This window comes from Artibeus jamaicensis, unplaced genomic scaffold (genome assembly GCF_021234435.1).
Source record: "Artibeus jamaicensis isolate MK-2021 breed Jamaican fruit bat unplaced genomic scaffold, CSHL_Jam_final contig_518, whole genome shotgun sequence".
Classification (NCBI taxonomy): domain Eukaryota; kingdom Metazoa; phylum Chordata; class Mammalia; order Chiroptera; family Phyllostomidae; genus Artibeus; species Artibeus jamaicensis.
The window spans coordinates 4,978,668-5,050,756 of record NW_026521870.1 but is presented as its reverse complement, the minus strand read 5'-3'; the positions used below and the strand labels follow the sequence as shown (position 1 = coordinate 5,050,756).

The window sequence follows — 72,089 nt, the reverse complement described above, 5'->3', positions numbered from 1 at the left end:
CTTGGTTTCAGTGTGTAAAAATGTGATTTATTTTTGGATACTTATTTTGTATACTGCTATTTTACTGAATTTATCTATCAGTTCTAGTAGGTTTTTTTGGTGGAACCTTTAGGATCCTCTATATATTGTATCATGCTATCTACAAATAGTGACAGTTTTACTTCTTCCTTTCCTATGGATGCCTTTTATTTCTTCTTCTTCTCTGATCGCTGTGGCCAGGACTTCCGGTACTGTGTTCATAATAGCAATGAAAGCAGACATCCCTGTCTTGTGCTAATCTTAAGGGAAACATTTGTAGGTTTTTCCCATTGAGTATGATGTTGGCTGTGGGTCTGTTATATATGCCCTTTATGTTGAGGTATGTTCCCTCTATTTCCTCCTTGCTGAGAGTTTTTATCATAAATGTGTACTGGATTATATCAAATGCTTTTTCTGCATCTATTCATAATATCATGTTATTTTATACTTTATTTTGTTTATGTGGTATATCACATTTATTGATTTGCAGAAATTGTACCAACCTTGCATCTCAGGAATAAATCCCACTTGATCATGATGTATAGTCTTTTTTTAAATTTAATTTATTTTTAGACAAAAGGGATTGGAGGGAAAGAGAGAGAGAATCATCAATGTGTGGTTTCATCTTGTGCACCCCCTACTGAGGACCTGGCCCACAAGCCAGGCACATGCTCTAACTGGGAATTGAACTGATGATCCTTTGGTTCACAGGTCAGTGCTCAATCCACTAAGTCATGCCAGCCCAGGCTGTATAATCTTGTTAATGTATTGCTGGATTGAGTTTGCTAACATTTTGTTGAGGATTTTGCATCTATACTCATCAGGAATATTGGCCTGTAATTTTCTTTCTTTGTAGTATCTTTATCTGGTTTTGGAATTAGATTAATGTCTCACAAAATGAACTTGGGTGTGTTTTGTTCCCTTGAAATTTTTAAGAATAGTTTGAGAAAGATAAGTATTAGTTCTTCTTTGAATGTTTAGTAAAATTAATCTGTGAAGCCATCTAGTCCAGCACTTTTGTTTTGGGGGTCATTTTTTTTGCTTACTGCTTCAGTCTCTGATTCTTCCTGATTTAGTTTCAGGAGATTGTATATTTCTAGGAATGTATTCATATTTTTCAGATTATCCAATTTGTTGGCACATTGTTGTTCAAAATACTTTCTTACAATTCTTCATATTTCTTTGGTGTCAGTTGTTAACTTTCCTCTTTGATTTCTGATCATATTTATTTGGGTTTTTTCTCTTTCTTGATGAGTCTGCTTAAAGTTTTGTCAATCTTGCTTATCTTTAAAGGACGATCTTCGTTTCATTGATCTTTTGGGTTGTTGTTGTTTAGATTCTATTTAGTTTATATCTGCTCTGAGCCTTATTATTTCCTTCTTTCATCTCACTTTGGGGTTTTATTGCTTGTTCATTTTCAAGTTCCATTAGATATAAAGTTAGATTGTTTATTTAAGATTTTTCTAGTTTCTTAAGATAGACTTATAATGTTATGAATTTCCCTCTCAAGACTGTTTTACTGTTTCCCATAAATTTGGAGTTGTTGCATTCTCGTTTTCATTTCTTTCAAGGTATCTTTTCATTTCTTCCTTGATCTCATTGTTAACCCATTTATTGTTTAGTAACATGCTATTTAACCTCCATATTTTTGTTTGTGTTTTAGGGGGGTTTTTTTGTGTGATTTGATTTCTAGTTTCATACTATTATGTTCAGAGAAGAGACTTGATAAGATTTTTATCTTTAATTTATTGAGATTTGTTTTGTGTCCTACATGTGATCTTTTCTAGAAAATGTCCCATGTGCACTTGAAAAGTATGTATATTCTGCTGCTTTAGGTTGAAATGCTCTGAAGATATCAATTAAATCCACCCTTGTTTTTCTGTCTGGAACATCTATCCATTGATGTCAATGGGGTGTTAAAATCCCTTACTATTGCTGTATTTCTATCAATCTCTCTCTTTACATCCATCAAGATTTGCTTTGTCTCCTATGTTGAGTACATAAATGTTTACAAAGTTATATTTTATTTTTTAATTGCTTCCTTTATTATATGTAGTGTCCTTATTACTGCCTTTGTTTTAAAGTTTATTTTTTCAGATATATGTATTGCTACCCCAGCTTTTGTTCCGTATCTATTTGCATAAACTATCTTCTTCTATCCCTTTACTTTTAGTCTGTGTATATTTTATATTCTGAAGTGGGTCTCTTGTAGAGAGCAAATATGTGAGTGTTCTTTTTTTTCTTCCTTCAGTACCCTATGTCCTTTGATTGGTGCATTAAAATCTTTTACATTTAAAGTGATTATTGATACACATGTATTTATTGCCATTTTAGTCTTTTAACTATGTTCCTCTGTTTTTTCACCTTCTTTTTCTTCTTAAAACAGGCCTTTTAACATTTCTTGTAAAGCTATTCTGGTGGTAATGAAATCATTTAGCTTTTTCTTGTCTGGCAAGCTCTTTATTTGTCTTCCAATTTTAAATGATAACTTTGCTGAGTATTGTAATGTTGGTTATTAGTCCCTGCTTTTCATCACTTTGAGTATTTTATGCCAATACTTCTGGCTTGAAATGTTTCTGTTAAGAGATCAGCTGATAGTCTTATGAGAGATTCCTTGTAGGTAACTAAATGTCCTTCTCTTATGGGTTTTAAGATTCTCTGTTTGTCTTTAACATTTGCCCTTTTGATTATGTGTTTTGGAGTGGGCCTCTTTGGGTCCATCTTGTATAGAATTCTCTGTACTTCTCAAAATTGTGTGTTTTTTTCCTTCACCAGGTTAGAAAAAATTTTGGTCATTGTTTCTTCAAATAGATTCTGGATCACTTGCTCTCTCTCTTCTCCTTCTGGTACCCTTGTTATGTGGATATTGTTATACTTCATGTTGTCCTGAAGTTCTCTTAAACTATTCTCATTTTGTTAAATTCTTTTCCTTTTTGCTGCTCTGGTTGCATGTTCGTTTGTTTTTTGTTTTTGTTTTTGTACCTTGTCTCCCAACTCACTGATTTGATCCTCTGCTCATCCAGCCTAATGATTATTCCTTTCAGCGTATTCTTCATCTCAAATATTGTACTTTTCATTTGTGATTAGTCCTTTTTTAAATCATTTCTTTGTTTTTTATATGCTGTTAAGCATCCTTATAACCATTACCTTTTAGTCTATATTTGATAAAGGGCTTGCCTGCATTTCATTTAGCTCTTTTTAAAAATTTTTATTTATTTATCTTTAGAAGGGAAGGGAAGGAGAGAAGGAGAGAAATATCAATGTATGGTTTCCTCTTGTGCGTCCCCTGCTGGGAACTGGCCTGCAACCCAGGAATGTGCCCTGACTGGGAATCAAACTGCGATCTTTTGGTTCGCAGGCCCGTGCTCAATCCACTGAGCTACACCAGCCAGGACCTCATTTAGCTTTTTGGGGGGAGATTTCTCCTGTTCTTTTATTCAAGGCTTGTCTCTTTGTCTCCCCATTTTGGCTCTTTATGGTTCTCATGTATTGGATAGATCTGCTGTGACTCCCCATGTTTGTTGAGTGACCTTGTGTAGTAGGTGTCATGTGGGTCCAGTGGTGTAGTCTCCTTGATCACCTGACCTGGGTCCTCCAGGAATGTCCCTTTTGTGGATTATGTGGGCCCTCCTTTTGTAACTGAGTCTTGATTGCTATCAGGTCATTCATTCATAGTCAATCCTCAGGCTGGCTATGAGGCTCAACCTCTACCACAGTGTGTGCACTATTGTGCAGGTTCTGACCACACAGAGAATTTGCCTCTGCAAGTAATTTTAATGCCTTCCAAGGTCTCCCTTTGGATATGCTGCTTGTGAAGCTTATTTGATCCTGCTTTGATGTTGTCTGTTGATGTGATGAATTACATTAATTCATCTTAGAATGTTAAATCAGCCTCGCATGCCTTGGGTAAATCTCACTTGATTATAATATATAATTCCTTTAAACTTTTGGGGATTTGATTTGTTAATATTTTGTTGAGGATATTTGCACTTATATTTATGAAAAATTTTAGCTTGTAGTTTTCTTTTCTTGTAATGTTCTTTATCTAATTTTTCTATTTGAGTAATGCTTGCCTCATAGAATGACTTCAAAAATATTCCTTCTGCCTTGATCCTCTAAGATTACAGAGAACCGATATAATTTCTTCCTTAAATTTGTTATAGAATTTACCAGTACACCCATCTGGACCTGATGCATTCTTTTTTGGACTCTTCTCTCTTTTTTGGAAGGTTATTGATTATTGATTAAATTTCTTTAATAGATATAGACCTATTCATATCATCTATTTCTTTCTGTGTGAGTTATAGCAGATTGTTTTCTTCAAGGAATTGGTTCTTTTTATCTATGTTTTTAAATTTGTGAGCATAGAGTTTTTATAATATTCCTTACTATTTCTTTAATTTCTATGGGATATATAGTGGTGTCCTCTTTTTCATTCCTGTTATTGGCAATTTGTGTTCTCTCTATTTTTATTAGCCTATTGAGAGTCTTATTGATTTTATTTATTATTTTAAATAACTAGATTTTAATTTTATTGATTTCTTTATTGACTTTCTATTTTTAATTTTATTAATTTCTGATCTAATGCTTATTATTTCTGTTCTTCTGCTACCTTGCATTTGTTGCTCTTTTTCTAGTTTTCTAAAGTGGAAACTTAGAGTATTTATTTTAGATTTATCTTCTTTTCTAATATCTTCATTCAATGCCACAAACTGACCTATAATCCCTGGTTTTGCTGCATTCCACAAATTTTGATATGCTATGTTTTTATTTTCTTTTAGTTCAAAATATCTCTAAACTTCCCTTGAGGATTATTTTTTGATTCAATGTTATTTACAAGTGTGTTGCTTATCTCCATGTATTTGGAGATTTTCTAGTTATCTTTTTGTTATTGACTTCTAGTTTAATTCCTTTGTGATGTGAGATCAGACATTGAATGATTTCTATTTTTTTAATTTGTTAAAGCATGTTTTGTGGACAAGACTGCAATCTATCTTGGTGAATATTTCATGTGAATTTGAAAAAAGTTGTGTATTTTTTTATTTTTGGATGAAGTAGTTTATAAATATCCATTATATCCAACTGACTAATAGTATTGTTCACTATGTCCTTATTAATTTGCCACCTGATGGCTCTGTCCATTTCTTTATTGCTTTTTTTTTAGATATTATTTATTTACTTTTAGGGAGAAGAGAAAGGAGAGAAAAAGAGAGGGAGAGAAACATTGATGTGAGAGAGAAATACTGTTGGGCTCACACGAATGCCCTGACCGTGGACCAAACCTGCAACTCGGGCATGTGCCCTGACCAGGAATCAAACAAGTGACCTTTCACTTTTCAGAACAATGCCCAAACAACTGAGCCATACCGCTCAAGGCTGGATATGTCCATTTCTAATACAGAAGTATTGAAGTCTTCAAGTGTGTAAAAGATTCATCTATGTTTCCTTGCAATTCTATCAGCTTTTGCCTCACAAAATGTTATGTTCTGTTATTAGATGCATACATGTTAAAAAGTCTTATATCTTCTTGGATAATTAAGTCCTTTTTCATTATGTAACACCCCTCTTTATCCCTGATAACTTACCTTACTTTCAAGTTTGTTGTGTGTGAAATGATTATAGCTAATCCTGCTTTGTTTTTTAGTGTAAGCATGGTATATTTTCCTCCACCATTTACTTTTAAAATATATGTATCTTTATATTTAAAGTGGCTTTCTTTTTTTAAGATTTTTAAAATTTATTTATCTTTAGAGGACAAGGGAAGGAGAGAGGGAGAGAAATATGATTGTATGGTTGCCTCTTGTGGGTCCCCTGCTGGGAACTGTCCTGAAACCCAGGCATGTGCCCTGACTGGGAATCAAACTGCCATCCTTTGGTTCGCAGGCCCACGCTCAACCCACTGACCAACACCAGCCAAGGATGTTTCTTATAGGTAACATAAGCTGGGTCTTGCTGTTTTGTTTTTCCCACTCTGATAATTTTTTTTAATTGGTGCATTAAATTCAAAGTGATTATTGATATCTTTGGATTACTATTTACCATATTTGTTACTATCTTCTATGTGTTGCCCTTGTTCTTTGTTGTATTTTCATCTTCAACCATTGTTTGGGGGGGGTTGCCTTCTTTTTTTGCATCCTATCTACCTTACCCCTAGAGCCCATAGCATATTAATCAGTTCTTCTAAATTCCCAATCTGATAATTCCGACACTCTGCTATGTCTGGTTCTGATGCTTGCTCTTTCTCCTCCAATTGAGTTTTTGCTTTTGGTTTGCCTTGTAATTTTTCTTGACAGCTAGGTATGGTATGCTGGACAAAGGCATTCAGTAGATAAGTAGGCCTTTAGTAAATTTGTGGTAAAATATGAGGGAAAAGGAAGCCTTCTATAGTCTTACAGTGAAGCCTCTGCCTCTGGAATGTAAACTTAAAGAGCTTCTGTTTTTCTTCTACCTCCAGGTGAGACAAGAAGGGTAGAGTAGGCTAGAGCTGGGTATTTTTCTTCCTCCCTTTCTGTCAGGCTCTACTAAGTTTCCAGGAGGTTAGGCTCTGGTTAACTAGTTTCTCCTAAGGGCAGGTCTCTTTAAGAAAAATAGAGTGTTCTGGTGTGTTTCAAAATGGTTTGTTTTTCCCTCCCCCTGCAGGTAACAGAGGGGATTTTTCTCAAATACTCACTATGGGAATCTTGTCAAGCTCCTAAAGGTAAGTCTCATAATATCTTGGCAGTTACCTATGACTCGGTTCCCCTGGGGTTTTTAACTCTCAGACATGTACAAACTGGGCCTCCAAGCAACTCATCAATTCCAGTTCAGGTGTCCCTGCCACAGCATGGGTTGATGCGCTGGTTTCTGCTCCTGACCTCTGCTCTGATAAGCTGTGACTTCCTGTGCTCATCTCTCTGTCCCTCTAATCTCGGGAGGCAGCAGTTTTTCTATGTATTACCCTTGTTTGTGGATCCTAGAGTTTATTTTTTAGTCTGTTTAGCTTTTCACTTGTTAGGATGGAATGGCAACTTCCAAGCTCATTTCATGTAGAACAAGACAAAAGCAATATTCTGAAAACATCATTTTCTTTATTTCATCCCCCCACCAAAAAAAAAAAAAGAATTAGATAGAATTTTAGTAGCTACAATAATAAAAAAAACCAACTCCTTAGCTTGGCATTCAAGGCCCTTTGAAATCTGAAGTAAACCTATCTTCAAATATTATTTCTCATTTATACCTAAATAAAGCAAGAACTTCTGAGGGCTTCCTAATGTCCATTTCCCCCTTCCACTTTGGCACATTTGTCTAACAACTTTGTCACCTAGTGTAATTACTACATCTCCCAGCTCCCTCTGTAGCTAGATGTGGCCATGAGACTAAATTCAGTCCAGTGAGATGTTAGCAGAAGTGTAGTGTGGGATGTCAATGATAGCTCTTTAAATAACAGTTACATAAAGGCATTAGATTCAACCGCAAAATGTATCCCTTTTGCTCTCCTGAATTTTCTTCTTCTATTCTTCTTTCTTTCATTCTGTTCTAGGCATTGTTTTATATACTAAAGGTGGAACAGAAAATAAAATAGTAAAAACAGTTACTCCCATTCAGCTTAACTCCCAGTGCTCTTTAGAGTTTAATGGAATGACTGGATCTCCAGAAGTCACTTCACACCATGAAGTAAATTTAAAGATGAAAATAATATGTGCAGAGCAAAAAAAACCCCCAGAAATTATGGTATTTGATAATTTCATGAAACAGAATTTGATCCATAATTCCAAACACATGTGTCATAACTTTGAAACTTCTTTCATCTAAGACCACAAACTCATAATGGGGAAATAAACACACTGTACTTATATAAAGCTACTCATATTAATCTTACTAAATATTAGGCCTAGCTTGTTACTGTAGTCTGATTTTTCTCTCAAAGCTTGAGTTTTCATGTTACAAGTTTATTTTCTAAGTACACTTTACTAGAATCAATAGGTTCAAGTCCTGTGTAAACCTAAGAAACAGCCTTACCTGAGAATCCCTCTAAGCTGACAGAGACCAAATGGCCGACTCAAGGACACTGACCATAAGGCCCATATTGGGACCAACAAGGACATTGTCTGCATAACCACAACCCCTCCTCCGATCTCTTTGTTCTGTGTTCCCTCTCCTTCCTCATAAAAACTTCTGCCTGCATGAACTTGTTAGTAATCAAAGTTATGTAATAATTTTGAACTTTAGTTCTTGTTGCAGTTGCAAGCCACGGGCATCCAGGAAAGGAGGAATGCTAATGCAAATTGAGAGATAGCACCAGAACAAAAGAAAGGAGTAGAACTGGGCAGGAGCTGGATGTCTTCCCTTCTGGCCACCTCTCCTTACCCCCACTTCTCTCTCACCAGCACGTGCATGCCCTCAGTCCCCCTGGGAAGTTTCTCCCTCCCAAAGTCCCACCAACTCCCTATAAGAATTGCTGGCTTAACTAGAGATGTCAAGATGGGTTTTTCAGGACTGTTGTCTTACCACCTTCTTGAGATGTCAGCACTCAAATAAAGCACTTTCTTTCCCAGCAGCACCTGTCTCAAAAGTTTGGTTTTCACTGCAATAGGCAGCCAAACCTGGGATCACTTTCAGTCCTATGTTTAAACCTCTGTATTTGAGTTTCTGAAACTAGTAACCAAAACTCAACTTTCTTGATAATAATTTTTCAGAGTATTTCACATTTCATTTTCTTATGTGGTCTTCTAGTGATTTCTGACCACTCTGAGCCTAAGCAATCTCTAGGTGCTCTGATGGGTGTATTTACTACATTCTTTATCACTTTTCCCCTGCTTTTATATGTAAACTTTAGCCCTTCATCTATACATATGTAACTTAAGAAATGGTAAAATGTTCCTTCTTGGTATTCCTCATGGCCAAATTTAAATAACTATTTCTTCATTCCCTGACTGAATTGCCTATTTAGATGAATATTGGACTAGAAATATTTTTCTGTGTGTTTCTGCTTATAATTTACTTTAGATGATGTCTAGGTTAGACCGTTCTGATCGAATAGGTTTCCTTTCAGCTCATTCAAATAAGGTGATTAGTAGTTATTTTACAACAAATAGGGAATAGAGAAAGAAACAGAGTTTCTGCTCTCAAGATCTTACCAATCAAAAAGGAAGACTGATATTTAAGAAATAATTACAATAAAGACTAGAGAGTATTATATATTTGACGTTCAGTAGAGGCAGAAAACAGGAGGTGAAAAAGCTCTCCCTGAAAATGTATGTGATGTTTAAGCTGAAGTCCAACAGTGATCAGTTTTAGTATTTTGATTTGGATCTGATGTGCCACAACACAGTTCGTATGGCCATGGAAATCCAAGAAACACAAGTATGTCCATAAGCGATGTTTATTATGCTGATTTTTTTAAAAAAGGAATGTCACTAAGGGCTATATGGGAGGTTAAATATACAACATTTTAGATTACGAAGGATGAGAAAGGGGAGGCAGGGGAGGAGAAAAGGAGAGGAGGAGCAGAAAGACAATGAGAAACAGGCGGAGGAGAAAGGCAGGTGGAAGAAAAAAAGAAGGGGGGGAGGAGGGGAGAGGTAGCAGGAGGAGGAGTTACCTTTAATGTAGTCTCCACGCAAGTCAACCTGAGGACAAAGTCTAAACCTGGGAGCCTCTGGTTTCTTCCACATCTTTGACTCATTGTCTAGATGTGTTTATTCATAAGAATTCATTTTTTGTAGGATTCAGAGGGGTACATTTTTTAAAAATTTATTAAGATATAATTAACATACAATAATTTGGACACTTGTAAGTATATAATTTGATGAGTTTTGACTTGTATATTCATTCACAAAACCACCAACACAGTCACATTAATTATTCCCAAAGGTCTTAGTGTCCCTTTGTTGTGCTCCTTCTTATGTACCTCACCCATGTCCCCAGGAAAGCAATGATCTGATTTATATAAACTAATTGGCACTTTCCAGATTTTATATAAACAGAATCATGTAGTACACAGTATTGTGTCATTTGCCCTTGGAATAATTACTGTGGAATTAATCCAATGTGTTGTAGGTATCAATATTTATTCCTTTCTGTTGATGAGTAGTATTCAGTTAAAGGGATTTACTATAATTTGTCTATAGATTCATTTGTTGAAGCATATTTAATGCTATTCTATTTAAAATAAAGCTAATATGTACAGTCTTGTACAAGTATTTATATAAACATAAACTTGCATTTCATGTAGGCTAACACCTAACAGTGACTCATATAGTAAGTGTAGGTTTAATATCTTTAAAAACTGAGAAACTGATTTGCAAAATGGTTGTACTATTTTACATTCCCAACATCAGTATATGTGAGTTCTACTTCCACTACATCTTTCTTAACACTTGATCAATCTTTTAAATTTTAAGCATGCTAATAAGTGTCTGATGATACCTCACTATGGTTTTGATCTGAGTTTTCCCAACAGAAAATGATATTGAACTTATTTTCATATGCTTATATTACCTCCTCTGGTAAATGTCTTTTCAAACCTTTTGACTTTTTTTATTGTTTATCTTCATAGTATTGAGTTTTGAGAGTTCTTTGTGTATTCTGTCAGGATACAAGTTGTTTGTCAGATTTGTGCTTCTTAGTAGAATAAATTTAAATGAATATTTATTTGCTTGCCTCGAATGATAAGAAGAATATTTAAGACATCTTATATTTATTTTAAAAAATAAGAGAGGGAAACAACAACAATAAATCCAGAAATGTTTCTTAGAAATAATACATAATTACATATTATAATTATTATATGCATTATACAATGCATATAACATACATTATATATATAATATATATATAAAACACATGCATGTACAAGTCTGTCCAGGAAAAGTCCAACAATTGTTAATATAATGAGAATGGTTTGCATGACGTCAATATAACCTGGCAGGGAGAATGGTCTGGAATGTATATGCATGAACAATGATGACTTCACTGTACTAGTCGGTGAGAGTGCTGGATGCCACTGAGTGCACGTGCACATGTGTGCTGTGTAGCTGTAACATTCAAAATGACTGAGCAAGTAGAGCAATGAATCTGCATCAAATTTTGCATTAAGCTTGAACATTCCTCTGCAAAAATTATTCAGATGATTCAGAAGGCCATAGCTATGGATAACTAGTGAGTGGCAGCTTCATCACAACAATGCATCTTCTCATGCATCACATCTCATGCAGAGTGTTTGGGCAAAACGTTAAATCACCCAGGTGACTTAGCACCCCTACAGCCCATATTTGGTGCCTGTGACTTCTGGCTTTTCCCAAAACTAAAATCACCTTTGAAAGGGAAGAGATTTCAGAATGGTGATGAGACTCAAGAAAATATGATGGGGAAGTTGATGGCAATTGGGAGAACTGTGTGAGATCCCAAGGTGCCTACTTTGAAGGGGACTGAGGCATCTTGTCTTAACATACAATGGTTCTTGTATCTTCTTCAATAAACATCTCTATTTTTCATATTACACGGCTGGATACTTTCTGGACAGACCTTATAATGTTTGTGTAAACAAACCAAAAGAAAAGTCATTGAGCCAGTAAGTTATGTTTATACCATTGGAATAACAAATATATGAAACAAGAAGAATTTGCTTCAGTAAAAGCTGCTCTATCCCCCTGCTTTGATCTGTCCTTTCTTTCCTCTTATTTCTATGACCTACTGTGGGTACTGTGGGTAGTTCACATCATTAGCTATTAATGACTTGGTTAAAATTTCCTGTTGCTCAATCTACACAGCCCTCTAAAGATTCATTTTAAGCTCCTATTAAAGACTGTGCAGGAAATAGATTTACTATTTATGGAACAACCTTGGACATATTTTCTTGCATGTATCTTCAGAGGCAAGAGTTGCATCAGCTCTTCAATTTCAATGCATAAACTCACTAGTCTAGGCAACTCTTCAACTTGAAACTGATAAGCGTACTTGAACGAAGGCTAATCTAATTATTCAATGGGAAAACAGGAAAAGAGAACTAAAATGGTATTTTATTTCCTCCATAAATGACAAAACAATATTTAAGAGACATCAATAACAGAGCTACCAAAGGGCAGTGTATTAATTCATATCATTTTACAATCATTTACTTCATAAGATAAAAATAAAAAGGTTAGAAGGGGATTTTATTAGAAGAAATTCAACTTGGCACCCTGTTGTGCACCACCCTATTAAGGTTGCATAATCACATGTCTGTATAAGGGAATTCACAATTCCACAAATTTGTCTGAGTAAAATGTGGACAAAGAGATCTAATATTGACTAATAAGTCCAGGGTTTCCATGATTAAAATTAAGAGGTTCCAGATCTGCATTCTTTGATTTTATGAATCTATTTTATATTTCATTTCCCAAACTTATATAATATAATGGGCATATATCAAAGAAACAAATGAAAGGGACATTCAAAATTTTACAGTGCTCATCACTTCTTCAATGTGACAGTGACTGCTGGCGTTTGGTGTATACAGTTCCGTCTGACATTTCACTAACCAAGAATCTGTTATGTAGTTCTCTCCTTTTAGTTTTGAATATGTAAACCAAAGAGAAAGAAATTATTCTAACTCCTGAAGAATTTGTATTTTTAATTAAAATCTTGGTATCAAAACCTTACAGTGTCACTCTAATATTATCATCTGACCAAGTAAATAAGTAAACAAGCCAAATGTACACTTTAAAAAATAATACCCATGAAAACCTAAAATTTTGTTCTTGGAGCACTCTTAAAAAGAGTAATACATCATATCTATAATAGCACATTCAGTCTTACTTCCCGATAAATTCATTCTTTAGAAAAGGGTAATTGCAAACAACACATTTAACCTATTTTTTTTGTTTTTGTTGTTTAAATTTAAAGCTGTGTCTTCATTTTGACTTCAGAAGTATTGAATATGAAAGATGGAAGCAAAGTTAGAGTTGGTGAATCTAGCTGTTGAGTCCTGAAAGCCAGAAAATGGAGCTCAAATAAGAATTAGGACTGATAGAAGTTAAAAAACACTTTCAACTGTACAAAATCATAGTTCTTTCTTTCTTACAAATTCAGTTTCTTTATTTGAAATAACCAAAGTTGAATGTGAATCAATTTTTAAAGGTAATTGTATTAAATTTTGACCTAAGCTATGGTCTTCACCTTTATAAATGAGAGTTATACATAATAAATATCTTTGATTATTAAGAATTTTTATAACATGGTCTGAATCTCATGCTAAAAGTTGTTAGTATAACTCATACTAAAAGTTATTTTATAAAAATTAGTATGTTAGTGTGTCTGTGTGTTCTAGAAGGAGGGCAGTGTATTGCACCTTTTCAATAAAAGTATTCTTGTTTTATCTAGCAAGTATCTTTGAAGGTAAAAATGTTATGCACATATACTTATAGTATATATATATATATATATATATATACACACACACATACATACACACATATTTATACTCTTATCCTAAAAGTTTTACAAGTATGTTTTATAAAGGGAAGAAGAGCAAGTTTGCTATTTATACTAACACTCTGAAAGTAGTTCATAAATATTTGTTGAAAGAATGACTCATTCAGAAATAAATTCAAGTGACAAGATGAAAATGTAAATTAACCTTTAAGTCATTTGTGCCAGGATCAAACAAACACATAAACTAAAGATGAGTTTAAATGTATTTTGAAGGCCTGGTTTTGAGTAATATAGAGTCTCTTGAAAGAGTAAATAAATATGGTCAAGCATTACTAAGGTCAGCTTAGAAACAGGAGGGCACAGGAGCAATTCCATGGCACCTGGGACACGATGAGGCTTCTGGCAAAGCAGCTGGGGGAGCTGGCTCCTTGATGATGAGTCCTTGGCCTGCAATGGCTCCCCTGCACATTCACATCTCTCTCGTACCACCCATGCCTTGCCCTGTCTGCTCTGGAAATGTACTCATATACCAATCTTGTTGTGCTCACAACTATTCACACATAAAAATAGATAATTTACTATATTAAAAATCGCCCAAAATGCACCCTTAATTTAAGCTTTAGCAATAAGTAAGAACTGTGTATTTTGCTACTTTGGGGGTAAGAAAAGATATTCATTTATGACAAGGCTATGGGCTTGAGCCCCAAATCATTTCTTTATTACTTGAGGAAACCATTTTCTCTAACAGTACATATCAGAGTCAGATTTCCAAAGTAAACTGTATTCAGACAGTTTTTGCATGCTAGTAAATGCTTCATCTCAAGTGTGCCCTCATAATTTCTATAAAAGCACACAATTATTTGTCCCCCAAATCTTCTTTCCAGTCCTACTCATCTTTTTAATTGACCTGACATGCATTTGTCACTGTTATTACTAGACCAAAGTAAATGTAAATGTTTATGTGCTCTAAAACATGATTGTATATTACTCTGAACCAAGCCAGAGAGAATGTGTTCCAAAAGTTCACAAGATTTGGGGCAGGGTCTTTTTTTTTAACCAAATTGCACCTCTCTGAAGTACAAATTCTGTACACTACATAGCAATTCTCCATTAGGTCTTTTGGGGTGTCTGTAAGATCAGAATCATATATAGGTAAAAAGATCCACTCAGCCCTTGATAGACCAATGGATCTTATGACACAAAGTGAGAAATGTTTATTGAAATGGTTTTAGATTCCATATTGTATCTAATGGTGAAGAAACTGCCTCTTGTGTTTTTTATGAAAACAAATTTATTCGCAGATACAACTCACTTACAACAATTAAAACATTCAAGATGTACATGTCAGTACATCCACAGATATGTGACACCACCTCCACAGCCAATTTTATAACATTTTAATCACCACAAATAGAAATCTTATACTCTTCAGCTGTTATTTTTCTCTTCTTCCATACAGTCTCCACCACAAATAACTACTTACTAGTGTCTATAGATTTCCCTACTGCGATATTTCACACAAATGCACCAGGCAATATGTGACCTTTTGTATCTGGCTTTGTAAACTTAGTACAGTGTTCCTAAAATTCATTTATGTCGTATCATGTGTCAGTACTTCATTTCCTTTTATGGTCAAATAATATCTCATTGTGTGGATATACCACATTTTGTTTATCCATTCACACAATGGATATTTGGGTTGTTTCTCACTTTAAGGTATTATGAATAATGCTGCTATAAACATTCATACATAAGTTTTGTGTGGACGTGTGTTTTCATTTCTCTTGGGTATATCACTAGAAGCAGAATTGCTAGGTCGTGTGTTAACTCTATGTATAATTATTTTATGAACCACCAGACTATTTTCCAAGTGGTTGCATCATTTCAGATTCCCACAAGCAGTTTTCGATGGTTCCAATTTCTTTACATGTCCATTGACACTTGTTAAGTGTCTTGTGATTAACTATCCAAGTGGGTGTGATGTAGCATCTTGTAATTTTGAGTTAGATTTCCCTGACAACTAATGATGTCAAAAATTTTTTCATGTGTTTGTTGGCCACTTGTATATCTTATTAGGAGACATGTCTATTTGGGTCCTTTGCTCATTTTTATTTTGTGTTCATTTTTATTATTTAGTTATAAGGGTTCTTTATATATTCAGGATACAAGTCCCTTATCAGATAGAATGATATGCAAAATTTTCCTCCCATTCTGGGAGTTGTCTTTTCATTTTATTGGTAGTGTCCTTTAAAGCAAAAATTTTTTTCAATTTTGGTGAAATTTGATTTTTTTTGTTTTTCTTGTGTTGCTTATGCCTTTGATGTCATGTATTAAAAAAACCTAAAACAAACCCAAGGACATACAGATTTGTCCCTATTATTTATCTAGTAATATTATGCTGTTCTTTTAAATTTAGGTCTTTGATCAGTTTTGAGTTAATTTTTTTTGGTATGAGGTAAGAATCCAATTTCATTCTTTTGCATGTGGCTAGCCACTTGTCTCAGCACTATTTGTTGAAAAATTCCTTCTTTCTCTCACTGAATGATCTTGGCACTCTTGTTGAATATCAGTGGACCACAAACACAGGGGTTTATTTCTCAGCTCTCAATTCTATTCCACTGATCTACCTTATTATACAAGGACCACACAGTCTTGACCTCTGTCGCTTTGCAGTAAGTTGTGAACTCTGAGAGTGAGACTCACCTGACTCTGTTTTGCTTTTTCCATTTCCAATTTTCCACAAGATTGTTTTGGCTACTTTGGACCCTTTGCAATTTCTGATGAATTTTACAATCAGTTTGTTCATTTTTAACAAAGATGCTAGCTGTGATTCTTACAGCATTGAGTTGAATTTGGAAAGCATTGTCATCTTAACAATGTTAAGTTTTCCAAATCTATTCTCTTTCCAAGTATTACTTTTATTGAATTTTAAAATAGAATTTTCTTTTTGCTGTAAATGTTACATGAAAAGAACTAAACTGGAAGTACTAGTAACATTGAATCAGATATTTGGACAATTCAAGATCACATGAAGGGAAAGGGCAATAAGGCAAATGAACAAAGGATTAGAAGGAAAACAGGCTTCTATGCTTCAGTTCTCACACCTAAGAAAGGCTTTCTCCCTGTGTACAGATATTTAATCTAAATGTTAATGAGGAACAGGGGTTACTCCAACATTTCATTTATCAAAACTAGAAATATAAGAATGGAGTTACCCAGAGTTTAGAACCTAACTCTTCACTGATTGAGATAAAACATAAATTACAGGGTCCCTTTTCAAAAGAAAATAATAGAGAAAATTATTTTTTAATAGAGGAAAAAGATTTCAGAGGACTAAAGGAGAGATGAGAAATCAGCTTAAGAAAGATGAAATAGAATGTTGACCAATGCTGAAAGTGAAAAAAAAAAGAAAGATGAAATAGAAAGAAAAATGTACTATGCTTTATCCTTTAATAATTTGTAGATATTAGATTACCAGCTAGATAGAGAAATAATTCTTAAAAGCTAGCTTGGCATTGCACTAGGGCAAATTAAAGGATAGAAACTAGCCTACATAAAATTATTTCAGGTATACTAGGAGCTCTCCTGAAAACAGTTCATAATGTCTGAAATATTTTTAGCAGGAAAAAAGCACTATCCATTTCATAATTACTTAGAGGCAAATATTATAATGCTCATGCCCCTTGGAAAGAGTAAATATGGAATACAATTTATACAAGTTATAATAAAGTAATATGATATCCTTTGGTAAGTATGGGAAGATGAAAAAGACATGTTCTGCAGTGAGCGGGGGTTCCTGGGGGGAAGGATGGGCAGCGGGCTCCCAGGAAGTGCAAAGGTCACAGGAGGGACCTGGTGAAACAGGAACCTCCAGGGCAGGCCCTTTATGAAGTTCTCAAGTTCTGCAACATGCTGAGTCCCACCAAGAAATAAGTCAACAGGTTCTTTCTGTTTCAATCTTTTATACTTGATTGCAGTGTGTGGAAATAATAGAAGAAATATAAAGGTTAGTAATGGGATTAATGTATGGAGGGTCTCTATATATACCTTAGTATCTTTTCTCTGACTCTGAACACACATCTTGGCCTTTTGACATGGAACACATACAACTGTCTTAACTGGGAACTAAAAAGTAAAGCAGGACCTAGGAAAGAGAAAAGGGTTTGGGTTCCTTATTGCTGATAATTTTGTATCCAGAGTCCAATAGCAGGTGATACATTCTATCACTGGTTTTCAGGAGGAGCACTGCTGAGAAGGGAGCACAGCATATGCTCTTCACCTAGTGACAGTAGCACATGAGGGACATGCTGGCTGAAATATAAGAGATGAGTCTTAAAGCAGAGTATCTCAATCTTTATTGTTATTACTACCTTTTTAGAAATTTGTCCATGACTACTTCCCATGCAATTTAAACACCACAGATGTACTATGTATTTGTTGATGTACTGTATGCATATCCGTGATTTACATACAAAAGAGTTAGTTACTTTTTTCTCCCCCAAGAATCCATTTTTACCCTATTGAGGGTGATATTTCTTCCACTGAGAATGCTTGTTTCAAAGATTTATCATTGGATGTGATTGCACAATGCAGCTTACACTCCCTTTATCCTAATTTGTGCAACTAGAAGAGACTGTTAAAACTTGTTTTTATCCTTAAGAAAAAAGCTCAGCACCATATTTTTGAAACTACTGTGGAGAAATTGTTCAGATTAAGCAATTAAGGAGAATGAGTCAATTGGAGTTTTTCTGGAATGAAGTCAACTGCCAGCATGCTTTCACATCCTTCCCACTACCAAAATTTGAAAGAAAATGTGTCATGCCTTCAGAAATAACTTACATACAATTACTAAGTCATTTGTATTGCAAATATTCCATACTTTTCATGTATCTTGTTTAGAATAAAGAGGTGAACTATCACAGAACCATAGTAAACCAAAGAGGCTACCTCAAGTACAGAATCACACAACATTTTTATTTTAACCACATTTACTTACCTGTTCCCCACAGTTACATTTGTTTTACTATATATTTTGAAAGTAGTTTTAATAAAATATTTTATATAACATCTTTTATTTTTATGTGCACACACACAACACAGACACAAGGATTGTTTCCTTCTCCCTTAGTAAATAACTTTATTCTTACAACCAATCAGAAAAGCAAGAAGAAAAGAATCCAAAAAAATGAAGATAGTGTAAGGAGCCTCTGGGACAACTTCAAGAATATCAACATTCACATCATGGTGGGTACCAAAAGAAGAAGAGAGAGGGCAAGAAATTGGAAACCTATTTGAAAATAAATGACAGAAAACTTCCCTAACATGGTGAAGAAAATAGATATACAAGTCCAGGAAGTGCAGAGTCCCAAACAAGATGAACCCAAAGAGGCCTACACCAAGACACAGCATAATTAAAATACCAAAAGTTACATACAAAGAGAGATTCCTAAATGCAACAAGAGCAAAGCAGTCACCTCACCTATAAGGGAGCTCCCATAAGACAGCTGATTTCCCAAAAGAAACTGCAGGCTAGAAGAGACTGACAAGAAATATTCAAAGTGATGAAAAGCAAGGACATACAACCAAGATTACTCCACCCAGAAAAGCTATAATTTAGAATCAAAGGACAGATCAAGCTCTGCAGACAAGAACTAGCTAAAGGAATTCATCACCATCAAAGCCATACTATATGAAATGTTAAAGGCTCTTCATTAAGAAGGAGGAAGGGGACGTGGAGGGGGAGGACAGAGAGGAAAATATGAACAATAAAATGGCAATAAATACATATCTATCAACAATCGAATCTTAAACAACAAAATAAGCAAGCAGAACAGAAACAGAATTATAGATACGGAATATATGCGTGACCCGTAGACATGGACAACAGTGTGGGGAGGCCTGAGGGAGCGAAGTGGGTGTTGAGTAGAGGGGAAGGAAGGGGGAAGCATTGAAACAACTGCAATAGCATATACGATAAAATATAATTTTAAAAATAAAAGAAATAATAACCCTTGCTTTCAGTACCATATATCGACTATGCCCTTTACAATGTAGAGTAACAAGTTGCTATCCACAATTTTATTTTGAAAGAAAAGAAGTAGGAAGCCGGCAATTTCTCTCCAACACTACTTACCCTAGTCATTTATAACGTGTCTCACATTGGCCTCAAGGTCAAAGTACACAGCCTTATGACTTCATGATGTATATACTCATGTTTTTTAAAAATACCAGAAATAAACTGGATGTGAATCATTGATACCAATAAAAACACACAAAATCCATATTTAAAACTTTAAAGAGAACAAATCTAAAATGCACACAAATGATATCAATTTTTCAAACTGCTATCTACTGATAGAATCAAAGCAGGTACTCAGTTATAACATAAAAGCTCAGGATTCAGTCAACCATGGCTGGGACTCTAGCCCCACTACTCACTAGCTATGTGACCTTGGAGAAGTTTGCTTAATTTTTCTAGCCTTGATGCAAATTATACACAACTGAGTTAATAATAACACCAGCTTCAAATGGTGGCTTTGAGGACTGCAGGGCAGAAGTAACCAGAAAAATGCCCAGCACACTTCAAGCTTACAGAAAGGACTTAATATTGATAACAGTACTATTATCCTATTTATCCTGGTAGTCTTTGTTTTTCTTCAATAGCACCTAGCACAAAGCTTGCACATCTATACAATAGTAAATAGTAAGTACATGTGTTAATGAATGAATTAATGTAATTATGATAAAACCACACATAATTCCTTAGAATATATAGAGCTAAATTAAATATTTTCTTCCTTCTCTCTCTAATGTTCTTTATTGACTAGTCTATATGGTGCTGAAAATCTCAAAGCTTAATGGTGATTATCGAAAATGAAAATGGTCTAGAGTTCAGGTGTCAATTCATGTTTTCGGCTATTTAAAATTAAACTAATAGAATGGGGTGGAGAAAAATTAACAAATAATGTAGATTTCTGTTATAATATTCTACAATTTTAATTTTTATCAGTCTCATAATTCAGGAAATGTAAAGTAATTGGGTAGTTTTATGTCTTCAGGATCTAAAATGATGCTTCCCAAACAATGATGGACAGAAGCATTAGTAGGACCTTTACATGGACCCTAAAAGGATCTAAAAGGCAGATGTGATTACACATGTCCGGCATGGGGCCTGGGATTCTGCAGACAGGGATGCAACACTGATGCTGCTGTCGCAAATCACAGTTTGAAAAATAAAAACCTAAGATCTTAGATATTTCATGTTACTTGAGAGGTAAATAAAATGGTTTTGAGCCACTAAAAAGAGATGAGTTAAAATAGAAAAATGCAATTTTGTCATCCATTTGCTCCTTAGGGAAAATTTGTAGCTCTTTCCATCTCTATCATTAACTGCAAAAATAAAAAAAATGATACTATACAAATGGAGATTATAACAGATAAGTAGAGACAAGTGACAACTAACTGTGACTGGCAGACTTTTTTTTAGCTTTCAATTGCAAGCCTGGCAAAAACCAAAAAGGTGCATTTGAAAAAGATTACTCAAATGTCAGTTTTCAACCAAGAAAAGCAGGGAAAAAAAGAGAGAAGGGTTGAATATTTAAAAACATAATAATATAAGGCAAATGAAAAAGTGGGGAATTATTTGCAATGTATATGATGAAGAATAGATTAGTTTTCTTAATATAGAGAGGTATTAGATATTACAAGTTCTTGGATATAAAGAAGTACAATTTAAAAATAGGCAAATGATCTGAACTGGCCACCAAGAGAATAAGTGTATTTATATTTTCAGAATACAACCATGCTAGTAATCAAGGGATTAACAAATTTATTTTTTCTTTTTTTAATTTTATTTAATTATTTTTCAAGTAGTTTTCTGTCTATTTCTCCCATCCCAGCCCATCCCGCCCCATGCTCCCCACCTCCCTCCCATCTCCACCCCCCCTAGTTCCTGTCCCTGTGTCCTTCATACTTGTTCCTCCATTTCCCTCCCCTTTTTTCCCCTTAAATTCCCTTCCCTCTCCCCTCTGGTCACTGTCCCCCTATTCTCTATTTCAGTGTCTTTTGTTTTTTAAGCATTATGCTGAGTGAAATAGGCCAGGTGTTGAAAGACAAATACCATATGATCTCACCTTTAACAGGAAGCTAAACAACAAAACAAACAAGCAAGCAGAATAAAATAACAAATTTAAAATATGGTAGCATTTCTCGACTGTTAAACTGTGAAACTAAAAATGTTTATTTCCAATGTTATCAAAGATTCAGTGAAATGGGTACTCTTACACAGTGTGCTTTGATAATCTTTTAAAACTATTCAGTAATCTGTATTAAGAACTTTAAAATACTTGCACATTAGTTGTCCACTCAGGAGCATAAAATATTTGCTATTCAAATATAAAACTTTCTTTTCTTATTTCTTCCTAGATGAAAAGAAACTAATTCCTAGCCTTAGTATTTGACATATTCTTCTACATCCATGCCCTCTTTGATTTTACTGAAAGCAAAATAGCATCCCCAAAGACTAGTTCCTTAAAAAGTCACGGGATCAGATGATTTGCATGCCCTGCTTCATATCCTCCTAGTCCGCCTTTTTTCTCTGGTCACTGCTCCAGCAGCCCGCAGCATGCAGATGTAACCTGAAAATGCTGCCTCTTAGCCCCTCTAAATGTCTTCTTTTCTGATCTGCAACTTTTTGGCCACCACCATGTGGGACGAATTCATTCAGTCTTTCTGATGCCTGTGCAAGTTTAGATGCATGAGGAAATTAACTTCCCATGGGATATCCCTAGGTGAAACAGCAACGAAAGTACAAATTTTCCTCCAAAGTTTCTGAACTACCCACTCCCAAGTGTGGAATTCCCAGTCTGCCAGCAGCAGAAACCAGTGCCAAGCTCTGCATAGAGCCATGTCCCTCGTGGGGCCCAGCTCTGCACCCTATGGCAGGGTGCTTACATTGGGCCGTCTTTATCCTGGATGAGGCAGCAATTTTCTCTTGCCAGAATGAAAATTATTTCTAAAATCATGGTGCATCTGGGGGGGGGGAGACTTAGAAGAAATTATTACTTTTTACTACAAATCCTTTCATATTTTCTGATTTTATGCTATACACATTTATAACTTATTTTTAAATGGTCACATAAAACTCAATTATTTTCATTATTACTATGACTTTAGCTATTTATTTACTTCATTTTAAAATACTTCTTAGAATTCCATCATAAATAAACAACAATTTATTCATTCGTTGCTCTATTGTTGCACATGTTTTTTTCCTAATTGCTGATATTATGGATTTCATGAGCTTGTGTATGAGTATTTCTCTTCCACTTGCATGTTGTAGCCAAGCTCATGTGCTCACTAATATGCTCTGCATATTCCTGTCTCTAATCATTTCTTTTCCATTAACCTGACTTGCCTTTCCCTACCTTTCTCAACAGATATAAGTCTAATCTATCTTATAACCAATTGCCCTTTTGAGCCCTGGCCCTAAATTTTCTCATTCATTTATTTCCTGTATATGTATTACTCCTCTGTACTTATTTTGCTTTGTCAATAAAACAGAAACATCATCATCAAATTCAGAGATTATTTCTGAACATTAAATAAAGTTAATATTAGGAAACATGTAAGTGATTGAACACTACAAAAATCTAACTCATACCATTCATATTTTGTTATATAATGTTATTATATGTTATTATGATTACTTCTTTGTTATTTGTTGCATTAGTCTCACTGTTATATTTATTATCATATTGTGTACCTTCTGTCTATACGTTGCCTTTTCACTATATTATCAATGTTTTCAAGAAGAATGTACTACGGTTCATCTATATCTCTTCCACTAGCACATACAGCTGGCACTTAGCACATGAGAGATCATCAAAAGATGTCAATAGGGAAATAAATGCTATTACATGATTAAGTCTAATATTTGGATTTGGAGTTATGAACTGCAATTTAAAGAATTTTAAAATAAGAGACCAGAGTATAAATGAGAGCCCATAACTTGTATATGAGCTGCATTTACCTTAGGTAAATCCCAAAGAACACATCCCTCTTGGCTGAGTATGTCCCACTCCACCCAACTCATGTAAGTACACATCTCAAAGGAGGCTGTTGAATCAACTATAAAATGCAGTTCAGAGCACAACTTTTCTAAAAAGACCTATAAAGCTCTCAGACACAGTTAATCACATTCTCTCTGACTTATTTCCGTACCATCTATTTCACCAATAAACTTTGCTTCACCTATTATCCTGCAAATAATTATTTATTTACATGGCCTTTTCCTCAATTATATGATGACTCTTTGAGGGCAGGGACCATGATTTTTCATCTTCATATTCCTAGTCTCTAACATGGTGCCTATGTATTTTGTGTAATTTATCATAGTAACAATTGTGGTAAACAAGAATATATAATGATGATACACTATTAAGTATAGAGCTGGAAAAAATAGAATTGCATAGTATATTAAATACACTTCAACCAATATTTGTTTGCGGTGCCCTTAGTTACTACCTGCTGGCTGGTGTTCAACCATGATGAGCAAATTGGTAGATTATATTCCTGATGATACTCTTATTTTCTGCCTAATGGTGTATTAACATAGCTAATGCTGGCTGTTCTGATTAGAATCAATTAACACATCAGAACATTGTTTATTAAGCATAGTAAATGTATGCCTTAACTTCTTTGATTTCTTGTCTTTAAAACAATAGAAGAAATGTGCTAAGAAGGCCTAATAAGAAAAATAAATAATTTTGTTCAGAGCAGTAACATCCTCTGCCCCAATCTCTTGATTTTCAGCTCACTGGTGGACTTTATATAAACCTCCTTAGATAAAATAGTGGTGTGTTTATGTGTAGAATTTATTAAAATTTACTTATTAATGAAATATATACTTATTTGTATAAATCATATCTTTATATATAAACATATATTATGAATTAAGATGTTTGTGTTAGTGGAAAATAGCAACTAAGAAAATGTGATAAGTGAGAGGTATAGATTATACTAATAAGCACATTAATTTTGGCTAACATAAGAAGTCGGCCCTTGGTTATAAGTTCATAATTAATTGAACACTGTATTGTGTACAGTAAATAAAATGTTGGCAAACTAGTTCTTAAAAGTAGTTTGATGTGCTGCTTTTTCTCCCCTTAACTTTTCTTGTAGGCTCTGATCTAAAAATTCATTGAATTGCATTCCTGGGCTCACCTACTCTCTGGTTTATGATTGTATCTGGTCCAAAAAAGGCACTGGCAAGAGATGAGAGGAAGGAAGGAGACAGAGTCCAGCACATTCATTCACTTGTCCTGGGTACTGTTTGATTATCCTGCACCTTTTTATGGTCTAGCATCTGTCAGAAACTTTGTCTCTACAGCTATTTCTCCAGTCAGGTTCTGACACCACCATGCCACTTCTAGTTTCTTGTAGTAGAATGAACTTTCACACCAAAATGTCTGGCTTCTATTCAAAACATACTGTAGGTTATCAGTTTAAAACAAATATTGTATCAAGTTTAAAAAATAAATAAATATTAATACATAGTTATATTGAAAGGGATGGGGTAAAATGTTCTTACATCAGAAAAGCAATGGGCAAAGCAATGGTGACAAAGCTGTCACCACTGTTAGACCTAAACTAATGACATCACCAAAAAGGTGACTATACTGAAGGCCATGGTGTCAACAGGTGGATAAAACTGAGGACACAGGATCAACACATGGCTGAGAAACAGCTGTCATCTAAGAAACACCAAAAGAGGAAGCGACAAACTCATGAGTCAAAGAATTTAGACCTAGTGATGTAGAGATAATAGAGAAATAAAAAGGAGTTGAAATAAGTATAGTTACTATTTACAAAGAGATCAATAAAAGTAACACTCATAACACAAAAAGTAGTTATTAAACACAATTTTATCATTGTAAAAAAAGAAATTAGTGATCGTAAAAAAACCGATTAGTTGAAATAAATAGATACAAGAAACTCATTACAGTCTGGTTAAATAACAAAATGAACGTAGCTAAAAAATAAAATTGTTCTCACATATAGAATGTAGGCATTTTTCTTGGGGACAATTGCTTAATATTTGTGAATTCAGTGCTTATAGACACTTTATAGAATGTGGCTCCCAAGAATAATGAGTTGACTCTAGAAATATCAAAGAGAAGTGAAGAAGCACAAAGAAGAAATCTAGAAGTTTAAATTTTTATTTAAATTGAATTTCATAAAAAATTAATGGAAGACTTTTTTAAAAGCCAATATTTGAAGTAATGATGGCATGATTTATATAATGTAAAATTTCAGTTAATGCAAAACAAAATTAAAACAAATGAACAATCAAAGATCAAAAAACATTCTCAATTAAACACACTGTGGAGTAGATTCCACATGCTAAGGATAAAGAGACACTTCTAAAGCCATCAGAGAGAACTGTGCATCTGAAAGTTTGGCTATTTCTTCATCGCTTAGATTTATAGGCTCTGGGGCTCTAAGTTCTTCTTGAGCCATGTTTTGATCTGTTCATGCCTGTTAGATATGAGGAGTGGAGTCTTAGTTGTTCACCAGGGCGGGGCCACCCAGGTCGCTGGTTTGTGATGCTGTATGTGGGGATGGGTCAGAGAGAGGCCACCCAGGTCGCTGGTAAAGCAACACAGTAAAGTGAAAAAAATTAATTTTCATCACTATTTTATCAGGTTCATTAGAGGCATGACATCCATTGAGCAATACTTTCAAAATGCTAAGAAAGAGTTCTGCTTTTTCAATTACATACTAACTTTTAAAATATATTTACAAGCCATTTGGTTTTTATTTGGTCCTAAAATCAGTTTAGGCCAACACATCAGCTACTCTGATATCTATACAGTTGTGAATGCCTACTACTTTTATATTTTTTCTCTAAGTGATAAAATCCAATTATTTATGTTGGCAAAGGAGCTCAAAGAAATATTAAATTTAGATTTATCAAAATAAATGTAACTAGATTGTTGGCAGGTATGGGAACATTATTTGTGCATCTTAAGTGTCCTTCTAACTCTCTTCCTCCATTTGGAATTTATTTTATATATAATTGACAGGTTGCTCTGCATAAATATTGCTATCTTTGGGCCACTGCCACTTTTCTGTATAAGGACTTTACAGCATTAAGTCTATGCTCCTATTCTTGGATTTATAATCTACTCTTTAGTATAACCATACCTTAACAGTAATCTAAATTTACTCCCAAATAATATTTCTCTCTACAGGTCCCTTAAACAATACCCACCTCATTCAGAGAGTTTTAACTTTGTCCTTCGCTCTGCTTATGTCTCCAGGCTCAGGATAATGCAGCTCTATCTTTTATCTGTTATTAATTAGTATGAGAACTTTTCCTTCTTAGTGACTATAGGCCTTTGGGGTGCAGGAATAAATAAAGAGGAGGCAGATAGGTTTGGCTTCCAGGATTTCAGTAATCTAACTGATCTCTTGATGACCATCACCATCAAGTTTTTTTTTGCAAAATATTTGGTGCTATGGCTTAACTGTAACTCAAATACACCCTCATAAGACAAATAAGACTGATTTTCTCCCACTGAAAATACAAGGGAGCCCTCTGTAATTGCCTCTATCATGTCTCATCTATTGCAGAGTCAGTGTTAGTTATTCAAAACATTTCATTATCGACATATTTGTATGCCAGGTGATCGTCAAGACACAAGGGAGTCATTAGTAATCAAGATAATCTTTATTCTTGCCCTTTTAGAGGTAGAGGAAAACAAAGAATTAATACATAAAAATGATCATTTCAAGGCTATAAGTACTATTGCATAAACAGGATGATATGGCGGTAAATTGTACAAAAAAAGAAACAACTATGGGTTGAGTCATCAGGGCAGGTTTTCTGATGTTGTGCAATGTGAGTTAAGCCATGATAATGATGCAGCATTGGGAGAGCCAGGGAAAGGGCATCCCAGGTAGGGGGTCAACAGAAAGAAGAATCTGAAATTGGAAGGACTTTGGTACCTAGATAGTCAAAGAGTTCAGGGAGTTTGCAGCATAGTGAGGAAGGGAAAAATGGTACAAATTGATGTGGCAAAGAAGACAGAGACAAATAAATCATTCAGGATCATGTGAATGAAGACATGGAATTTTCATTTTATTGAGAGTAAAATGGGAGGACACTGGAGGATTTTAGTAGGGGTGATATCTAATTTTCATGTCAAGACTGATATTTTTCCTCATTGTAGAAGGAAGAAGATGGCATACCAATTCAACTTTTGCTCCTACTTCAGAGAGAGGTTTTGGAAAAACATTATGCATTTTGGACAAAGTGGCTTTCAGTATCTGCTAATAATCATTAAAATCCTTCTAGGTAGATCCTTGTTCCTTTGACATATTAGCACTAAAGGTATTTCTGCAGAGTATCTCATATCCAACATCAATAGATTGAACGACTACCAGACATTCCAAAGATCTACCTAAACACAGATAAAGCTGAAGGAAAAATCCTCTAAGATAGAGGAACTTCCAGTTAGTACTGGGTGAACAGCCTATTGGACAAGAGAATAAAAAGGTTAAAAAATAAAAAGTAAAAAGGCTAAAAAGCCTAATTAAAAAGGTACTAACTAGGGCAACTCTGTTTTTAGAAGAGAAATAGCATCACTTCCCCAATTCTGATTTATCTTCCTCTAGCTCTATAGATTTCCTTTGTTCTTCAAGGGCAAAGTTAGTCCTATATCCCATATGAGTATTTATCTTGTTTACAAACACTATTTTAGAGTGTAATACTGTATTATTCTTAAAATATATTGCACTACTGATGATAACTACTGCTATTGCAGTAATCCAGGAAGTAAAATTGAGCATTTGACCATTTATTTTTGGAAAATATGTGCTCATATAACATGCTTCTACCAAAAGCTTATAGTATTCAATAAAGGAAATGAGCGAGGTTGCGTTCAGTCTGTTCAAACATTTTCAGAAAGTTACATAATCCTAAGTAGGTTATAAATTGAAAATACTGAATGGCTATGTTTGGCAAGCTCTGAGCACAAGAAAGGAGAAAGTTCTGATAAGAAGAATAGGTCAGAAATATGTACAAAATATAAATTCTAATACAAATGGGAGAAGGGGTAAATTGAAAAGAGCTGGAGAAAATATCCTCTACTACTGATTGTTATTAAACTCAGCTAAATGGAATGTAGGTCAACCCAACATCCCCCCTTGATGGAGCTCCTAGTAGATATCTGACATTGGTTCTTTTGTTGTCAGCATCCAAGTTCCTACTTCCTATTAGCATCTTATATCCCTGTTGTGAAAAGCCTCTCTTTGTGTATCCTTTATGGAAAGTAGTGCCCAGCTCCATAGATATCAAAGGGGATGGTGTTTCCAGCCCCATGCCAGCATAGACAGGAATAGACAGGAGACAGCACATAACATGGAAGTGGCCAGTTTGACTTCGTGGCTCCTGAGACTGAATTTTAATGATGTCATTCACTAGATAGAGTTTATGTTCTCTGAAGTAGCAGACTGGACCAACCTCTTATTGCTACATGAACATTTTCATACATTAACTAGCCTCATAGAGCTGACTTAGTCTTTGCCAATTTTTCAAATCAAATCCTCGAGGCTATCATGAACTTCATAAGCTTCCAATGTCCTTCCAATAAAATTGCTTTTTTGGCTTAGGACAACCAGAGCTTGGTTCGAATGCTTGAAAGCAGTAAGTGTGGTTAGTACTGACTCAGGCACTGTTTAATCTTTTTTTCTTCAGTGTCCAAACTCCCTCCAAGCCAATGCCACCCAATCCTATTTTCTCATTTAGTGGAAATATCTTCTATGTTCCCAGTGTGCACTGCTTCCCTAAGCCCCAAGCACCACGATGCCTTATATGCCTCTTTTTATCCAACTCAGAGCCTATCCCTAAAATACAAAAATTATTAGCTGCTAGAGCAGCTGTTCTTGAATTTAGTATCCTTAGAGTCTGACTGAAATGGTATAAAAGTGTGGTCTCAGAGACCACACTTAACTCAAAATTAAAGCATGAGAGAAGCTTAGGAATTTGCATTTTTTACAAACTAGACAGAGCTGCTATAGGATCAAGGAACCATTTGATTATGAATGAAAAGAGCCATATATGGATGGTTCTCTGTCTCATAATGTATTTCATATTTCATTCATATTTACCTCCCCAACTGATTTCTTTAGCAATATGTGATTTCTCTGGCACCCAATATATAGTTTGCTCTGATTTGCCTGTGCTCTCTGGTGAATTTCTTGTTACTATTTAAAGCTTGCTTATTTTCTTGACGTGTCTAGCTTCTTATAATCAACTCCAGAGCATTTTGTAAAGGTCAGTTTCTCTACTGAGATTACTTAAATTCTGCTCCTCAAAGGAATCCTTCTTCTAAGCATGGGAAATGGTAAACATTTGTCATTAACAACCACTGGCCAAAGAGTCCTGTTATAACCTAAAAATAAATGCTTACTGCTTCAGCATCTCAGAGAACATAAATTCATGTTCCATTTAATATATCAAAATATTGACTACTAAGAATGAAACATTTTCAAAGCAATTGAAATTAAATTAAAATATTTCTCTTTTAAAGATAATCATATATTTATTATTCTGAGAATAATTTCTTTATAGAAGTTGAAAAGTCAAAACATTTTTTCTAAAATTTATATAGTTTTCATTATAGCTATATAGTAAAAACAATCTTGGTTGGTGGTTGAAAATATAAGTTTTAATCTGAAATCTCACATTTTAAAATCTTATAAATTTTAACTTTTTATTTGTTAAATTGATATAACTCTACCTTGCTTGATTATATTATTACAAGATAGGATTAAGTTTGTAAGTTATAAAAGCACTTCAAAAACAGAAAATACTTGGAAATACTATATTAGCAATGTCACAGAAAAATCATTTAATTCAAATAGTATTAAGAAATAACAGCAATAGTTTATATGGTTTTATGTGTTTAGCACTATTCTAAGCTGTGTGTGTGTGTGTGTGTGTGTGTGTGTGTGTGTGTGTGTGTGTGTGTTGAAAGAGAGATTGAAAGAAGGGGGAAGAACTTCATTTAATACTCAAAAACCCCTATGATATTGTGATCCCACATCTCAAATGAGAAAGCTGAGTCACAGAGAAGTTAAATAATATGTCAAAGACCCCATACTTTTTCACAGGTATTTTGCACAAATGCATCAAGGACAAGAGATTTTTAAAAAAATAAATATACCAATAACCACAAATTTTTTGAAATTCACCCAGGCATATTGATAGTTCCATGACATATATACACATTTTTCTCCTTATGAAGTTCAACAAAATAAAGGCCTTTTATTCAATTAAGAGGAGTTTGTACTATGCTCACTTCTCTTCAAAATCCTGACTCTAAGACAACTGCCTGCTTTTAAACAAATAGCAAAAATAGCCAACTGGAATGCCATGTAATTGCTGGCATTTTAATTGCCTGGGAAAGAGGAGCATAAAATAGTATTACAGTCAGAGCCAGGCTAGATTTAAAGTTAGTGACTATTTAAGTTTGCCATTTATGAGGTTCCTCTGCAATGTATGCTTCTTCCTTAGAAGCTTCACTCCAGAACCACAGTCCTGCATCTTTTCTTACATAATCTAAAATTCCCACCACTAATATCACTTCTATGTATGTTACTTCATTTTTTATTAAATATATTCTGGTAAAAGACATAGAAGCCATTATGATCATTGTGTAACACCATGAATTATTGATAAATATTAACCATGAAATTACAATACCAAAAATTGTATGCCAAATTAGATACCATTGCTCACTAAATTATGATACATACTTAGCAAAGTTTTAAGAAAGAGAGTTAAAAGTATAAAATTTGATTTATCAGTTTAATTTGCTTCTTAAAATTAGAAAATGTCTACCACCATTGGATTAATTCCAAGACTTCTCAAGTTCAGCAGGAGAGCCTTTGAGTTCCAAGTATAGATGTAGACTGTCAGGAATGGAGAAAGAGGATCTTAGTTATTTCTTTGAAAAGAAATCTATTGAAAAGACATCTATAATGATTGCTTTACCTAGTTTATGTTTACACTCACAGAAGTATGGAGAATCTGGCCCCAAAATCATGAGATTCAACTAGCTGGTACCAAAAAGTAACAGAACAGGGATTTGGGCAGTAACCTGTCAGCTGGGCACCAAAATGAAGACCTCGGGCCTTGATTCAGTCCAGAGAATGTGGGGAAACGCACTATAATGGGATGTGTTAGGAAAGCCAAATAACTGTCACTTTTTGGTAAGTATATGAGGCTTTCATTTTGTGTGAGATTTTTGTTAAGGATCTCACATTTCTGGGCTATCTTTAAACATGGAAGCATTTTAGTTGGAGTAGCCCTCCTCATCTCCTTCTACCCTTTGCACAAGAATGACTTATATGATTAGTGAGTTTATGAGGAGGACATGTTCATCCCTAATACATGGGGTCTCTGTCTTCCAGGTGTAATACTTTTGGAGGGAGCTGCAATCTGATCTCTTCCTGAACATATAGTAAGTGGTCTGCCCCTAGAAAGAAGGACTGAGGTCATTAGACTCTGTCGATGACAAAAGTGTGAATTTACTTCCTGAGTAAAGTATTAGAAAGCCCATGGTAGTCACATATTAAGGCCCTGTCATTCATTTCAGTCTTTATAAGTAAAAACAGTAATATTTAATTTTCCCTTTGTGCTTTGTGTTTTATTTCTCAGTTGGTGCTATATTTGAGAGATGAAAGAGATGGGATTTATTGACTCCCTAGAATCACAATTTATATGTCAATACCTTTAACTTTTGCAATATTATTAATATTACTGGTTTTCATGGCAGCTGTAACAAATTACCACAAACACAACACCTTTAAACAACACAAATTTATTATTTCATAGTTTCTGTAGGTCAGAAACCCAACACAGTCTTTTCTTCCCACTGGTTTAGTGGGCTGATATCAAAGTACAGACTGAAAGTGTAGTTCTCAACTGGTACTCCCAGTCCTCTGCAAAGATAACTGATCATAGCCAGAATCCATTTCTTCCCTTGCTATCCATGTAGCCTCCTTCATGTTCAAGCCAGCAACAGCATATCAAACCCTCCTCATTTTCTAATCTCTCTGTGTGGGAAGCCCTGTCCCACAGAGCTCTACTGGCCACCACAGATGAGAATAAGTCATCCGGGACACCATCTGTTGTTCTGGCAAGAAAGGGGGGGGCAATTCGCTCTAGTGGAGAATGCCCGGGCCTTTCTCCAAAATGACATTTATTGGGATTGGTATGTGCAAGGGTGTACAGCATGCATGCATAGCTCATCAATCAATGCCCAAAGGCTGTAGAAAACAGAAATTATCTGTAGATAACAATTGAAGAAACACAGAGATCTGCCTCAGGTTAAAGTCTGTTCGACATGCTGAAGTCATATGGTCTTTAAGGCCTGTTTCATGAGATAAAGAGTTCACTCCTTAGGCTTATCTGGTTTATACCAACAGGGCTATACAAAGCAAAGCAGGCTTCAAAGGGTACATTGCATTCTTCAGACCTGATTTCCCACAGGAACCCTCAGTGCTAGTATCGGGTCATGCCTGCCTCCTGCATTCCCTGAATTATGGTCAAGACTTACAGGCCTCAGGGTCTTTCTTGCCTGGGGCTAGAGTCTCCAATGCCACACAAAGCGATCCCCAACCTCTCTGACTTGCTCTTTTGCCTTTCTCTTGTTTTTAAGGCTTTATGTATCCCAAACAAGAAAAAGCTAAAGGAGTTCATTACCACGAAACCAGTATTACAAGAAATGTTAAAGGAACTTCTTTAAAACAAAGGGGAAAATAAATATATGAATAATAAAATGACAATAACGATATACCTATCAATAATTACTTGAAATATAAATGGATTAAATACTCTCATAAAAAAACATAGGGTAGCTAAAGGGATAGAAGACCTACTTCAAGTCAAAAGACACACACTCACTAAAAATAAAGGGATGGAAAGATATTTCATTCAAACGAAAGCAAAAAAAAAAGCTGGGCTACCAGTAATTATGTTTGACAAAATAGACTTTAAAACAAAGTCTATAATAAGAGAAAGAAGAGGACCCAGCAATTCAACATCTGGATATTTATCAAAAAAAAACTCAAAACACTAATTTGAATAAATATATGCATCTCTATGTTCATTATAGCATTATTTACAATAGCTAAGATAAGAAAGTAACCTAAGTGTCCATCAATAACAAATAAATAAAGTAGAAGTGGTACATATATACCTTGGAATATTACTCAGCCAGAAAAAAAACATGAAATCTTATCACGTGTGACAACATAGATGGACCTGGAAAGAATTATACTAAATGAAATAAGTGAGATAGAAAAAGACAAATACCATGTGATTTCGCTTATGTGTGGAATGTAAAGAACAAAATAAAATAAACAAAAAACAAACAAACTCATAGATACAGAGAATATTTTGATGGTTGCCAAATGGGAAGGGGGCTGGGATAATGGTCAGAAAATGGAAAGGATTAAGATGTGCAATTTGACAGTTATAAAAACAGTTACAGAAAGGTAAAATACAGCATAGAAAATATTTCCGGTAATATCGTGATGACCATACAGGATGTCAGATGAGTACTAGACTTACCAGTGTCATCATTTTGTAAATTCACAAATGTACAATCACTGGGTTTTATACTTAAAAAATAATATTGTGTGTCAACTATAATTGAAAAAAATTAAATATTTTGTAAATAGTAAAAGAATAAAATAAAAAGTAGTGACTGCCTTTCAAAAATAAACTCTTCATGTGAGTACATTAAACCAACCTAGAAATTTAGAATTATCTCCCAAACTTACCCTCAACATATCAGTAACCTTAATTATACTGCAAAGTCCCTTTTACCATGTAAAGTAACATATTCATTGATCTAACATGGAAGAGCAGAAATCATGGGGGCCAAATTTCTGTTTACCACAATTAGATAATAACATTCCCATTTTTGAAATTAGAAAGTGGAAATTTGTAAAAGATGAATTTGTCATAGGTCACATATAGTCAGTGGCAAAGATAAAATGAAAGGTCAAGTGTGTTTGAGTTCAGGCTCATTATTTTCCTTGACCCTGAAATTCCTCAGTTCCTGCCTACTGTTCACCTTGGGTAAATGCTGTGATTTATCTCTTAGCAAACAGATTGTGGGAGATATGTTTCTATGTAACAAGAAAGAGAAAAATACACTCATTGTACTTCAACACTCCTCTCTTTCCATCATCTCAATTTTTCTGTTTTAACTCCCATCTCATAAACTTTTGCCCTTCCTCACAAATGAAAAAAAATGGTTAATGTAACAGGGTACAGCCAAGGGGGGACCCCCAACCTCTGGCACAGTCATTTAACATATTTACAGCCTTTAACTGGTTTCATAGATATGTTAAATAGCTGTGGCCATGCTTTGAGCCAGGGGGAGGGAAGTGACTTCAACCCAGGATGTAACTGGGAAGCAACTCTCACTGGTTACAGCACCTGCATGAGATCTTGAAGATGATTGGCTCCACAGCCAGGGGGCCATGACTGCCTGGATTTACTATGGCAGCCCAGTAAAGCTGGGCAAATATAGGAATGTTGGCAGGTGTAACTGAATGTGGGAGGAGTCAGAAATGGAGCTGCAGAGGAAGATCGGTGCAGGGATTTAAACCCAGGCCCGGCAGCCAATATGCAGGGCCATGCAGCTTTCAAGGAGTTGGGACCATGCAGCTGTGGCAGGAATTACCATGAAGCTTGGGCAGAGGCAGGGACCATGCAGCTTTGGCGTGCTCCCTTTTGCCACATAGCTTAGGAAGCAGGAGAGACTTTGCCTAGAAGAAAAGGGGTGAAAGGACTCTTGCTGGTGGGCCATGAGAAAGTGCCACATGGTGTTGGATTAACTGGAGAATGTGGCGGCAACACAGCTGATGGTGCCAGAGCCTGAATCATGTTCTTCTACTTCTTTTCCTGAAAAATGATACCCCAGACTATGGCAGAGGGAGAAGGAAGGACTGTGTGCAACTGTAGCTATCCTAAAAAACTTTAGTATTTTAATGAGGACATTTAGTCATTACTCTAAATATGTATACTTTTAAATAAATGATTTCTTTCCTTTTTACCAATCTCTGACATTGAGAGACATATTTCCTCTGGCATTGGGTAAAGCAAACCTAGTACACGGGGTGGGGGGAACATCCAGAGACGAAGGGGGGTCCTTTTTGTAATAGTATATCATAAACCCTCTCCAGGTCTGTTCTGTAACAGCTAAGGAGAGAGTTACAAAGAGTAGATTAAAAACAAACAAGGAAATATGAAAGACAGAGTTACAACAGAAAAAGAAAGAGGTGGTGTGTGGGTTTGGGTGTGAGGGAGAAAGGAAAAAGAAAAATTTCAGAAAAAGAAAGGGAGGGAACAAGCAGAAATGACATTGACATACTGCAAATTAAATATACTCACTGTAATCAAGAACAATTGCTTATACACTGAGATTAGTTTAAAATTTTACCCATTAATCAGTTTATATTCTGAAACAAAGCCTGCACAATGCTGACTAGGCTCCAAAATAAATACACAGCCTATCATTAAAGGGCTCAAAAGGGTCTTTAACTGCTTTAACATGAAAGAAAACTTAAAACCAGAATTGCAGCTTGAGGTCATTTCATCTCACTTTGCTTCTTGCCCTTGTGCTATTTACCAGTTGTCCTCAATGCAAATCCCTCTCTCCTCTCTTAGGCTACAATCTTATTGCAGCTCTGCTCTGTTCTTCTTCCTTCCTTCCCCAGCATGTACAACTTTCTTTTCTTATTACATTTTTTCCATTTTGTGAAATCCATATTTCACTGGAAACTCTTTTTTAAAATAGAATGTTCCCTTCTCAGGCAGATCTCCCAAATGTTGGTTCCTTTCAATGCTTCTTATGTGGAAGACATTGTCCTACAGCTGGGGATACAAAAATATAAAAGGCCATGTCATTGACCTTGCAGATTTTATACCCTGGCCATTAGGTAGCCAGTAAATAGATAGACAATATTAGTGCAATGTGTTTCAAGGGGACAATAAATGACTCCATGATTTTCTTGACCTCCATTATTTTTTCAGACTATCACACTTTAACTCTCCAACAAAATATTTTTCTTTAAGTGGCATGCTATGTCAATATATTATTTCTACCCCAAATTCTACCAAGTTATAATTACAAATGTCCTCAGTTGACTCATTTCTCATTTCTTATCAGAGGATTTTTCAAGTTTTTATCTTCTTCAAGAGTACTGTCCACCTCATTCTCCCAAGTACTTAAACTTCCTCTTCCCCATATAAAAATAACTTTAATTTGCATCTTTTCTTCGTTTCTCTCTTGTTATAGTGTAGGAAATATATCTTCTCTTCAGTTCAAAGCTAACTCTTCCTCCTGTTCTTCAGATTTTAGTGCTTTTTGCTCCTTAAAATCCTCAATTTATCACTGATGTTTTTGTACAACATTCAAACACGGGCTGGTCTGATCCATCTTACACACAAAGCATGCCCTTGATTGAGGTTACTCCTTAGTGAACCTCTTATTTCTTTCCTATCACACCTTCTTGAAGAAATAGGACTATCCTTATCCTATCTCAGCTCAAATTTCATCTAAAACCCAAGGCAATGCAGCCAATACTTCACCGAAAATCTACAGCAGGTGTGACTTCACACCTAGAGATACACACATGGGAAAAAAAATCATTACTTTTTTTTCGGTTAAATCAAATATAATTCTAAATCTCCAGCCAGCCAGAATCTTGGGAAATGCAATTTTTTCTTTCTAAAGTACCCTTTACTACCCAGGTTCACAGTAATTTAGGGAGATTTTGGGGTACCTGGAAAATAAGGGTTTACTTGTGAAACCATCTGTTCATTGCCACTTACTCGCCTATCTCTGACTACCCCGCCCCCATCACCTGTCTGCAGCAGTTTTATCAATATTTGTTAAAATACCTTTTACCATCTCTTTTCTAAACATTTTATTGTTGTTCATGTACACTTTTCTACCTTTTCTCCCACCTCTCCCTAGCACCCCAGCCCTCCCCACCTCCCTCCCTTATTTCTACCTGTCCCCCTTGTTATTGTCCCTGTGTCTTTTATAATTGTTCTTGCAAACCCTTTACCCCTTTCCCCTGCAATCCCCTCCCCTCTCCCTTCTGGTCACTGTAAGCCTGTTCTCTATTTCAGTGTCTTTGGTTATATTTTGCTTGCTTGTTCATTTTGTTGTTTAGGTTCCTATTAAAGACGAAATCATGTGGTATTTGTCTTTCACCACCTGGTTTATGTCACTTAGCATAATGCTTTCCAGTTCCATCCATGCTGTCTCAAAGGGTAGGAACTCCTTTCTTCCTGCTGCATAGAATTCCATTGCATATATGTACCATAGTTTTTGAATCCCTTCATTTACTGATGGGCACTCAGGTTGCATCCAGTACTTGGCTATTGTAAATTTTTCTGCTATGAACATTGGGGTGCATAGGTTCTTTTGGATTGGTGTTTCAGGGTACTTAGGATATAATACTAGCAGTGGAATTGCTGGGTCAAAAGGCAGATCCATTCTCAGTTTTCTGAGGAAATTCCATACTGTTTTCCATAGTGGTTGTACCACTCTGCAATCCCACCAACAGTGCACTAGGGTTCCCTTTTCTCCACAACCTCTCCAACACTTGTTTGTTGCTTTGTTTATGATGGCCATTCTCAACAATGTGAGGTGGTATCGCATTGTGCTTTTAATTTGCATCTCTCTGATACCTAGCAATACTGAGCACCTTTTCATGTGTCTCTGGATCCTCTGTATAGCCTTCTTGGAGAAGTATCTGTTCAAGTCCTTTGCCCATTTTTTTAAATTGGGTTGCTTGTCTTCTTAGAGTAGAGTCATATGAGTTCTTTGTATAGTTTGGAGATCAAACCCTTGTCTGAGGTATCATTGGCAAATATGTTTTCCCATATCATATAGTTGGTTCTCTTTCTATTTTAATACTGTTTTCTTTAGCCATGCAGAAGCTTTTTCTTTTGATGAGATCCCATTTGTTTATTCTTTCCTTTATGTCCCTTGCTCTATGGGACATATCAGTGAAAATATTGCTGTGTGAAATATCTGAGATTTTGCTGCCTGTGTTCTCCTCTAGGACTTCAATGGTATCACAATTTATATTTAAATATTTTATCCACCTTGAATTTATTTTTGTGTATGGCATAAGTTGGTGGTCGAGCTTCATTTTTTGCATGTAGCTGTCCAACTCTCCCAACAGCATTTGTTGAAGAGGCTATTTTTTACTCCATTTTATGCTTTTGCCCCTTTTGGCTAACTTTTATCCTTTACAGACTATTCCAAGAAATCCAAGAAGATGGAAGACTCCTTTTACCATGTCTAAGTCTTCACCAATCCTGTCTTCTGTATGGAGATTGCTCTTTTCTCCCTTCCTTGTTTGGATTTCTCCTGTTTATTCTTCAGAACTGAGCTCAAGTTTCTATTCCTTCCTTCCCTAACCCTTCAGAATGATTTAGACATCTTCATATCATCACTATTGCATTCTGTATAATCTTGGTATAATTATTACTAGATTCTGTGATTAGAATAGACACTATATTAAACTCCCAGGTAATTATAATCTAAGGAAGGATTCAGGGGAAAAGATAAGCAATTGCACAACTATGTGAAGTTCAGTAGGAGTAATTATAGAACTTAACATGCAATGTTTGCCCTCTTTAGTCTCTGCTTCTACTTCCCCTGCTGGCCACCACATGAAGTCAAATCCAAGCACAGCTCAATGTGAATGCATTGGCCTGCTAAAGGTGGGGAGGAACTCTACACAAACTGAGCTGCAAGATGGGAATAATATGAACTGGCAAGAGTCAGGAGCATGCATCTAAGGCCCAATGTAAGATGGAGGGTCAGAAGGCAAGCTGCTGTAAGTGGAGGAGTAATTGGAGGGAAGGAAGCAAAGACAGTAACAGCAGGCACCTCTTCCAATCAAGAAGAAAGTAATACGGTGGTAACTTGAAGAAGTAGTTGGGGTTGAGAAAGCTTTTCTTTTGTTGTTACTGGCTGTTTAAGATAGGAAAGACATAAGTATGCTCACTTTTTGATGGAAGGAGAGGGAGAGGCAGAACATACAGAAAAAATGAGGAAAGGTAATGTAAGTTTATAGAGATGCAAAAAAGGACAAGGATCAAAGTCTTAAGTGAAAGTCGAGCCTTAACTTTATTTTAGTGTATGATGTGATGTATAAATCCGACTTAATGTTTTGCAAATGATCAGTCACTCATTTCAACACTATTCTTAACTACTTCATTCTTTTCCCATTTATATAAATTGCTACTTTTATCACAAACTAAATCCTCATATATTTATAAACCTGTTTTTAGACTCTTCTATTTTATAATCTCTTTCTCATTGAATATTAAATTGATAAAAATTGCAGTTTTATATAACATTTTTAATGTTTTTAAATATATTTTATTGATTATGCTATTACAGTTGTCCCATTCCCCCCCTTTATTCCTCTCCACCCTGCACACTCCCTCCCACCCCCATCCTCCCCTTTAGTTCATGTCCATGTGTTGTACATATAAATTCTTTGGCTTCTACATTTCCCATACTATTCTTAACCTGCCCCTGTCTATTTTCTACCTACCATTTATGCTACTTATTCCCTGTACCTTTTTCTCCTCTGTACCCACCTCACTCCACTGATAACCGTCCATGTGATCTCCAGTTCTGTGATTCGGTTCCTGTTCTAGGTTTTTGCTTAGTTTTTTTTTTAGGTTTGGTTGTTAATAACTGTGAATTTTTTGTCATTTTAGTGTTTACATTTTCAGTCTTCTCTTTCTTAGATAAGTTGCTTTAACATTTCATATAATAAGGGCTGGATGATGATGAACTTCTTTAACTTGACCTTATCTGGGAAGCACTTTATCTGACCTTTTATTATAAATGATAGCTTTGCTAGATAAAGTCATCTTGGATGTAGGTCCCTGCCTTTCATGACTTTGAGTGCTTCTTTCCAGCTCCTTCTTGCCTGTAAGGTTTCTTTTGAGAAATCAGCTGATAGTCTAATGGGGACTCCTTTGTAGGTGACTGTCTCCTTTTCTCCTGCTGCTTTTAAGATTCTCTCCTCATCTTTAATCTTGGGTAATGCAATTATGATGTGCCTTCATGTGTTCCTCCTTGGGTCCAATTTCTTTGGGACTCTCTGAGCTTCCTGGACTTCCTGAAAGTCTGTTTTCTTTGCCAGATTGGGGAAGCTCTCTTTCATTATTTTTTTTTCAAATAAGTTTTTACTTTCTTGGTCTTCCTCTTCTTCTTCTGGCACCCCTATGATTTGGATGTTGGAATATTTAAAGAGGCCCTGGAGGTTCCTGAGGCTTTCCTACATTTTTTTTTTTTTGAATTCTCGTTTCTTCATTCTGTTCTGGTTGAATGCTCCAAACCATTGACTTCAATCCTGGTTTACTTTCTGTCATTGTTGGTTCCCTGTAGCTTTTTCTTTAATTCACATAATGTGACCTTCATTGCTGCCTGGGTCTTTTGCTGTTGAAGTACTCAGTGAGTTCCTGGAGCACGCTAATAACCAGTGTTTTGAACTGTGTGTCTGATAAGTTGGCTATCTCTTTGTCACTTAGTTGTGTTTTTCCTGGAGCTTTGACCTATTCATTCATTTGAGTCATTTTTTTTTTGTCTCAGTGCGCCTGTTACATAGTAAAGGACAGAGCCTTAGGTGTTCACCAGGGTGTGGTAACCCACATAGCTAAGCTGTGATGCTATATGTGGGGAAGGGGTCCAAGAGGGAATACTGCTGTTTGCTCTGCTCTCTGCCAGTTTTCAGTCACTTCCACCGCTACCCACAATCAAAGTGGGCCCTCCCGATGCTGATGTCTGGGTGGGTGGGTTTGTGTACATTCTAACACCCTGTGGGTCTGTCCAGTGAGCTCTCCTGCAAGGCTGGGAGTTTCTCCCACTGCTGAAGGAAATTTCAGTCAAAGGCTTTGAGGCTTTATTTCCCTGCACTGGAACCCTGGGTTGTGCAGTCTGTCTTGCTCCCTATTTGTTCCTCCTGGTTTATCTGCACATGCATGTGGACTGCCCAGTCCACAGTCCACTGCCTTGCCTGGTCAGCCAGCCACTGCCTATCTCCACCCCTCCTACTGGTCTGGATGAATGTTTTTTCTTTAACTCCTTGGTTGTTGGACTTCCATACACTTTGATTTTCTTTCAGTTCTGGTTGTTTTGTTTTTTCATTTGTTGTCCTTGTTTTGGTTGTGAGAGGAGGCACAGTGCATCTAGCTACACCTCCATCCTGTCCAGAAGTTCCAGTTTTATGACATTTTGATAACTAGTTGAACAAAACTTTCATCTTCATTTTCTAATTTTTCTTAATTTTTTTTAATTTTAAAATTTATTTCAAAGATGTCACATGCTTACCTTGTAGGCTTATTTCCAGGATGATTTATCTTTGTGTTGTTATTCAGAATTTTTCATTATATTTTCAAATTTTTATTTGTTGAGATGGGAGCACTACAGACTTTATTATATTGATCTTTTATTGACCCTTTTTGGGAATGGTTATGAAATTTTTGTATTTGTTCATTTTCTGTAGTGTTTTTTTCAGATAGCAATTTTTATCTTTTCAATAATTTATGTTTTATACCACAATGTTCATAGCAGCACAATTTACAATAGCCAAGAGTTGGAAGCAACCTAGGTGCCCATCAGTAAATGAATGGATCCAAAAATTGTGGTACATATACACAATGGAATTCTATGCTGCAGAGAGAAAGAAGGAGCTACTACTCTTTGCAACAACATGGATGGAACTGGAAAGCATTATGCTGAGTGAAATAGGCCAGATGCTGAAAGACAAATACCATATGATCTCACCTTTAACAGGAAGCTAAACAACAAAACAAACAAGCAAGCAGAAAAAAAAAAAAAAGACACTGAAATAGAGAACAAGGGGATAGTGACCAGAGGGGAGAGGGGAGGGAACTTAAGGGGAAAAAGGGGGAGGGATTTGGAGGAACAAATAGGAAGGACACAGGGATGAGAACTAAGGGGGGTGGAAATGGGAGGGAGGTGGGGAGCAAGGGACGGGGGAGGCTGGGATGGGAAAAATAGACAAAAAACTGTACTTGAAAAATAACTAAATAAAATTAATTAAAAAAAATAATTTATGTTTAACTTTTTTAACCTTAATGGCCAGAACTTTCTATTCACACAGAGGTATGATGGACATCAAAGTGCAGAAAGTTTTGAGGGGAATGCTATTGGAATCAACACCTGTGTGAGGGTGGGAAGGTGGGAAAGAGCAGGAAACAAGATTAGGCAGACAGAGAAAGTGGGTTGTTATGCTATTACAGTACTATTCTTAGCCCACATGGAATCCTAAAGCTTAGATCATCCATCAAAGTTTTGGCAGGGGACTCCAGATGTCCAGTCACTAGATGCTGGTTGTCCTTGAAGGGGACATGACTTTAGGTCAAGTAAGTCACATTAGATATGTAATTCCTGAAGACGGCCAAGGGCTGTTGACCAGGCAGCACGCCCTCACCCTTCCAGGCAGCTGAGGAAGTACTTGTGCCAGGCCTGAGGGGGCTCTGGGGAGCATGCTGTAGCATCCACTACACTTCTCATAGGGAAGATGAGGACATTTTTGCATTTATATATTCTATCTCTGCTTGCCAATTTAGAGGGTACACTGCAGAATTTTTGATTTGGTCTTTTTATAGAGCAATTATTATTTTTGTTAGGCAGCTTATATTTCAATAGTTACGACTTTAATGTTTTTTTCTGTAATCATATTGTGCATTATTTTAGCATTAATTTTATATTTCAGTGGATTATATATTTATAACTGGGTCTTTTACACATAACTTGTGATTAATGAACTTATGTATATGTGCTTATATGTGCATTAGAGTACATGAGTTATATATTTCTTGGATACCTGCTCATTAGAGAACGTCTTTCCGATGGCTTTAAATTAGTATCACATTTTAGAGACACATGGGTGATATCCTCACACTGGCCAGTTTCAGAGGAGGTGATGAATATGATGAGATGTGTCAAAAGGGGTCTCTTGGCCAACAAAGAAAACTGCTTTGATGACTTTCAGTGTGCTGCTGAATATCTTTTCAAGGAAGGTTACACATCTCCCAAGAGGCTGACTATTAATGGAGGTTCAAATGGAGGCCTCTTAATGGCTACTTGTGCAAATCAGCATCCTGATCTCTTTGGTTTTGTTATTGCCCATGTTGGAGGAATGAATATGCTAAAGTTCCATAAATATACCCCCAGTCAAGCCTGGAACACCGATTATGGGTGCTCAGACAGCAAATACCACTTAGGTTCATCATATCAAAAGGTGCCTTCTCCGCTCCTCCACAAACTTTCTCATCATTGGCCAAATGTAGTTTCTTTCTGTTGGAGCCAATGAGAGGTCAACAGCCCATCCCAGGTGCACAAGCAAGGAAGCAGGCCCAGAGACGATTCACAATCCTCCTAAGACTGCCAAACAAAGCCTGGAATAAAGGTTTTATGGATATTAAAGGGGAAGAAAGCTGCTCTATACTGGATTTCAATTCCTTCAACACAAGAAAGACTGCACTTATTGTATCCACAATCACTGATTTAAAAAAAACAGTCCGCTTTGTAACATTGAAAAAATATTCTCTGTTACATAACGTGAAGTAACCAGAAGTAGACGACATACAGTACCTGTCCGGGCTTCTTCTCACCGCTGCCCACCATGGGATGACCATATGGTCCCCCCGCTTCACTCCCTGAAGTTCATTGCCCCCGTTCAGTTCATCATGAGCTGCAGCCAGAAGCAAAACAACCCCCTGCTTATCCATGTGGACACCAAGGTGGTCCACAAGGGCCAGGAAGCCCATGCCTAGAGTGATAGGAAAAGTCTGAGAGTTGTTTGCATCCATAGTGGTGCCTGAACATCGACTGGATTCAGTAAACGGAATTTCCCACTGCCTCCTGAGAGCCACAGAAAACCTCAAGGGCTTTCACACCATTGAAACAGAGAAACCACTGGGCATGATGAATGCTTCCCCGCATGAACTCCATTCCTACACTCAGACTGCAGTTGAACAGAACTGCTACAGGGATAATTTTGTCTTTTCTAGCTTTCTCCTTTTCAGCAAGCCCTTGGTGGATTTTGCCTGTTTTTTTCACCCTGTGCAGACACATGTTTTTATTGTTTGTTTGTGTTGTTTAAATGCTGAATGACAACCAACACTGTGAGTATCAGATGACTGAATTAAGAGTCATAGCCAGGCTTGCTTCATATATGACAGCTCACGGAAATTTGCTCCTATAACCATGACCAATCTGTCTCTGAATAACTGTGAGGACCGTTCTCACAAGGAAGACTGCTTTGCAACAACAATAAATATTACTTAAGAAAAAAAATGAACATTGCATTTTTGTGAAACAAAGTTTTCCCTCACAGCTCAGCAGATAGCACCTCGTTGGTATCTGGTATCAACTGCTGCTAAGGCCAGGGGAGTCATGAAAATGTGCAAGTAACCAACATGGTTAGATTTAGTATTTTAATATTTAAATGATAAATATTTTATGTTTATTAAAAAGGCTTTTTATGATATCTGAATGGAACTAAAGTGTATTAAATAAAAAAACATGTTTTCCCTTTCTCTCTCTCCTGCCTCACACCCAGTTTACCAGTTTAACGCGTATCTCTCTGAATTCACTTTTTAATTTTATAAGATGTGATTATAAACATACATATCATGTTGCCTTTTGCTTTATTAATTCAATAATCTATCATAGATGTTCTTTCCTTCCAATATACATTTTCTTTTTACATACAGAGGATTAAATTACATTTAATTTAATCTGTGTTTATTATCTTTGTGCTTTCTCCTTTCTAAGCATTTCTAAATGTTTCAGTGGAACTAAAAATGTGTTCAGATATTACAGCAACATGGGGCATTTAATTTACTGAAAGCAAATATTACTTTTTCATATCCCCAAATTATAACTTAAAATAAGTGTTCATGAGAAAATTGAAACAACAATATAGTATTTGAAAGTCTGGTTCTGTGCTAAGGTGATTATCTGATCATCTTGAGCTACTTACACCGGTGACAGCTTCAATGTCCCTGTTTAGTCTCATTGTGTAAAACCGAATCTTTTATACCAGGAATTTTCCGTTTCAATGCCTGATTTTAAAATGGTGTCTGTACAAGTGCAGACCTGGCTGAAGTCAGTCAAGATAACTCCAATCTTAATAACTTGTTTCTTTCCACTTGCTGAACTCTGATTTTTAACACAATGCTTCTTGTTGTAACTGCTGCTTTCCCCTGTGGTTCTGTCTACCTTTACCATTATTTATTTCTCTATCCCTGAATTTTTTTTCTTATTTTAACTTTTATCAGTGCATTTGCCTGGTGAATGTGAGACTTCCCTCTAAATATTTAGAACAGATTTCGGTCTTCTTTGTGCTCTTGTCTTTTCATTTTGCATGCCTTTTTCTGTGCAAAGTCCTATTTTCCCAACACCATGTGGCCCTCCCTGTGATGTTTGTGTTTGCTTTTAAAGCCTACACTTTCTGTTGGTCACTTGCATATACGATGCTAGTGTTTAGATGCCCGCGTGGACTCTGCATTTGGAAGCACTGATTTCCATTGTGGATCACTTTACTTTTGGGCCTTGCTAAGCCTCTGACTGCATCTATGACATTAGTCACACTGAGCAGTCTGTTCTCATCCTGCTCACTTCAACCTTCAATATTTTTTCTCCCTTTTAGCTATCTTTCTTTTTCTTAGCTATCTTTATTTTTCTTTTTCCTTGTAGGATCCCTCAGATCCTACTAACCCATTCATAATTTGATATGGTCAGCGATTAACTGCCTTCCACAATTTCTGACAAACTACTAAGATGTATGTGCACAGCTGTGCTCCCTTTTGTGTTGGCAATTGAAAACAAGGTTGCCTCTTTTAGCTTCCCACCCCCACACCGCACCCACCTATCATAACAGCAAGAAGCCTGCGTACAACATTTTCCAGAATCTCTACCAGGAGTTTCCAGTTTAGATCCCACTAATCAGAAACATCTGCTTCAGGTTTGGAGCTAATAAAAGCAGCAGAAGCCATTTTATTGTTCTATGGGCAACAGAAGGTACATGTATGGGTTTCCACAGAGACTTTGCAGCACCCTTTGGTATCTTCTGTGAATCATCCAGTTATGGGAACTGGAAACTTGCAACAATGGCAATTCTTGGACTTGCTCCAGACCTACACATTCAGGAGGTATGGAGAGCAAGACCAATAAAATGGCATTGATCCAGTCAAAATAGCATGAAGTATATAAAACAAAGTGGAGTCGCTCATGTCAACCAGGATGGCTGCCAGTAAGCATGATATTTTGGTTCAAAAAGGAAACTAGGGCTCTGGCTGGTGTAGTTCAGTGGACTGAGCACGAGCTGTGAACCAAAGGGTCGCCAGTTCCATTCCCAGTCAGGGCATATGCCTAGGTTGTGGGCCAGTCCCCAGTGGGGGCCATGTGAGAGGTAACCACACACTGATGTTTCTCTCTCTCTCTTTCTCCTTCCCTTCCCCTCTCTCTAAAAATAAACACTTACCAAAAGACCCAGAAGGGTGGACTACCGCACTCTCCAGGGTGTAACTGAGGCAGTCTCCAGACCACTGCTGAGATGCCGAGCTCCACACACCACACTGCTGCTCCACACCATACTGATCTCCATTGGCACTGGCCGCCAGAGGCTCTGCCCTGCTGGACTGAGGACTTCATCTGTCCTCCTGCCCACCTGGCTCTAGAGATCATTCCTTGAAAGACGGTGGCAACTCCTTTGATTACCATACTCTCTCCTGGACCTGCAGACTGAGACTCTGGGACTCAGGTTCGTTATTCCCCACTGATTCCCTGTGTATATGTTATATTAGGTTATTAGAGTATGAGTAGGAAATTAATGTATGTTGATGTTCTACTTTGAGTGAACCTACATTCAATAAAAACTGAGTGAATAGCATAGTTACATGTGTGACTTGTCGTCTATTCCTTGGTCCCAGGACACTCAGCAGACAGCTAACCAAGCAGTTGTCTGGCTGACTTCCAGGAAAGACTCTGTCACGAACATATGCTCATGACAGGAAGTAAGTGTTCTACTGAGTCTTCTCATGAATTCTGTGTATTAAAGTTGAGAACTCCTGAAGCCTATTTTAATACAACACATCATAGCCAATTTTTCAGACTGGTTGAGCTATTGAAATTAGCAGGAACGATTCTGAAAACTACAGATTCCCAGGACCCACAGCATACCTTCCAGTAAATAAGACTCTCCAAAGAAAAGGCTTGTGAATCTGATTCTTACCAGTATCCCTAAGTGATCTCATCCTTGTCCTATTGCGGTCCCAGCTGTCCTCCACGCTGACAGGAAAGGAGCTCTGTAGAAGAGCGAAAAGCACAGGAGACCCACCTGAGCTGCAGCCCCAGGCCTCACTCAGATCGCCCTTGGGGCAGGAGTATTTACTGCCTGGGGCAGCGCCTCTTACCCAGACCCACAGCCAAAAGTCAAATCAAGTGGTTTTTTTCTTCTTCCAAAATAAAGCCTCAGTTGGCTCTGCCAAAAAAACCCCCAAGTGATCTGATTGTTTGTCAAGTGTGGGAAGTCGGTCAAGTATTGCTCTGTAGTCTCTTCAGTTTCTTGTTTAAATAGCATTCATTTATATTTGCAAAGCAACAAAAATATATTACATATATTTTAATTAAAAAGCTGTGACTTATTTGGAAAAGTGTGCTCACTCAGCATAAAATCTATTTCTAAAACTTTTGCATTTACAGTTCTCTATTTCTCAGTACTAAACAAGAGTGACTTGCATCACAGTCACAGTGATTTCATCACCATCTATCAAAATTGCAATACCTGGGTTTCATTCAGACCTATTGAATTGAATCTCTGGGCATGGAACTCATTTAATAAATACACCAGCACACACTAACTTGAGAGCTACCAAGCAGTTGTTCCCTAGTTTATACTATCCATACCTGCATGTACCACCGGATGTGCTATCTACACTACAAGAACAAAAATGATAAAGGGACCACTACAAAGAGTACTATACCAGCTCTGGGCTTCAGTTTTGTCATGAGTAAATAAGGGTGTAGAGCCCTGGCTGGTGTAGCTCAGTGGATTGAGTGCGGGCCTGCGAACCGGAGGATTGCGGTTCGATTCCCTATCAGGGCACATGCCTGGGTTTCAGGCCAATTCCTAGCAGAGGCCAGTTCCCAGCAAGGGATGCACCAGAAGCAACCATACATTAATTAAAAAATAAATAAATAAGGGTGTAGAAGTAGATTATCTCTAATTCCTCTTCCTGTTCTAAAGTGCTATGATAAAATTGTACATTTATCAACCTGTACACATAGCCACTTCCAAGAACTGTAAATAATTTTATATGCTTTTCCTTGGGCCTCCTCTTTACCATGTTATTTATTTCATTGTCTAGAAGCAAATATTTCAATTTTATCATCCATGTTGGTACAAAAAAGGAGGGAAGGGAAGAGATAGAATGCAGTAAATATTTTGTCCATACTTTATTTCTTACAAATTTTTTTTTCTCAAAATATTCAAAATGATCATCAAATTCTTGGACAATCTTACAACAGAATTAGATTTTACTTCAAATAAAAATATGAAAGGCTTAAAGAAAACATAAAAAAGTAAATAATATCCCCAAACATTTTATTTTATCTCAATACCTAATTTTAGCCATAATATTCCTTGTGAGAGTATGGTCTATACTGATACTCTATTAATGGCTAACATGATTACACAGTCATTCATGCTTTTCATAATTGTTTTGAGTTAAAATGTGTTTTAAGGTTATGAATATGTAATGATAAAAACAATCTACATGCTTGTTTGTGAAATAATTTGCATACATTACTGTGTAAGTTTAACGTGAATAGCATGATGGTTTGATTTACATATATTGTGAAATGATTACCATAATAGGTTCAACTAATATCCACCTCTCTCTTCTCATATAGATACAATAAAAAGAAAAGAGACCAAAAAAAGGATGCAGAAATCTTTTCAAGTAAGCATTTTTATTTCCTTTGGATATACATATTCCCAGAAGTAAAACTACTGGATCATATGGTAGTTCTATTATTAATTTGTCAAGGATCTTCCATACTGTGACCATAGTGGCCGTATTAATTCACAGTCCCACGAACGGCACACAAGTTCCCTTTTTTCCACATCCACATCAACATTTGTTCTCTCTTGTCTTTTTTATGATGCTATTCTGACAGGATAAGGTGATATCTCATTGTGGTTTAAATTAGAACTTTCCTAATGATTGGTGATGTTCATTCCTTTTTCATGGACCTGTTGGCCATTCCCATATCTTCTTTTGAGAAATGTCCATGTAAGTTCTTTGCTAATTTTCAAACTTGGTTACTTGTTTTGTTTTGTTTTGTTTTGTTTTATTCAGTTTTTTTTATGTGTGCCAGTGAATTTTACAAATCTGATTTGAGAAGTAATGATATTATTTCTTCTTTAAGTCTTTGGTAAAATTCACCAGTAACACCATCTGTTTCTGGACTTTGTTGTTGTTGGGAGATTTGTAATTATTAATTAAATCTCTTTACTAGTAATTGGTTTATTCAGATTTTCTGTTTCTTCCTATTCAGTGTTGGTAAATTATATGTTTCTAATAATTTTTCCATTTCTTCTAGATTGCCCGTGACACGTGCACAGGCTCACAGTGCCCACGGCATCATGGATGAGATGTGAGACATTCACATGGACTACCGAGTCCTTTGGAGGAAAAGGGACTGCACGGCTACTCCCTCAAGGGAGGAGCACGCTGACCTTTGCCCAGACAGTCTTTTATTGGGTTTAATTTGCACAGGAATTCAGGTACAGCTCATTAATCATTGTCAGGCAGTAAGGATGGAATGATAGCACACAAAGAACTGTTAGGGCTTCTTCTGAGTCAGGGTCTATTAGCTAAAAGGCTACAAAGCTTTGGGAAACAAACCCATTTCCTGTTCGGACCTTTATCATTTAACTAAGAGAGTTCTTACCAAAGCAGGCTTCACAGGATTTCACATATCCTTTCTCAGGCCTTATCACCCGGGGGGAGGGGGGGGGCCTGCCACTCCCAGCACAGGGCTGCACTGCCCTCTGTCATTGTTTCATGCTTCATTCAGGCAGAGGAGGCAGAAAGCCAAGGAATTTTTGGAGACTTCTCTCAGACTCAGGGGAGTGAGGCTTCGTCATAGCTGAGGATTAAGGGTCCATCACCCCCTTCCTCCATAGCCCCCCAAGTCCTTCCCTGGGTCTTCCATGTGATCATGCCTGTCTTAGGTTGTTCCCCCCTTGGGGAATCTTACCCATCATTGGCTAACTGATCAAGCATTGGGGGCCAGTTATGAAAAAAGGAGCAGAAGTGGGGCTCCTGCCCGGGAAATAAGCTTTGTCTCCTTAGTGGCTTATGGTCTTATGGTCGCCCACTTGGCCGTAGCCATGAAGGGGTTATAGCTCCTAAAACCAGGCAGGGTGGTTCCCAACAAAGTATGGCTACTCCTACTATTGGGGGGAGTTAAATTTACTTAAAATATCTTTTTCCAGTTTTTCACTTTCGGTCTACGCATGTCTTTAGGGCTAATGTGAAACATTTGTGGGCAGCATATTGTTGGATCTTGGTTTTATTCATTCAGCCAGTCTTAGTTTTTAAACTGAGGAATTTATTCCACTTAAATTTAAAGTGGTAAGGATTTACTCTTGCCATTTTGTTGATTTTTTTCTGGTTGTTTTGTAGGTCCATTGCTTTTTTTGTTTCTTATCTTGCTGTCTTTGGGTGTGCATGTGATATCTTTTAGTAGCAGTGTGCTCGACTTCTTTATTGTGTTTTTTGTGTACTTACTACAGGATTTCCTCTTGTGGTTATCAGGAGGCTTACATAAAATACCTTAAACTTATAACACCCTATTTTAAACTGGTAATAATTTAATAAAATTGGTAAACATTACACTCTTCTCCTCACCCTCACATTTTAGGTTATGGCTATTAAAATTTACCTGTTTTTTCTATTGTATCACTATTAACAAATTATTGTAGCTATGAATATTTAATACATCTGCCTTTTTTATAACTTTTCAACTTGAGTTGTAACTGAGTTATGTACCACTACTACCATATTGCAAAATATAACTTTGACTATATATTTATAATTACAGTACTGTTTCCACACCTTTTTGTTTGTTTGTTTGTTTGTTTGTTTGTTTTTAAGATGTCAGTGTTCTTTTACTTCCATTAAAAAAACTCTTTTTAACATTTCTTCTTAGGCAGGTCCAGTGGTAACAAACTCCTCAGCTTTCATTTGTTTAGGAAAGTCTTTATCCTAAATCTCGGAAGGACAGCTTCACTAGATATAAAATTCTTGGTTGACGGTTATTTTCTTTCAATATTTTGAAAATGTCATTTTAATCTCTCCTGGCCTAGAGAGTTTCTCTTGAGATATCTTCTAACAGTGTTTTAGGGGTTCCCTTGTATGTAACTCTTTTCTTTTTTCTTGCTGCACTTAAATTTCTTACTTTGTCTTTGACTTTTGACAATTTAATTATAATCTTGGTGTAATTCTATATGGGTTCATACAGAGTTACACCAAGGTTCTGAGGTTCTTGGTTTCCCATGGATCTGGGTGTCCATTTTTCTACCCCCTTTCAGGATGTTTTCAGCCATTATTGCTTCAGATATACTTTCTGTGGTTTTCTTTTTCTCTTCTAATTCTGGAATTCTCATAATGTAAATATTATTTCTTTTTTATGTGTTCTGTAATCCCCATAGGCCTTCTTCACTCTCTTTTATCCTTTTTTGCTCCTTTGGAGAATTTCAAGTGTTTTAGTTCCAGGTTGTTGTTTATTATGTCTTCATGTTTGAGTATATTATTGTAACTCTCTATTGAATTCTTGACTTCAGATGTTGTGTTTTTCAACTCTTAGATTTCTGTTGATTTTTTAAAACTTTAAAGAAAAATAAGCCTTTGTTTTCTTGTTTCACAAATAAAGCTGACTGAGCTGGTTGCTTTTTGATGCTTAGTCAAGTAAATCAAACCCATATCCTCATCTGACTCCTCTGACTCTTCCTTTGCTTCAACTTGGCTGGGGCTGCAGCAGCAGCAGGAACACTAGTGGTGGTAGCCAAGGGGCAGCAGCCACAAAACCAGATGGTTCAGCAAAGAAGGCCTTGACCTTTTCAGCAAGTAGAAAGGTGTAATCAGGTCCCACAGACAAAGCATGACTCATTTGCACCTATTGATGATAGAAGAGGATACTGATGCAATGGTTTGGTAACCAATCCTCAGACACACACTAGCAATTTTGAGGATGCCCCCCAGGAAATGGGAATGCAGAGTTTTCTCTGTAATGTCAAATACTTCTTGGTTGTAGATGCTGCCATTGTCAAACACCTGCTGAATGATCAGCCCAAAGAAGAAGGAAGAGATGTTCAGCATGTTCAGCAGTATGGCTTCGCTGGCTCTCACTTTCTCTCTAATCTTAAGCAACTGCACATCACTTATGATTTCAATAGTTGCCCTAGAGATTTTCATGGTAATGTCTAAAGCCTAGAAGAAAGAGGGCTTCTCTGGCTCCATATCAGTGTTATGGGCTGGCACTGTGACTTCACACAGAGCAATGGCATCAGCACAGGTGGAAGCTGGCACCTTGTTGGCCAGCAGCATGTCCCTGATCTCAGTAAGGTCCTCCTTGGTGAACACAAAGCCCACATTCTCCCAGGTATGAAGCAACAGTTTCTCCAGAGCTGTGTTTTTTCCAGATTCTCTCAGAAAAACTTGCACATCATGGTATAGTTGCCCATCAGCACCACAGCCTTCTCACAAAAGGGCATGTGCATCTACTGCATCTGCTTGGAGCCCACTTTGCTCCCACAATGAAGCATTTTGGATAATGCAGAAGTTGGATGATGTTAAGGAAGTAGCTGGACTCCCAGGCCACCCTGTCTCCCCTGCATGTCATGGTGGTGCCTCGGGATTACCATGCAGGGTTTAAAGATGTTACTCTCACGAGGGTGCCTGACAAGAGCAGTTTCTTTCTTGATGGTTGCTATTCCTTGAACTTTTTATTTTGTTTATGTTTTGTTTTCCTAATTTTGTTTGTCTGTATATTCCTGTACATCAATGTGCCACATAACATTTTGGTCAACAAAAGACAATGTATATGACTGGTATACCATATAGGCTAGATGTTTAGTAGGCTATAACATCTAGATTTGCATAAGCATACTCTAGGATGTTTACACCCATGATGACTCAGAATGTATCGCCATTATTGTCGTACATGACTGTAGTTCTCTAAACATTGTTAAGACAATTATTCTGAAATTCTGTCTCAAGGTTCATAGGTATTTATTTCTTTAGGGTCATATGGGAGCTTTATTTGGTCCCTTTGGTGGTGTTATAGTTACACAATTTTTCATGATCCTTGATTTCTTATATTGGTATCTGCATATTTGAGCAATTAAGCTCCTCTTCCCAACTTAAGAAGTTCACTTTGGCCACGATAGTCTTCACCAGTTAACACAGCTGAGTTTCTGAATGTATTTGCTGATGATTTCTGTTAGCCTGTGGGATCTGCTACTATTGTCTATTCTGGGGCAAGGTAACTAACTGTTCATGCTCTGAGGATGATGATGGGGTGGGGTAAGAGATGTGCCTCTGGCTGAGAGCAGCTGGATAAGACTGCTGGCTTGGTTCCCTGCACAAGCAAGGCTGTAGAATGGGCTGCCCAGTTTTCTGCCTTCTCTATTCAAGCTTATTAGATGGTTAGGACTGAGTACTATTTAGAAGTAGGTGGAACTATGAATTAGCTTATTTACCCCAGCAGGGCCAGAGAACGGAACACAGTTTCCTGTATAGCTTATTATTTGTGGACACAAATCAGCCTAGAGTATGTACTGAATTCCCATTGGTTTTGTTCTGCAGGTGGGGAAGCCATGGGCTGTGCTCTGTTCGACTGACATTACACTTAGAGCTGTTAAATGGGCTGTGCAGCTTCCTGTGTGCTCTGGTTAGGTCAGATAGGCTAAAGGCTGTATTCACCACCAGACTGATTTACTACCTGGGCACAGTGAGAGAAGCTAGTCTGAAGCCCATAAAGTTCTTTGTTGTCATAACTCAAGCCAATCAGCACCCCACATTCTCTCAACAAAAATGGCCACTGGCTTTGCTCTGTAACGTATAGGCTCAGCCAGTCCACCTCTCAGCTTGAGTGCCTCTGGGCTGCACAACTTCCACAAGTTGTCTCCAGCCATTCTGGTCAGATAGGGCCTGAAGACACTCTTCACAGGGGGTAGAGTTATGTATCAACTCCCATGTCTGGACAAAAGGAACAGAAGTTGCTCCAAGCCCTGGCTGGTGTAGCTCAGTGGATTGAGCGTGGGCCTGCGAACCAGACAATCGCGGTTCGATTCCCAGTCAGGGCACATGCCAGGGTTGCAGGCAGGTTCCCTGCAGGCCAGTTCCCAGCAGGGGATGCACAAAAGGCAACCATACATTGATGTTTCTCTCCCTCTCTCCTTCCCTTCCCCTCTAAAGATAAATAAATAAAATCTTTAAAAAAAAAAAGAAGTTGCTCCAGTCTACTGTTAATATCCCCCAAAGGCTCTCCAGTCAGGAGCATCTGTGAACAACTACCCTCTGTCTTGGCTATGAATTAACCTCCCCGGCTGTTTAGTAGCAGAGGAATGTTCCACACAATTAATGGCCTTGTTCTAAGAGTAATCAGTTCTGCCTGCCTACATCTTGGCCCCAATGCTACTGGGTTGCACTGCTTTTCTGAGTAGTTGCCAGCCTTTCTGGTCAGATAAGGCCTGCAGACACTTCACAGTGGGTGGGGCTGTGATTCATCACCTTGCTTGGGCATGAAAAGTCTGGGTTTAGGGCCAGCAAAACTCCTCATTTGAGGGTTTGAAATAGATCTTAACCCTACTGAATTCTTTGGTCAGAGTTTCCTGTGGGGGTGACTTTCCTCACAAGTCCCCCCCATGCGCCACAGATGAGAGTAAACATGACTGAAACATGATCTGCTTGGGGAGGAGAGGTGGTCAGTTTCCCAGAGGAAAAAGACCTTGAGCAGTGGCCAGTTTCTCTGGGGAAAAAGGCATTGAGTCCCTTCCTCCAAGGGCTTTTATTGGATTGTAATACTCAGGAATACAGGGCAGCAAGCATCAAACAGTAGATAACATTTCAAAGAAATCTGAGGGCTTAGTTTGAGTCAGAGTCTGTTGGAAAGAGAGTTTTAGAGTTTCCTACTCGAACCCTTAACATATGAATGAAAGCCCTCTTAGCAGAGCAGATTTCACAGGTTTATCAGCAAGTCTTTGTGATGCCAGATTTTTCCCCAGGACTCTTTCTAGCAAGGCAAGGAGCTGCATCCCTCCCCATCAGGTATTCAGGCTTTAGGGGATTAGAGCCAGGAAGTGCTTCTCCCAGAAGATATGGGCACTCGGGCTATCTCAAAGCGGGGGTGGGGGGATGGGGGGTGTGTGTGGCAAGAGTCCATTGCTCTTTTTTGCAGCCCCCGAGTCCTTCCATGATGGCCTCCCAAGTGATCTTGTCTGGCCTAGGTTGCCCCTCCTCTGAGGGGTCTTACCCCTCAAGGAGTTCTGACCATTCTTTGGGGGCAGGGAGGAAACTGAGGCAGCATTTGGTACCAGAGACAAGCTTTGTCTCCTGCAGCTCGCTTTCCAGAGGTCACTGACTCCTCCTTAGCCACAGTGGGTAGAGTGTTACAATTCCTGAAACCAGGCAGGGCAGTCCACAACAGTTCCCCTCCTGCACCTAACTTGGTTCTGCAGATGAGCAAAGGCACCAGTTGAGATTACTACTTGCGCACAGCACATATGAATGTGGTGTGCCAAGATCTGGTAACTTGCTGTTGCAAGCCCCTGCTTATTCTCTATCAATCAGATTTCCAGTGGCTGAGCACAGTAGATTTCCCTGGGATGGTTTCATTCCCCTTGGTATGAAATCAGAGTAGGGGTTCCTGCAACGAAACCCACAGTGTTGGGAGGAGGTGCTGTTTGTACTCCTGGATTATTTCTCACTGGAGAAACTGAAGGCTCAGGGGAGAACTCTCCCCATGGTGCCGTGCTGGCTTGAGTAAGTGGCAATGCAATCACTGTGTGACCCCTTCCCCTACGCTTCTAATGCAGTCTGTCTTGGTTTCTGAGCTATAGTGAGTGCTTCAGCTTCACCCCCACGTTCTAGGATTCTCTCAGTGAAGTCTCGTTCTTGAATAATTGCTGTGTTAAAAAAAATAAAAAGAAAACTCAACTGAGTAAATTTGGAGATCTAATTGGCTTCCTTAAGCTATTCATGAATCAGAAGGCATTTCATGTAGCAACTTAAAGGCACTTCCAGTGGTTGTGCAAAATGAAAGAGTTTTATAGGAAGAAGGGTGGGGCAAAGGAGCTATAAACAAAAGGAATAAAAAGGATTATTTTAGGATCAGAACATCGTTTCTTTGGGGGAAGAGGAGGGGAAGGATTTTTATTATGCAGATTGTCTCTTCCCATCTGTGGGGCATAGAGATGGCTCATATATTTTCTGGTCAAGCAACTTACCTGTGCTTGGCCAGAAAATTCCAGACTATTGATTAACATTATGTCTGGAAGAGGTTGAAATTGCAATTAAGTTATGTATTAAATCTAGGTTTTGCATCATGGGCTTTCATCATGTGTGATGCCATTTTGGGTCTGTGGTTTTCTGTTTAAGGGTTGTTCTTGGGAGGCGGAGTGAAGTTAGGAACAAGGTACAATGCCATCTTACTGGGATCATCTTGCCAATCCAGGCACTTAAAGTGAAATGATCTATATTGAGAAGCATCTAAAACCATGCCTTTCATTGACATTTAGTAAATATTTCTTGAGTGGTGGTTAGGTATTCCAAAATTACCTCTGACACAATAATTTTTAAAACATCTTTTATGTGATTAAAATAATGAACAGTAAATTTTTCTATGGGCTTAGAGAGACTTCAGGGGGCTTTTTTTCTATGATTTTAATGTAGCTTTAAAATATTTTCATTGACCTAAAATGCTAAAATTACTTTGGATAAATTAAATATTCTTAAGGGCATGGAAGTGAGAACTCTAGGTTTACAGAAACCATATTATTTCTTTATAATAGGATTTTGGTACATGCAGGGACCAACTTATTCAAAAGAGTTTATTAGGAAAAAATTGGGTAAAGGTAAAATCTAGCAACTATCTAAAATTAATTGAAAGTTCTCATATAGTTTGGTAAATTAATCTGGAATAAGTAAATTAGTAGTGTTGATTTAAAAACCCTGTCAGTTTTTAAGGTGCTCCTGAAAGTGAATTTAGTAGTCACCTTATTTCTGGAATATTCCAGTCTGGTAAAGTATTGTGAGTTAAAGACAAGAAAAGGGCAAAGCTATGGCCATGGTCACGGCCCAATAAAGATAAGTCCATTTGCCTTCAGGGCTCAATTCAAGATCCATCTGTTTAGCCAGATTTTTTTTTCTAATTGAGGAGAAGTTAGCTACTGCCTTAATTCAAAATTGCATCATTTTATTTTGATTTACTTTTACATTCATACTTTCAGTGATGTTTGATATTGATATATTTTTAGAAATAAAAGTATACAGTGATTATTATGTTTTTAGCCTTTGAGTAGATTTAATCTTACTGCTGAAAATAATACTGGTAAAAACATGCCAAACTTATTTTAAGACATACATATTTTGTAAATTATTCAATATGAAAATTAATTGCTACCTCTATAAGACTTCATTCACCAGTTGGCATAAGAAATATTAATGTGCTAAGCAGAAAGAATAATATCAAGAACTTTGACATTGTGGGACTGATTTCTTTTAAAGAGTGAAAGTCATTTTATATTTTTAAAAAAACACTAAGTACGTGTCATAGACATCATTTGATGTGATTAAACCATACACAATAAAGAAAAAGCAAATTTTATTTTAACAAAAACTTTGAAAAGATTTGTGTGCATTTGAGAAACGCATTAGGATTGACTATAAAATAAAATTTTCTTGGTATTATTTTCCTTAAAGAAAAAAGGCCTTTTGTAAAATAACCAAGGTTCCTAGAACTGAAAGAATAATAAAGGCACACAAAGAATAATGAATTAGCATAGTCAGAGCAGGTTGTACTTGGTTCTAACTCTGAGTTACAAGACAGCCACTCAAACCCAGGTACTGGGACTTGTCATAAGTTATAGACTCGTTTTAGACATAAACGTGGGTTCCACATGCTGCTGCTGCAGTGATTTCGGTGGACAAGCTTTTCTGAATCACAAATAGTAATGGACCTTCCAATCATTATATACTCTCCCATTGTCTATGCCTCATACAAAAAACATGGGTGACCTTCCTTATTTGAATTCAGAATAAATTTTTTTCAAGCAGAAGAGTCAACACATAGTATTTTGAGAATATTCTTCAAGTCTCTGTATTGACTTCTCACATCTGTAATAAAATAAAAGCATACTGTAGTTTCTTAGTCATTGTTTCCATTTTGGTATTTGCAGTATACAAGATGTGAAACTAAAAGGACTTCACATATCTAAATTAATTAAAAATGAAATAAGAGAAGTTAACTCCTCCAGAAAAAAAAAAAAAAACTTCTCATTTCTAAAAGATTGCCTTAGGCTAATGGTTCTCAAAGCCTGGTCCATGGACCAGTTGGTGTTTGTTATAAATGCTAATTCTCAGGTCTTACTCCAACCTACTGAATCAGAAACTCTGAGAGTGGAGCCCATCAATTTGAATTTGAAAGATTCCCCTGCAATTCTGATGCCTAGTAAAGTTTAAGAACAACTTACCATTGACTATGGAACATATAATAACCAAGATAAAATCAATAGGTTGAGGTATGAACTATGAAGTTACAGCTACTTGTTCCATAAGTCAACCACTTGTTACATCTTCAGCATAGACTAATGTGTAGTTATTCCTGTTGCCTCTACTGTTGGTCCTGCTTTCTACCTTTTCTCGTGACCCCGCCAGCTAAAGCTGCAGATAGTCAAAGAGAGCAGCTCCCAGTGTATCTCACATGAATTGCTTCAATTTGGGGAACTTTTACATTTAATTTAAAAATTGCCCTGCTATCCCTTGGGTTATTAAACAGACTCCACGACTGATCTGCTTACCCTGTATTATCCTCTTTTAATCAATTCTCCACATTTTAGTCAGCATTTTCTCTCTAAAGTACATACTTGATCATGTTCAAACTCTTAAAAATGTCTTGCGAGTCTCCTTTAAGCCCCTGTTTTATCTATCCACTATATCTCTCCCAGACTCTTTCTACCCCAGCAATTCTCTATCTTTTTCATCTCGTGACACTCATAAAACACTTACTAAAATTGTTCAGCACACCAAAAAGATATTAAACTTTTTGCCAATCTGACAAAAATAGGTATAATTTTTATTCATTCACACTGGACAACTATTGTTATGTTGGCTGTTGTCCTTTTATCTTGACAATCTAACGGAAAAGAAGTCAGGTACCTAACTTACCCGACACTCTAAGGGAAAAGAAGTCAGCACCTTACTAAATAGTCAGGTACTGAATGTTTTAAAAATTCTTGCAGCACACCAGGTGAAAATCCTTGTTTTATGTTGTAGCCATACTAAATGCTTAGTTTAGTCTGTTAGTTTTAACCCAGTGTGTTTCTCTCTCCTCCTGTCAGGAAAACACATACTATTTTCCCTACTTGGAATGCTGCTTCCTGACAGATGTTCACCTCACTGTCACTCATTCATCCAAGTCTGTGACACGATTTCTCTAAAGAAAATTTACCTGATTATTCAAGCTTGAAATAGCACTCTCTGAAGTACCTTCGAATCTCCCTTATGACACTTTTATAGCTTGCTTACCTACCTGAAATTTCCAGTGGACTGGAAAATTAAAGATCTTGTTTATATATTCATTGTTAATTTTTCATTCATACATCTAGCCTACACATAATGTTTACAATGAACTTTTTTGAGAAAAAGAATGGATAAATTGAAAACAACCTAAAGATAGGAAATACAAACTAATAGCAAATTAAAAGTAAATAAATGATGAACCAAATGAAAAAATAATAAGGTAGTATAGACTCAGGGATGAAAGTTGTACAGTGAACATGCTGTGATAGACACAGGTCCCAGGTGATGAATCTCCCAGGTAAGTGTGAACTCTCACACCATCCTGGCACTCTCATGCATTTCTTACTGTCTTGACAGAAGTAACTTTCTTCTGGCAAAACATATCAGGGATGACATTGTCTTGTTAAAGGAAGTCCTTATCACTTAATGGGTCAGCACTTTCCATTCTATGTTCCTCAGACACCAGAGTCACATGATTTCAACAGACATTTCATATAAAAGTAATTTATGGTCAAATAAATTTGGAATGTACTAAGACTAAAATAAATTAAGCAGTTTTCTTCAGTGTAGACACATTCAGAATTTTTATTATGCTAATCTAATTTATAAATCTCCCAAAATAAAAAAATAGCAAATATTTCTTTGGAAATTTTTTGAGAGACATCTTGCAAAATTAATTGTTAGTTTACCAAAACACTTTAAGAAACATTTGTTTAAAAGTACCAGTAAATGTTTTACCCCAAGAAAGCTAAAGGAGAAGAAGAAGTGGTTTTGCAGAGAAATTTCCTCCATCTCTGAGGAAATTCCTGAACAGAATTATTTCTGAAATATTGAAACTTTGTGAGCTCAAAAAAAAATCTGCCCTGGCTGGTGTGGCTCACTGGATTGAGTGTGGGCCTGTGAAGCAAAGGGTCACCAGTTTGATTCCCAGCACATGCCCGGGTTGCAGGCCAGGTCCCTAGTGGGGGACACATGAGAGGCAACCACATATTGATGTTTCTCTCCCATTCTTTCTCCTTCCTGTCCCCTCTCTCTAAAAATAAATAAATAAAATATTTTTTAAAAATCTGTATATAAAAAGTGACCATATCTGCAAGAGTATTTAAAAGGATTCATTAAATGCATACAGTATGTAACACAGTGAGTAAATGATCTTGATCATTCTATAATTACACATGTTCATTGAACTGTGTTGCATAGATGTTCTGAATTGCAAATGAAGAACAGTTCAGAGGAAGAGTATACCAGTGTTGGCTGACAGAAACAAAGAAAACATAAAAGTACAGGAGGGACCTGAATGGACCCTGAGGGAAAATAATGTGGACCTTTTTGGAGTCTTAGAACTTGGGGGTTCAGATCACCCTGACCAGTGGAATGAGGCATCATTCACCTCCACGGTTAGACTTTGGGCGTCAGTGGTGGACTTGTACTTTTTGTACGTATTTGTATTTAGGACTCTCTGAGGAGAAAAGACACTTACACCTTGATCACCGAGATTTAAAGGCATACAGCCTATCTGATTGACCAGAGTGGAAGTGAGTGGAGTTTGCTGTTCTCAAGCTTGAGTTCTTCCAAAATAAACTCAACAAAGGAAGCTTGACTAGCGAACAACACTTAGTGTCAAGATCTGACTTATCTGAGGAAAGTGACATTAGACACACTGTGCACTTAATTCCAGAACTTCTTTAAGCAGACATTCTGGTACTGAGGGGAAATTTAGAAACTGACAGTTTGACATGTTTGTGCTGTAAGAAAAAACTATTAAAGAGCTCTTCTACATGGGGCCATGGAAGTATTTTGTCTAGGAGCCCTAACTGGACTTATTTTAGAGGGGCTCGATGGACACTCTGTGTGCATGTATGTGTAAAAATGTTTTCATGGGCCCTCACTACTCTTTCCATTGGGAAATGATTCTCTTCCATTCAGTGAGGTTCTAAGGAGGCCTGTCAATCACATAGCTCCACCATCGCCTTGGCCCACAGGGCTGTGCCCCAGATCTGCCCTAGCTCATCAGGATAACCCATCTCCCTAATCAATGAGTGTGATAGTCCCAGGGGTGGACATGCAACCCAAGCAGGACCTATCTGAGTCCTTCATGAGATTAGACACTGGAAAAGAGAGAGACTCTCTTTCTTTTGGTTCACAAACTATAGAGATATTTATGAGTCTGAAAACCACCGTCTTTCCTACCATTTGGAAAAGCTTGAATAAGAACAAAGTTATCACCTACAAGGAAGCAAAGCCCAGAGAAAGAAACTGAGCCAGGCAACTTTGTTAGAGGCCTTGGGTTAAAATTGCTCAAAGTCTTCATCATTACCTAGACTTCACAGTTATATGAGTCACTTTATTTATTGACTTACCTTGTTTGCTTACTAACCTCAGCCCCCTCAATTTGTGTCTCTGGTTTCTTTTACAGAGAGTCTTTACTGATGAATGGACAATCCTTATTTCACAGAAAGAGACAGGAATGATGAGGCCAGTGGCATAAATTTTCATCAGGATCTTGAGAAGCATAGAGCATAAGGATCAGGAAGAGGTGACTAACATTTAGGTGAGCTGCAGATTTGAAGAGTTGCCAGTGCTTCCAGCAACATGAGCAGTGACGTGTCATGTCCCATTGCACAACTGGGGAGAGCAGCGGCAAATCACAGGCAATGCCACAAGGGCCACAGTGAGCTGATAGAAGAAAAGGGTTTGGAAATGGGGTGTGACCTCTAAGAGATTTATTTGAGGCATTGCTTCCTTGGAGTCTGACAAATATTTCATAACTCGCCATAAGAAAAATGGTGGAAATATCTAGAAAAATGTAAGTCTTTACAAAAGACTTTCCATTCTAGTGTGAAATTTCATTTTCACACTGGAATTTCTCCTAGCAAGGCTTGTGTAGCTATTGTGATTTAACCTTGGACCACTGTGTTGAGAAAAAAGTGAGGAGAGGTCATTCCAGAGAAAGGAAAATATTGACAATGAAACCTTCACATATCCATAAGGATTTGAGAACACCAGAGTGACAAGACAAGGTGAAATTTTGGAGGAGATTGTAAAATACCAGGCTGGCTGGTTACAAGAAAGTTGGGTCAGAGTGCAGCTTGTCAGAGAAGTTTAAATTAGGCTTAATCTGGAATAGGAGGTATGTGGACAATTTTTATGTCGCCAAATAATATGAATTTGGTATCACTTGTTTAACATGTTTGCAATATAAATACAATTACAGTTCTTATATTCCAGTTAGTTGTCAGAGATTTCAAGTTTCCTTACACTACATAAGGTCGCCGATTTCCCTTTTTAAGATGCGCCCCTATGGTCTCACCCCAGTGCCACACTGAATTGTCCCAGGACCAACACAAGGCAAATGGCTCTGCCACCAAATACCAGACGAAGAGAAGAGGGACCTGTAAAGTCAGATTAACTGACGTCCTCCGCTGGTTTGGTCAGGGCATCTCACGCAGTCAAAGGATGTCTCTCCCCTCCTGCTCAGGTGCGCTTGCTAGTCCAGGTACCTGCACAGGGTCAGGTAGTGATTACCTTTAGCTTCAAGGACAGAGATCATAGGAAAACATGTATTTTCTCAGACATTACTTCCTAAACAAGGACAGTATAGCACAGGGGCTGGGTCTGAACTCATGCTGACTCACAAGGACATGAGCGCACAGAGATGTTCTTCAAGGGTAAACTCAAAATTCCGCAAGCTCTGCCACCCAGCAGCTGATTGTGGAGTAAATTTTGCTGCCCTGCTGCACACTGGCCACAAGTATAACAAAACCAAGTGTTCTTGAGGATTTGGATAAACTGCAAGGCTCATAAATTGCTGGTAGGAGTACAAATGGTTACACCTATCCTGAAAATTATTTCACATCAAGAACTGAATATGCTTGTATTCAACAAATTTACTTCCTAAGTATATGTTCAAGATGAATATATGAATGCAGTATTGGCAAAAAAAGGGGAAAATGATTGAAATGTTCAGCAGTGGAGAATGACTACATAAATTATGATATGTCATACAATGAATCAAAATTCAGCAGTGAAAATAATGAATAAGAGTGATACATGTCAACATGAATAAATCTCACAATGCTGAATAACAACAAAAGTCATAGAAAAATGCATGCTGTTTGAAACCATATATTACTTCAAATATATTTAAAAACCTAAAAATATATAGCTCAAGGCTATGCACATGTGTGGTGAATGCACACAGGATCCCTGCCAGCTCTAGAGGAGGGGAGAGCTGTGGATCAGAGACAGACATGTGGGCGGGGCCCAAATGATATTGTTATACCAAAGATATATATTACAGAGAACACGTGATTTTCTTCTTCTCTAAAGCATACATTATATGTTTCATGCATGCTCATCTACATACACACACATATACATTTTCATAATTAAATTATATATTTTAAAGAATCCTTTAAGTGGGCTCTGTAGTTTTACAAGTGCAAGTTCAGTCGGTAGATCTTCAGGTCTTTTTCTTGACTCCTTGCAAAGTTGTAGTGAGGTGAAGAATCACGTGCATAATCAGGGGATTAGTGAGAGGAGAAAGCCCAAAATACAAACTCCTCCCTAGCTGGTCTCTGCAAACAACCAGAGACAATTGTGACCCTGTCATTACACACTGGGAAAGATTTTTTAGTGAAAGTATTCCAGTAGGTAGATGGCCACCCATCAGTTCTTCCAGCAGTTCGACCTCCAAGTCTCTCCTCTGCAGGCGACCATGGCTCCAGAGCATAGCCTCTTGTTCGCCCATCTACTGGACACATGTTGAACATTTCCACTCTTCCAAATGTTCTCCTCTCTTCCTTTCTTCACCTCCTTCTCTCTCTCTTTTTAATTTTGTTCTCTACTTGGTGAATTCTTAAAGCTCAAAGTAATAGAGAAGAGATGCATTGAAAAAAAAAAAGAGAGGGAAGGAGGGAAGTAATTGCAGAAACTTGTTCTAAATATACTCACTGTGTCCTTACAGATGTTTAAGGGAATGAAGCCCCTCAGCAAATAGGTATAGCAAATGTTAAAAAAAAAGTTCTTTGTTTTGTTTCATAGCAGAACTTAGATTATTTAAAACTCTAAGAAGAGTCTCTAGTAGGCTGTTATTTTCCAGGTTTGTTAGAAAGAATATTTCTGCTTTCAAATGCCTATCTGATAATACTGTGTTCAGTGGAAAAATTGTATGGGAAATATTGAGTTTCAATTATGACCATGAGTGTTCTCATAGTAAAAGGAGAAGGAGCTAAATATTGTATTTTTCAATATTAAATATTGCTCATAAAATATTTCATTGAATCTTCCTGCTTTCTACAATAGATTTTTGACTGATGTAAATATAATGTCCTCTGTGTTAAATATTGCAGTTTAATGAATGCTCTCTCAACATAATCACCTTTAAAAATTCTTTTCATTGTGCTTTCTCTCCAGTATTGAATGAATGAATGACCACTATATATCCAATATTATCTAAACATTAGTGACCTAGTAGTGAGCAATATACTTAAAAATATACATAATTACTGACCTCCTAGACCTTATATGTAAGAAAAAAGTGGATAGTAATCACATGTCTATTAAATGCACTTAATATAAAAATAAAATAACAGAAACAATTTAAGGCAACTTTAATGTGAATTTAAGCCCCAATTTTTTCCAAATTATTACAATTTGTCATGGGGAATACAAGACTTAATGCAATTAGTAAAAATAAGGATGAAAAAATATTGTAATCAAATCCCATAAGGAAATGAAGGTCTGGCAGAATAAAAAAAGGTTAACATAAAGAAAATATTTATAATAAGAAGAATACAAAGGATTATTCAGATGTGAATCATTAAGATTTCATTAGGAAGGCAGTGAAGTGAGTAGAAGCTACACTACCTCCTCCTACCCCAGAAATGGAATCACAGCTAAACTTTAGAACAATTCGTCACAGACAGAATAAACAATGGAAGACCAGGACAGAAGTCTTGCAGCTAAGGATTTATAGAAGCCACATCAAAACTAGTAGGAAGGGCATTTAAGAAGTGACATCCAGACTAGCAGGAAGGGCAGAAAATGGCAGGAGGGCTGGCCCTGTGCGGCATGAATGAGTATGTCGAGGGACAGCGCAGCAGCAGAAGTCCCCAGTCTGAAAAGCAGGGTCTTGACCCTGAGCCAGGCTCCCCAGCCCAGCAACAGAGATGAGAGGAGGTGGTCACATAACATCTGGTGGTAGAGCTTGGTGGAGATTCTGTCCACAAAGGAAGGCAGGTGGAAACTGCTAGAGGCTCAATATGAAACTATCCTACAAAGCCGTGATAACCAAAATGACGTGGCACTGGCAGAAAAACAGACATATGTATCAATGGACCAAAACATGAGTACAGAAATAAATCCAATTAATATTTGACAAAGGAGACAAGAACATACATGCAAAAAGTGAATTTGACCATCTCCTCATAGTTTATACAAGAATGAACTCAAAATGGATAAAAGAATTAAATGTAAGTCACAAAACCATAAAAATCCTAGAGGAAAACATAAGCATTACATTCTCAGACTTTCTCATACCAATGTTTTTTTCTGATATATCTTCTCAGGCAAGAGAAACAAAAGAGAAAGTAAACAAATGGGATTACACCAAACTAAAATGGTTTTGCACAGCAAAGGAAGCCATCAAAAAAAGCAAAGAGACAACCTACTAAAGGGAAGAACATATTTGCCAGTGATACATTAAGTAAGGAGTTAATATCCAAAATTTATTTTTTAAAGGTTTTATTTACTTACTTTCAGAGAGAGGGGAAGGGAAGGAGAAAGAGGGAGAGAAACATCAATGTGTGGTTGCCTTTTATGTGCCCCCTACTGGGGACCTAGCCTGCAATCCAGGCATGTGCCCTGACTGGGAATCGAACCAGCAACACTTAGGTTCAGAGGCCGGCACTCAAACCACTGAGCTACACCAGCCAGGCTAATATCCAAAATTTATAAAGAACCTTACTATTTTACATCAAAAAAAACTTCAAACAATTCAATTCAAAAATGGGCAAAGGACCTAAATAAACACTTCTCCATGGAGGACATACACATGGCCAATAGACATATGAAAAGATGCTCAATGTCACTTATTGTCAGAGAAATGCAAATTAAAACCACAATGAGATATCACTTCACTCATGTCATCAGAATTGTTATCAGTGAATCCACAAATACAACTGTTGGCAAGGATGTGGAGAAAAGGGAATCCTTGTGCACAGTTAGGAGGAATGAGTGCTGGTGCAGCCACTGTGAAAAGCAGTATGAAGTTTCCTCAAAAGATTAAAAATTGACCTGCCTTATGGCCCAGTGATTTTGCTTCTGAGGACTAATGCAAAGGATCCCAAAACACTAATTTGAAAAAATATATACAACCCTATGTTCAATGTAGCATTATTTATAATAGCCAAGCTATGGAAGCAAGTTAAGTGCCCATGTAGATGGGGGATACAAAGTGGCACATTTGAGGTCTGTCTGGAAAACATCCAGCCATTGTTAATATAACAGGTTTCTGCAATATTGTTGTAACCTGGAAACCAAGGAGAGTGAACTGGAATGCACATGTGTGAACAATGACAACTTCACTAAACTAGTCAGTGGATATGGTACATGCCAGCGAGTGAGCATGTATACTGTGTGGCCATCACATTCAAAATGAATGAGTAATGAATCTGCATCAAATTTTGTGTTAAGCTTCAACATTCCTCCACAGACACTATTCGGATGATTCAGAAGGCTTTCAGAGATGTTGCAATGAATGCAGCACAAGTAAAAGTGTGGCACAAATGCTTTAAAGGTGGTCAAAAATGTGTTGAAAGTGATCCATGTTCTGGAAGGCCTGCAATAAGCAGAACACCTGAGAATGTTGAATGTGTACAGGCTGCAATCAACAAAGATTAATAACTGACCGTGGGAGAAATAGAAGCGGATCTGGGGATTCCAAAAACTACTGTGTCCAAGGTTTTGATGCAGGATCTCGGCATGAAATGTGTTGTGGCAAAATTTTTTCCTCAGCTTCTGCTACCAGAGCAGAAGAAACATCATGCTGCAGTTGCTAATGACTTGATTCAAACTGCTATGAATAAACCAGATTTGGTACCCTGTGACTTCTTGAGCTCTGGCTTTTCCCAAAACTGAAATCACCTTTGAAAAAGAAGAGATTTCAGACCATCTGTGAGATTCAGGAAAATATGACAGGACAGCATATTGTGATTCCAACAAAGGATTTTAGAGACTGTTTTGAAGAGTGGAAGAGATGCTGGGAGAACTGTGTGAGGTCTCAAGTTGCCTACTTTGAAGTGGACTGAGGCATCATTGTCCTATATACAATGTTTCTTGTGTCTTGTATCTTCTCCAATAAATGTTTACTTTCCATAGTACATGCTGGGTACTCTCTGAAAAGATCTCATAAATACAATGGAATATTATTCAGCCACAAAAATGAATGATATCTGACCACTTGTGGCAATATGGATGGACCTAAAGGTTATTATGCTCAGTGAAGTAAGTCAGAGAAAGACAAATACTGTATGATTTAGCTTATATGTGGAATCTAAAGAACAAAAAACAAACAAAAAAGTTGAAAGAGACTCATAGATACAGAGAGAGCTGGAAGTTGCCAGAGGGGAAGGGGGAAGGGGAATTGCAAAGTGAAGGGACTAAGAAGCACATATTGGCAACTACAAAATAGTCATGGGGAAGTAAGGCAAGCATATGAAATATAGTTAATAATATTGTGATAACTATGTATGGTACCACTAGAAATATCAAAGGGAACACTATGTAAAGTATATGATTGTCTAACCACTCAGCTGTACCCTTGAAACCAAACATAATAAAAACATTAAAAAGAGAGCGGACAAAATTGGCCAACACTGAGAAGAAAGATGATTTGTTCTTGAAGACAGGAATGTAAGATCAAGGTATGAATTTTAGACAGGAACAGCTTCACTTGTGAAAAGAGAACCTGGTAATATATAGTATATTTGCAATGTCAGGAAAAAAAATGAAGCATTATGTTTCAATTTCCAAAAGAGAAGTAAATAATTAGGAGAGGTACTTGAGAAAGTAGGTAAGCCCTCAAATATATTTTTAGAAATAACTCTCTAAAATCATTCCATAAAAAAACAAATATGGAGGCAGTCTTACTCTGTAGACTTTTTTTGAAAAATACTATATCGAAAGACTCTATTTGCTTTACTCTTTATTCAACAAATTAGAAAACATTGAAATGTAATCTAAATTATATTAAATATACTATATACATATTTACACTGAAATAGAGAACAAGTGGGCAGTGACCAGAGGGGAGAGGGAAGGGAATTTAAGGGGGAAAAAGGGGAGGGATTTTGAGGAACAAGTATGAAAGACACAGGGACGAGGACTGGGGGGGAGGAAATGGGAGGGAGGTGGGGAGCAAGGGGCGGGGGAGGCTGGGATGGGAAAAATAGACATAAAACTGTACTTGAAAAATAACTAAATAAAATTTAAAAAAAAGAATTTTAAACTTCATCTATGAAAAAACATCTAGTCAAGCCTGTTTATCATTATTATAAATTTTTCTCTCTATTTTAAAGGGATTTATTTTTTAATTTTGTCAATTATTTTTAAATAATGAAGATTTCCTACACTGGCATTTTCCTAGTTTAAATGTACATCTGAAAGTTTAGCTCCATTTTCTTGGTAAAAGAGGTCCTAATTCTGGTTTCGAAATTGTAGTTAGCTGAATTAGCCATGTGCCTGAGATTGTTAAAATATTGAATCTTAGTAGAATGCTATTTTTCTCCAAGTACTATCTTCTTGGCACATGAGCAATAAAAACAAGTCTTTGTGGTAGGCTGAATAATGGGTCCCCAAAGATGTCTATGTTCTAATCCCTGGAACCAGTGGATATCAATACATGGTAAAAGGAACTGTGCATATATGCTTAAATTCAGAATCTTAAAATGGGAGAGAATATCCTGGATTATCCGGGTGGGCCCAACCCTCAAAAGGGTTCTTATAAGAGGGTGGTAGGAGGGTCAGAACATTTATAGAAAACATAAGGGTAGACTTCTGGTCAAGATGGTGACATAGTCAAACATTGCTCATCTCTTCCCACAACCACATCAAAATTAAAACTAAAATATAGAACAACCATCACTCAGAACAGTCAGAAATCAAGCTGAATAGAGTTGAATGCAAGTTAACTTCCATTCAACCGATAATAGTTCTGATAACTATGGAATTAAAGAAACTACATCCATCTAGGCTGGTAGGAGGGGCACAGCTGCAGCATGGGCTTGTCCCACACCCACGTGTGATGGATAAAAATTCAGAAGGCTATCTCAGGAGCAAGGAGTCTCAGTCCTACACTGTGCCCCACAGCCCAGGGTTTCAGCACCAGGAAGTTAAGTCTGCGCAACTTCTGGCTTCCAAACCCAGCAGGGATTGAGTCAGTGGAAGAAACTGCTGGAGCCCCGAGCAGTGTCTTCAAGAATGTACTCATGGACTCACCTATTCACAAACACTCCCTCTGAGCTCTAGCACCAGGGGAGTGGCTTGAAAGGCACCAGTGGTATTCAGGGAGGAACTGAAGTGTCTGGCAGCAAGGCAAGCAGAAGCCATTGTCCCTTTTCTAAACCCTCCCCCAACAGAGCAAGTAAGATAGTGTCATATCTGAGGCTCCATCAACCTGGCTAACCCCGTCTGATCTGCCTTAGAGATCCCCGGGGATTCTGCTCCACCCAAGTTACAGGCCCACCCAACTTGCTTTCCTATATGAAGGGCTGGTCTTGGCTCAGACTTCAAAGCTTCCTAAATTCTATCAAACAAGCAATAACTGACTTCAATGAGCCCCAGGCACCAGCAGCAGCCAGCCCAGGTTCACAGCTTGGATTTACCTGGAAATCTACAAGCCCAAAACAGGTAGTAGTGTTACCAGATTGCTTTATAGCTCATGCAGGATGGTCCAGGCAAAACACAGCTGGGGCTGATATTGGCCTGCATGACCCAGAAAACCCCAGGGCCAGCACACCCAGTGGATAACTACAACCACATTGGAACACCATCACCCTTTCCCTGCACAACTGATCCTCCGTGGGAGGTGGATGTTAGTGGTCAGTGGTAACAGCCAGTTCTTGCTGCTGGCTGGTTTGGGTAAATCCCTCCCATTAATCTACCAACAGCTACCAAGACTCAACTACAAGAAGAGGGTATACTCAGCCCACACGAACAACCTGCCTCAAGTACCCAGCTTGGGCAATAGGGGATGCTGTGCCACTGGACCCTACAGGACGTCTACTATATTAGGCCACACTAACAAGGCACAGAGACAAAGCAGCTCTACCTAATACATAGAAACAAACACTGGGAGGCTGATAAAATGAGGAGACAAAGAAACATGACCCAGGTCTTTATTTGAAGACTCACACCCTGTCAAGTTCCATGACCAGATTGCAGCACCAGTCTGGCTCTGCAGATGAGCAAAGCTGCCAGCTGGAACTTCTGCTTGGGCACAGGAAGTAGGCCCTTGGTCTGCCAAGATCCAAGTGCTTGTCCCTGTAAGCCCCTCCCCCTTCTCTATTACAATCAGATTCTAGTGGTCAAGCCTCATAGTTTCCTCACAATCTCCCTGGGGAAAAATTGGAATGGGAGCTTCTAAGAAGTGACAGACAATCTAAGGGAACAGAATGTTTACCCTGGATGTTTGTTTTTCACCAGA

The 72,089-nt window shown here is 37.1% G+C and overlaps 1 pseudogene; it reads right to left on the bottom strand.

Moving 5' to 3' along the window:
* Positions 1 to 37,083: 37,083 nt before the first annotated feature.
* Positions 37,084 to 55,391, bottom strand: LOC119040342 (60S acidic ribosomal protein P0-like; annotated as a pseudogene).
* Between the last annotated feature and the right edge of the window lie 16,698 nt (positions 55,392 to 72,089).